This window comes from Prionailurus bengalensis, chromosome C1, assembly GCF_016509475.1.
Source record: "Prionailurus bengalensis isolate Pbe53 chromosome C1, Fcat_Pben_1.1_paternal_pri, whole genome shotgun sequence".
NCBI lineage: Eukaryota > Metazoa > Chordata > Mammalia > Carnivora > Felidae > Prionailurus > Prionailurus bengalensis.
In genome coordinates this window covers 85381066-85443051 of record NC_057345.1, presented here as the reverse complement: position 1 = coordinate 85443051, position 61986 = coordinate 85381066, and the positions used below count along the sequence as shown (strand labels likewise).

The following is a 61986-nucleotide window of genomic DNA, read 5'->3' as shown; positions in this document are numbered from 1 at the left end:
GGAATTCTGACCCATTCTCCAAAGCAGAGGTTAGTTGACTTTTTCTCTAAAGGGCCTGTTAGAAAATATTTTAGGCTTTGTGGATCACATATGGTCTCTGTAGAATATGTGGTGTTTTGTTTGTGTTGTTAGTTTGTTTGTTTACAAATCCTTCAAAAATGTGAGAAACCATTTTTAACATGAGCAATACAAAAGTATACAAAAACAGGACGTGGGATAGATTTGGCCTGTGGGCTATAGTTTTTCAACCCATGCTCTAAAGAAAGAGTAATCAATGGAGACCAACCTCTAAGACTTCTTAGATGATTAGAGTCAAGAAATAGGATTTTTAAAAAATGTTTATTTATTTATTTTTGAGAGAGAAAGCACAGTGGAGGAGGGACAGAGAGAGAGAGAGAGAGGGAGAGAGAGGGAGACACAAAATCTGAAGCAGGCTTCAGGCTCTGAGCTGTCAGCACAGAGCCTGATGTGGGGCTCGAACCCATGAACTGTGAAATCATGATCTGAACCAAAGTCAGATGCTCAGCTGACTGAGCCACTTAGACACCCCATGAAATAAGGATTTTAGAGCATCTATTATAACTGTTCTCAATGACATAAAAGAAAATATACTTGCTGTAAATAAAAAAAGATGCACAGAAATAGAAACAGTATGAAAGGACCATATAGAAATTGGGGAGCTGAAGAACTAAAACTATTTGAAAAATCCACTGGAGGGAATTAATATCAGAATGGAGATGACACAGAAAAGAACTCATGAACTTGAAGATAGATGAATAGAGATTGTCTCATGTTTTAAGAGAAGAAAGAAAAAATTTTGGGAAAGAATTAAACAGAGTTTCAGGGACCTGTTAAATGATGGCATCTTTAGGTATTACCTAAGGAGAGGAGAATCTGAGGAGATAATGACTAGAAAATTCCCAAATTTGTTAAAAGGCTTAACTTTACTGACTCATGATACAGAAAAACAACTTAAGCAAAAAAAAAAAAATCATATATATATATGAAGGCAGTTATTCTTTTTAATATCATGGTCAAGCTTTTGAAAGCAAAAAACATAGAGCAAATCTTGAAATGAGAAAGAGAAAAAGGAAGGATTATATATATAGGGTAGCAATGATTTGGTTAACATCTAACATCTCATAGGAATCTATAGAGGCCAGAAAGAGTGGAATAACATCTTTAAAGTTGAAAGAAAAAGTCATCAAGGATTCTATCTAAAAAAAAAATCCTTCAAGATTTAGCACAAAGTGAAGACATTTTTTGGGTGAAAGACAGCTAAGAGAATTTGTTGCTAGCACATTTGCAGTATAAGAAATGCAAAAGGAAATTCTGCAGGCTGAAGAGAAGGGATACTAAATTAGAGCATGGATCCTCAGAATGGAATGAAGAACACTCAAATGAATTTACCAATGGCAAATATTGGTAAATATAAAATTCTTTTTGTACTTTTCCTACTTAAATTCTTTATAATAAATATGTCTGTTTTAAGCAAACAATTGAAAAATACATTGCTTCAAGGGGTTTGTAATATATACGGATGTAATATAATAAGTTAGTGTAAAGAATGGGAGGGGATAATAGACCTATATAGTTGTAAGATGTCTGCATTTTATTTAAAATTATACAGTGTTACGTCTCCAGAGGCAAGAGAAAAGCAAAAATGGAATATTGGGACCTCATCAAAATAAAAAGCTTCTGCACAGTGAAGGAAACAATCAGCAAAACTAAAAGGCAACTGATGGAATGGGAGAAGATATATGCAAATGACATATCAGATAAAGGGTTAGTATCCAAAATCTATAAAGAACTTAACAAACTTGATACCCAAAAAACAAATAATCCAGTGAAGAAATGGGCAAAAGACATGAATAGACACTTCTCCAAAGAAGATATCCAGATGGCCAACCGACACATGAAAAAATGCTCCACATCACTCATCATCAGGGAAATACAGATCAAAACCACAATGAGATACTACCTCACACCTGGTAGAATGGCTAATGTTAACAACTCAGACAGAAACAGATGTTGGCGAGGATGCAGAGAAAGAGGATCTCTTTTGCACTGCTGGTGGGAATGCACACGGGTGCAGCCACTCTGGAAAGCAGTATGGAGGTTCCTCAAAAAATTAGAAGTACCCTGTGACCCAGCAATTGCACTACTAGGTATTTATCCAAGGAATACAGGTATGCTGTTTTGAAGGACACATACACCCCCATGTTTATAGCAGCACTATCAACAATAGCCAAAGTATGGCAAGAGCCCAAATGTCCATTGATGGATGAATGGGTAAAGAAGATGTGGTATATATATACAATGGAGTATTCCTTGGCAACCAAAAGAATGAAATCTTGCCATTTGCAACCACGTGGATGGAACTAGAGAGTATTGTGCTAAGCGAAATTAGTCAGAGAAAGGCAAATATGATTTCACTCATGTGAGAACTTTAAGAGACAAAACAGATGAGCATAAGGGAAGGGCAGCAAAAATAATATAAAACAGGAAGGGGGACAAAACATAAGAGACTCTTAAATATGGAGAACAAACAGAGGGTTACTAGAGGGATTGTGGGAAGGGGATGGGCTAAATGTCTACTTCTGAAATCATTGTTGCACTATATGCTAACTAACTTGGATGTAAATTAAAAAATAAAATAAAATAATGCAGTGTTCTTAGTAAGTTCTAAGTTCTAATGCAAATAGAATGCATATTGTAATTCCTAGAGAAAAAAATAGGACATATATAAAAAGTCAATAGAAGAACTAACATGGAATTCTAAAGTTATTTAAATAACTTAAAAAGGTAAGAAAGGAAAAATAGGAGCAAAAAACGGGATAGGGAACAAATAATAAAACAAATAAATAAAGCAAAAAAATAAAACAAATAATAAAATAGGTCCAAACTCAACCATAGTAATAACTACATTAAGCATTAGTGGACTAAATACTCCAATTAAAGAGCAGAGAATGTCAGACTGATAAAAAAAGTAAAAAAAGTAAAACCCATGATGTGATTTAAATATAAAGAGGTTGGTAAGTTGAAGCAAATCAGTGGACGCTTACCATGAAATAGTAAGCATGAGAAGGCTGAAATGTTTGTGTTTGTACTAGATAAATTCATTTCCACCCAAGAGTATTATGAAAGATAAAAGGAGCCCTTTCTTAATGACTAAAGCATTCATTCATCAAGAACACTACAGTCATGAATATGTATGTGCCTACCAACAGACTTCAAAACACATGAAGAAAAAGTTGCCAAAATTAAAGAGAAGCACTAATTCATGATATAAAACACTCAACAAATGTGGATAAAATCATCTAAGAAAAACTGACAGTTAACATCATACTTGATGGTGAATGACTGAACATTTTCCCTCTAAGATCAGAAATGAGACAAGAGTGCCTGTTTTCACCACTTTGCATCACCATTGTATTGGAGGTTTTAGCAAGGGCAGTTAGGCCAGAAAAAGAAATAAAAGGGACCCAGACTGTAAAGGAAGAAGTAAAACTGTCACTTTTTACAGATGACATAACCTTATCATATATGTAGAAAATTCTAAGGAATCCAGTAACTATTAGAATAAATGAGTTCAAGAAGTTTATAGTTGCAGGATGCCAAATCAATACACAAAAATCAATTGCATTTCCAAACACTAGCAATGAACAATCTGAAAGTGAATTTAAGGAAACAATTCCATTTACAATAGCATCAAAAAGAATAAAATAGGAATGGGGTGCCTGGGTGGCTCAGTCAGTTATGTGTGCACTCTTGATCTCTGCTTGGGTCTTGATCTCAGGAATGTGAGCACAAGCCCCATGTTGGGCTCCCTCCACACTAGGCAGGAAGCCTACTTAAAAAAATAGTAATAAATTTTGGGGAAATGGAAGACTGGCACACTGAAATCTACAAAATATTGTTGCAAGAAACTAAAGGTCTAATGAAATGGAAAGACATCTCATGTTCAAAACATTTATGGGTGTACATCAAAGGCATACAGGAGCCAACTGAAATGGCCCAAATTGAAACAATTTGAGCAGCAAATTGTGTTGAATTGGATTATAACTCAAATACAAAGTAAACATTCATGAGTCCATACTGGTTTAAATTAATGATTGAAAATAAATAGATAAATGAATAAATGGGAAGAAGAGACAAATCTGTGCAAAAGATTTGGAAGTGATTTATATAGATACTCTGCCTTCAAGGAGAAGGAGCCTAACTCCCTACTCCCTTAAGTGTGTAGGCTGTGCATGGTGATTTCCTTCCAAAGCATACAGTATACGAAGGGGAAGAAAATAACAATTTTACAGTGGAGCAACCTGACAAACACATTAGCTGGGAGATCAAGGGCAACATCATCAGTAATAAATCATTGAAAGTATGTACCCTTGATATGATGTGATGAAAATGTCATTTTACCTCTGTGATCTTTCTTCTCCAAAATTCACAGCCCCACTCTAATTATGAGAGAAACATCAGACAATTTGCAATAGAGGGACACCCTGCAAAATACCTGACCAGTAATTTTCAAAATTGTCAAGGTTATCAAAAACAAGAAAAATCTAAAAGGAGCCTAAGTAGATACGATAGTTAAAAGTAATGTAGTTTTCACTGTGGGATCCTGGAACAAAAAATGGACATTAGGTAAAAACTGAGGAAATCTGAATAAACTATGAGATTTAATAATGTATCATTATTGATTCATTTAATTATAACAAGTTTACCATATTAATGTAAGAAATTAGAGGGTATGGAGTATGTGGAAACTTTGTATTATCTTCTCAATCTTTCTGTTAATCTAAAACTGTTCTTAAAAACAATGTCTAATGTAGTTATCTGTGGAAACAGTGACTCCTGAGAGTGTGTGTCTCCTTTTAGGGACAGGGTGAAATCTTTGTATAAAAGATTGTTGCATCTTATTAGATGGAAACAGTTGTTTTTTGGTTTCTTAAATGTTCAAATGTATGTGTAAGGATAAATCTGGAAGCTGAGTAGAAAAATGGGTGGAATAGGGTGCCTTGGGTAGCTCCATTGGTTAAACACCTGACTCTTGATCTCAGCTCAGGTCATGAGTTTAAGCTCCACATTGGGCTTGGGCCCCACACTGGCCATGAAGCCTACTTAGAAAAAAGGGGGGAAAAAAGAAAAATGGATGGGCCGTGTTAGTGTAATGCTTCATCTTTTATTTTAAAGTTTATGTTGAAAGAGAAAGAAAGAGGACAGGGGAGGGGCAGAGGGAGAGGGAGAGAATCCCAAGCAGGCTCTGCACTGTCAGGACAGAGCCCGACATGGGTCTTGATCCTACCAACCAGGAGATCATGACCTGAACTGAAACCAAGGTCAGATGTTCAACCAACTGAGCCACCCAGGAGCCCTGAGGCTTCGCCTTTATCTTCACCATTTAATGCTTCATCTCCAAATCCATCTTATGCCCCGCTTTATGATCCTGACCCTGTAAACATCTCTCCTTTGCCAGTTGACGCAATGTTAGGTTTGCCAATAGAGGGTGCTGGAGGGCTGCTGCGAGGCAATAGTGCAAGGCACCTCACTCGCATTTTTCAGTTTTCCTTCCTTTTCACTGAACACAGGAGTCAGTGGATTGGTGTGTGGGATAGCACAGCCTCACCTCAGCTGCCTGGACTGACCAGCTTCAGCTTTGTACTCAGGCCCCTCTGCCCACCTGGCAACCAATTCCACAGCAGCTTCAGCTTCACCCATAGGTAAAAGACCAGCTCCAGCCTTCTGTATCCTCTGGCCATGCTGGGCCACTTCTATGCACCAACACTGGCCCATGCCCTTTGGGAAGGGGCCAGAGATCTGCGGCCAGATCTCTGTTGCCTGAGGCCAGCTGGTATTACGCAGTCCCTCCTTGCAGACTACATCTCTTCCTTTCTGAACCATTAGTTAATTCATTCTTTATTGATCACTTACTAGGTGTCAGGCAGTGTTCTAATAAACACTTGTGTGCAAACAATCAAACAAAAAAAAATCAATGCTTTAGTCACAAGGATGGCAGACCTACAAAAGAATGTGCAGATGTGACAAGTCACTTATGCTAAACTCAGAGCCATGGGAGGGAAGGAATGGGACCATTGGATAGGGTGTTTGTGTTGAAGTGTCTCTGAAATTTGAACCTCCAGATTTCCCAGATCCCAGTCTCCTCCAGGAGAGGAGCTGTCTCCTGCTATAGAACAACTGCCCTTGCAAACAATCCATCTGAGGTTGATGTTTGGCAGGTTTAAGCTTGTCCTCATTAGGATCTGCTTCTTTTACCTCTCATTACTTCCACACCAGTAACCAAGATAAGGTCTCATCATAGCCTCAAAAGAGAAATTCAGTTTCTGCTCTGAGAGGAAACAGACTAGTCACTGAAGGACTTGCAGGACCTGAGTAAAATGCACTGGTATGATCCAGGGAAGATGTGTGAGGATGGATTTTGAGAGCGTTAGGTGGAGGGCAGTACAATAAGGCAGAGTAGGAGAGAATTGGCATAGGAATATTCTTCTTCAAATTAGGATTTAACATCTTGGCAAGAATACTTAGAAATGACATACTGTACACATTCTTATCAAGTTTTAATATTAGGATTCTAACATGTATACAAAAATTGGTCAAACATTAGACTAGATTTATATTCTTTGAGAACATGTGAAGTCCTCCATCCAGTAGTCTTAGGTCATAATCAGTCATTGCACCATGCAGTTCACACTGAACTGAATGAAAGAAAAGGTAATATTTCAAGAAAAATGAACATGTCAGTTATCATATGCAAAGTGATGAGGACTATCAAGATACTACAAATCTAGTCCCAAAATATGAGGATGATTATTGTATGCACCTTTGGGATGGATGCGAAGAATTTGAAGTCTCTACCAAATCAACTGGTCCTTAGGAGAAGAATGTCTTAATGCCTTGTTGACTTGGGATATCATGCTTATTTGTTAGAGCTGTAGATGAATAATTCTGTGATGAGGTGTAGTGGCTTCCTATGATCTTTCAATTTTTGTATTAGCAAAATTACCATGTCAATTAAAAGAACATAGGCTATTTTAAATAACTTTATTCTTAAATTTAACACACTCTTATTAGAAATGCTTTGGTATCAATACAATAAAAATATGCTGGTTTTTCCCCCCACCCCCAACGAATTGTGTCAAGTAACTGGAAAAGTTAAGCGTTTGTTCTCCCTAGCTGTTTTGGAATTTTTCACAAATAATAATTACTGCTTATCCACATGGCTTACTATGGCTATAATTATACTTTTTTTGAGTCTCAGGAAAAAGAAACAAAATATCCAGAAGGGAAGTTGGCAAATGTTTCTTAGGTTCTTCTCCAAAGGATGTTTGGGTAGATGATACACCTCTCAGATAACTTTTTTCCCCAGTTTTGCCATTCTCATCCTTAAAGCTGAAAATTGAAAAAAAAAAACAGTTATAAAAAAAGCTTTAGTTTTCACTCTAAATGACCATTTCATAGAATGCAGGAAAGTTTGAAACATACCTCAGATGATTTTATCCAATAATGTGAGCATTGTTTTAGTAGCACAAAAAGATAGTAGAAATAATAAGCTATGGTTAACTTAGGACTGAAACAGGCTCAGAACTAGAAGGAACCTATTTCTATAAAGATTAGAAAAATTAGTAAGGCAAACACAGCATAAGTTGAGTAAATACAGGATTAGTGCACAATTTCACTATTAGCCTTAGATAAATTCCTATATGTCAGTGACTATGTTTTGTCATATTTCTGAGCTATGCACTACTAAAACTAAAAACATGACTTTAATTCATGATTGAGTTATCTTTTAGGTCATCAAAGTTGGTTATCCCAAGGGGCTCCATTCTTGGATATAGAATGACAAAAACAAATTTCTTGTGAGTGAAAAAATGTGAACCACTAATTAAGAGTTGGAATAATTATAAAATTATATCTTTGTCGAGATATGTTATAAGTATACTTTTGGGGCACCTGTATGGATCAGTTCATTAAGTGTCTGACTTTGGCTTGGGTCATGATCTCATGGTTCAAGAGTTGGAGCCCTGCATTGGGTTCTGCACTGACAATGCGTAGTCCACTTGGGATTCTCTCTCTCTCTGCCTCTCTGCCCCTCTCCCACTTGGACTCTCTCTCTCAAAATAAACTTAAAAAAAGATATACTTTCAAATGACAGTATACCTTTTGAGCATATTCCATTGCTAATAATAAATATGAAGTAGAAACCATTTTTTTAAATGTAGATTTAGTATTCACAACGCTGCTCTGATGTTCTGGTATCATGTCCTTAATATTTAGGACTTTAAAGTATACTGCCTCAGTCATATTCCAAAAATTGAAAGATGCTTTCAAGGCACTGATCATTATATTCATGTGTAATATGGCCCAAGAGCCAGCTCTTTAACTGATTGCAAGATTTTATTTAATGAAAAAAATATAACAGGGAAGACATGTGTCTCATTTTCCGGTCATATATTAGTTGTCTATTAACAATGAAATGACCCCATCTCTAAGGAGCTCTTTTTTTACAAATATGAGAAGTGATGGGGGATCCAATAATGTAAAAAGACTATGATAATTTTTATTGTTATTCTACTTATATGAAATGTTTTCATTTAAATGAAGTCAAGGAGCATTATTTCCCATGGAACCTTAAGGAGAATGATCATTTCTAGTGTCAGGGTCAAGAATATTTCCTTGAATTTAGGGCTAGCTGAGATAATTACCTTTGCTCTGTAGCCAAGAGGATGGTCTCTATTGCTGGGAGATGTTGGATGGTCAAGCCTAAGGAGATGCCTGTACTTCAACAGCAGGAAGTGAACTGAAGGCAGAAAGCAAGGCTTTATATTTTCTACTCTTGGATTTTATGGACCTCTGCCTTGGCCATACCAAAAAAAGAGAGCAGGGGAAAAGTCCATTTTAAGGGACTTTTTAAAGGTATCTTTTAAGGCAGGGACAAAGTCTTCCTCTTTACAATTACTCCTCAACTTGAGATTCAGTAAATCAGGCACAGCCTTGGTGCTATGGACATTCAGTGAAGTTCTTGAAAGACATCCTGGATGTGCACATCCTCAGGAGTGAGGTAATCCAGTAGCTCACTGTCCCATTTCTTTAGGGGTAAAAAAAAGAATTCTAGATTGTAACTGCTATTTTTTTCTTGTGGCCTATGGCAAGTAGATGGTGTGAGTTTCAAGTGGATGTGTAGGGCTGGAGCATGTTGACAATAGGAAGGTGTAGCAGGTAAAAAAAATCTGGGCCCTCAGCTCCCCTTTTTATTCCTCCTTTCTGCTCTTTTCTGATCTTTACTTGCTCTCCCCACAGCAATTCAGACATATAGTTTTGGCTGGTTGAACGTGGTGGAAGAGAGCTTGCCTCCTTACACTCAGCATTCCTTGCTTCCTAATGATTGCCACAGGTTGGCAATTTTGACACCAGTAGCATGTGAATCCCTTGGAGCTGAGGTCCCCCACCTCTATCATCCTGAAGTGATGCTGACATATCTAAGAGGGGTGACTAGATCTAGGAGTACAAGAAGACGTTGGCAAGGACTATCAAAGAAAGCCAGCTGCCTAGTTGGTGGGAATAGTAGAGGAGTCCCAGTAAAAGCGCACTGGGGCCAGTCACTGGTGGATGTGTGTGGCATTAAGCTATACTTTAGAACATGACCATTTTATATTTACATTAGCCAATGGACTTTGCTGAATTTTCTTGTCATGACTTCACCCGTTCAAAAGTTTTGACTGAGACATTTGGATCTTCACTTTCTCCCCTCTTTCTTACTCCTTTGTGCTCTTTTCCTAATTCAAAATTGCTCTTAGATAAGGCTCTGATAACAACACTTACACTAAGAAAAAAGAGACTAATAATTCTTAACTATTAGGCTTTCCAAGAATATTTATATTTAGTAGGTGACCTATACCATAAGTAAAGGAATTGACTGAAATGATGGATTTTCAAGTATTTCAGTAAGCATTTTTGCAGTTTTAGGGGAGAAGCTCAACCTATGTGGTGTTTGTGAAATTGAATTGCATAGGTGGCTATATATCCTATGTATGGGAATGCCTTCTGGGGGTGAGAGCATATGTCAATATGATTTTCTTATTTAAAAAAACCCAGTTAAAAATATAGCAGCTCTATAATCCATGCACTGAATTGGAAAACAGGAATGTCAAACAATATCATGATGGAAGGCAAGGAATTTGGAGCATTCTGTTTATAATAGGCTTTGATTGATAGTACAGAACTTTGTATTGTTACTTTGTCTGGAAAAGGTCTTCCTGTTTTCATTATTTTAGTTCAGTGGCATGATTAGTGTTGTCTGGAAACATTAGTCACTTCCTGTCTTTTTCTGTGGAGTAAATGTGTTGACATGGGTAGGGAATAAGGAATAGGGGTATTCAGGAGGAGGTGGCTAACATCCAAGTGAAAAAATGGAAGATTTTATAGTAGGGAATGTCACTATTCTTGACCATAATCAATGTGTTCCTTCTCTTCTAAGTCTACTGTGTTGTTCTTTTTTTTTTATAATAAAAATTTTTTAAATATTTTTTTATTATTGAGAGATAGAGAGAGACAAACTGTTAGCAGGGGAGGGGCAGAAAGAGAGGGAGACACAGAATCAGAAGCAGGCTCCAGGCTCTGAGCTGTCAGCACAGAGCCTGACATGGGGCTCAAACTCACAAACTGAGAGATCATGACCTGAGCCGAAGTCGGACGCTTAACCACTGAGCCACCCAGGCACCCCTACTGTGTTGTTCTTTTAAAAATGAGTTTAATTCACAAAATCTCATTAGCAAGCAAAACTCATTCTCAAAATGGAAAGGAACTTTTAGTTTTAGCAGGTTTTCATTGTGGGGATGTATCACACAGCTCTGATTTAGAAAGGTAAGTGTACACTTACCAACAGGTTAGAAATTCTTCAGATAATTAAAATTTCAGTTGGTATGCCTAATTTAACTACTTAAAAGAATGGAAGAGGCCCATTTGCTTGTGTTACTGTCAACCCAAAATTGAGCTTATGGGTTACAAAAGAACACTTCCTCACTTGTGCAAGTACTACCACACTTCTATAGAATTATCAAGTTCTGTTTGCTGAATTAGCTGGAGCTTAACATTTATTGCTTTTTAATGAGAATCTTTCCACTAGAAACATTTAAAATTATCATCCCACTAACACATTCAGAACCTATATGTCTGAGTAATTTGACTTAGGTCTTTAGCTAAGGTTAAGTAGAGCTATTATAATTGATTTTGTCAGAATCTTATTTATTTTTTTATAAATGAGAAGTAGAATATGATATTCAAGCGATAACAAGGAATTTAAAATTGATGAGCTGTCACTTTTGTAGAAAAAAGTGTAATTTTCCATTTAATGCTAAAAAAGCTAGATAGCTATAAAACTTTATAGAAACCGAGAAGTGTAAATAGAAAATAGAAAAAAATAGAAAAAAAATTGCTAAGTTAGGGAAGACTATGGAAAGTTAGATGTTATAGATAATGCAAGAGAAATTGGCATTCTGTTTTAAAATGTAGAATAATTAAGGAAGTAAAGTTAAACTATAAAAGCATAGGGAAATGAGATATAGCAAAGTAATAAAATATCACACTGAATACAATTTGTTTCTTGTTTTTTCTTGCAAAATTAAGGCAACTTGTTAACTTAAGTAGGAAGTTTAAATAACAGGCACAAACAAGTAGCTGGCATCAGATTCTGGTGGGAAAAGATATGATATAGATGATTCAGTATATTAGTAATCCAAATACATTCACAAGCAGTACCGTACTATGACAGAAGACAGACTTCAAGTTTCTAAGGTCAATCAATGCAATATCCAAATAAGGCAACAACTGTTTTTTTTTTTTATTTTATCTTTTGAAGTGACTTAATCAGATCATTATTAATTAAAGAAAAGAAAAAAACCCTTAGTGTGTATTATTCTATGAGGTGGTCAAAAAAAGCTGAAAGCAAGAGGGCTTGTTAACAACACAAAAGGAAGATTGTCACACGATTAAACAGCAGTGGCAAGCTTTGTTATTTTCATTACCTGTTAAGGACGGGTCCTCGGTCCCATCTCCAGCTATCTGAACATCAAGTGGAGAATGTTGAACCGGGTTGCCTAAGCTTTCTTCTTGCTCTTTCCAGGATATGGAATTTTTGTGGGGAGATTTGTGGTTTGTGTTTTCATAGGGATTAATTTCTGATCTCTTTCTAGGAAGTGGTGTTGGTTTGGCAGGCTGGTAAACCTGACTGTAGGGAGCTACAGGATGGTAGGATGGTTTCTCAGCTTCTCCTTCACCCTCCTCCTCCTCATCATCAATCACAACCAGCTCAGCATGGATGATCCCATCATACCCTGTCAGAAGCTTCTTTTCTTCTTCATTGTCTTCTGCCTGCTGGTAGCCCATGAAAATCATTGTCACGGGTTCTGTATCAGCCATGTCAGAGGGCAAGGAATGAACGATATTGTATCTGATATCTTCCTCATCCTCCTGGGAAGCAGGAGAAGAATCCTGGTATTTTGGCTTCCCAGCTATTGCTTCGCTGGGACTCATTCTTGCCTTTGGAGAGGGTGAATATTTGTCCTGCATCACATTTGATTCTTCCCAAGGAGTCATCAGCCTCTTTTGTAGGGTGTCGGGCATCTCCTTGGCTTGTTGAGTCATTGATCGGGGTTGAGGTATCGGTCGAACAGGGCTGATATGATTGAAGCTGTTGTCCCTCTCCTCTGAAAGTCCATTGTCCATAGTGTATACAGATTCATTCATATCATTACCTAGTCCGTTAGCTTTCATCTTTATCCTTTCTTGAAAATTTGGTCCAGGAGTTATCTTCTCCCTCTGTGGAGTTGTAGGCCTGCAAAATGGATTGGCATATACAGGCTCATGATACTCTGTTGGAGATTTAGAGTTTCTCTCTGAGGCTTGTCTTAAAAGTTCCTCTACCTCAACTGGTGCCAGGCCATCGGTGCCATTGTATGCTGCACCATGATTAGAGCTTACTGCATATACTGACTTCTGCCCGTCGTCGTAAACTTTTATTCCTGTACCTTTAAAGTCATCTGATGGGAGAGGTATAGAAGACAGGACTGTACTTTCTCCAGTTTTCAAGTCTTTTTCAACTTTAATTTCCATGGTGTACAAAGCTGTCAGGAGAGAAATTTGATCTTTGATTTAGTTAACTTTTTCTCTTATACAGTAGCCTGCTTTCACAATGTATTTTTATGTTAAGTATACCCTTTGGTATCCTTTCATGTGAGATGCTGTTGTCTGTTTTTAAAATTTTTGATTTTATTCATTGATTGTATAAGGTCAATCAGTGGAAAGGCCAGCACCGTAATGACCTAGGTTTTTATGTAAGGATGTATGGAATTACTGAAAAAATGGGACTGAAAAGCTGGTTGGAGAAGAGAAGCTGATGATTCCATTGGGAAACCAAAAAATATCCTCTTTGTAACTAATAAATCCAACAAGACAGATCGCACTCTTACATTATCCAATGGGAGGAGTCAGACCTCTTTGTTAGCTAGGAAGAATGGGTTGCACCAGGCATTACAGCAGGTAAAAGGTCTAGCACGGTATATTTTATTAAGTCACATCCTTGCTGTGTGGGCCAGCAGCCTGCTGAAATCATAGAGGAGTGTTCTAAAGTTTTCACAGCAGGGAAGCTGTTTAAATGTAGAACTGGTATTGAAGAGGGAGGAGGAAGGCAAGAATCACATGCTTCTCCTTCTGCCTTCTTTTTGTGTTTCTTTCATTCCAATTTTCAAGTAGGAGGAAAAAAATAGAGCAATATAAGCTGAACTGAAGCAAGTGAACTGGAGAGCACTGTGTGGATGAGCCCTGCTTCAAGGCGCAGGCAAATTCCTCATGACTGGAGTTTTAAGAACTCTTAGGAATCTGGGCCCAATTACAATGTGGCAGTGCTTTGGCTTCTGCTCTGGCCTCCCACTTTCCTTTTTGGACCCATCTTGATTTCATACCTCCTCGGTAGCCTGGTGGTTCTTGGCTCCCCCCAGCTACCCAACTAAAACTGCAACCCTCCCCATTCCCACTCTCCATGTCCCCCACCTCTGTTTTATTCTTTAGTATTTTCACAGCCTAATTTGGTATTTTTAATCTATTTGCTTAATTTTAGGTCTGTTTTCTCCTTTAGGATGTCAGCTCCAAGAAGGCAGAGATTTTTGCTGTTTTATTCACTACTGTATTCCTAGTGCAAGAACTGAGCTTGCCCTGTAGTATGTGGTCACTAAATATTTGTTGAATATTTAAATGAATGACTGCTACCTGCTTATAGAGTGTAGCTTCCTTTTCTGGTCTGAAATTCAAAGGTTCCCTCTCTGGCCCCATACAAGCCTTCATTTTTCCTGGAGTCTTGGAAGTATTAGTTTTATGAAAACCATTCCACATGGGGGTAAATAATGCCTAACTTTCCCAAGGGATATTTTTACTTTCATAAAGGATCTTAGTAATCTAAGAGATTGCCTACTAGATAGAATATTTGGGGAGAGATATTTTTGAGCAGGGGAGCTTTGCTTTTAAGAGTTTGTCTTTCTCAATCCTTTATCTTCTCTGTCCCTATAACTCCATTATCCCTACCTATGCAAGTGACTCAGATACCTCATGGAACTTTATAAAATGGACTGTTGCTTAACCTGAAGCATCAGATGTAACAGCAGGTTGTTAATATCTGACATTATAAAATCTGAATTTGAGAACCTGCCTTTGGATACAGATTTTTCATGTACCTTTTCTATTCTGTTCATCATCTTCTGTTCCTTCATTTCTTTCCTTCCTTAATCTGGAAGGCACATAGGATTTTGGAAGGTCAGGGATATTAGCATAGATGTCTTCAATTGACTCTGTAAAATTAATATTAATTCAAAATACATTTAGAATATATTTACAATAATGGGAAATGTTTCTGTGGGTTTATTAAAAAATGTAGTTAGACATAGAATAGACTGCTCAAAAACATACCTTCTGATGTTTCTTCCATTTCCACCTTCACAGACTATAAGAAAAAGAGTTCTCCATGATTAAAACAGTTCAGTTTAAAACAGAAATTCTAAATGTGGCTATAGTTTGAAGAATTATATACTGTTTGTAGACTCATTCTGGGAGGGACTCATAGTTTTAAATGTTAATGCTCACCCTTATTATGTCTTCTGTTGTCCTCTCAATTGATTTCAGTTTCTTCAAAATTGCCTCTTCATTGATTGAGATTTGCAGCTCAGCCTTTTCAAGATCTTGGATCTCCTTCTCAAGTCTGACAACAGAAAGATGCACTTTTTACTGTTCAAGACAGTACAAACGTAGAGTTCCCAAATATGTCTTCTCCATATATAAACTTTCCTTGGAATATTGCATGTAAATATCCAGATACCTTTTAAGAACATAGCATTACACTAAACATCAGATTTAGTACATAGAAGGTACATAACACATGACTTTGATGCAACAATCTTCAAGTTAAAACAAACATCTTTTTTTTCCTTAGGTAAACTATTTGAACCTTGCCTCATTTTCTTCTTTGCAATTACAAATGTTATTTCCAAATGAAATAGAGAAATTTCTTTTATAAAGAGACTTAAGTTTGAAGTTGAGCCACAAGGTATGGTTCATCTGTAGTTATTACCTAGGTTACCGATTTTTCTTACCTGAGTCTCCATATTATTTGGAGAAAACATTATAATAATTTTTTTGTAGCTAATAAGCACTTTATAAGATTATAATTATTAGACTTAATTTAATAATCAAAACTATCACTTCCAAAACCCTGTATATCCTAACATTGAAAATGACACTTCATTTTAACTTCACAGTCTCCTAAGAATTGTGACATACTGTAGTGAATAGGGTGGAGAGATGAGAAACGGACAAAACTTAGTATGATGGCCTCAGATGCTGCTGTTTATAGAGGCTACATTTTCTGAAAAACAAAAAACAAAAAACAAAACAACAACAATAAAAAAACCCACACATGGCCTAATGAAGTGTAAGGGAACTTATTGGGGCCAAGAGAGAGCCATTTGAAATTGGACTGTTGCAAACATTCTGACCTGGAATCTTGACCAGAGTGCAGCTGCTTGTCAGATTCAAGTTAACATCGGGGTGTGATGTCGTGAACTCTTCCTTTATAAAAACATACAGCCACCAGCATTCATGCAGTTAGTAAGGCTGACCCTTGGCTGCCATGGATTACATGTAGTTTCTCAGCCAAATACTCTATGTTGTAAAGTCAGCTGCCTCAGAGGATGGCTGATTAGATAGAGCAGCTAGTCCAGGAGGTGACAGCCATGGGTATTAGCATCAGCTATGATAATTGTCAGTTTTTGGCTTCCTTCTTTAAGATGGTTATGGATTTGGCAGTGCAAAAATATTGTGCTATTGGGGTGCCTGGGTGGCTCAGATGGTTAAGTGTCTGACTTTGGCTCAGGTCATGATCTCATGGTTCATGAGTTTGAGCCCCACGACAGGCTCTGTGCTGACAGCTCAGAGCCTGGAGCCTGCTTTGGATTCTGTGTCTCCCTTTCTCTCTGCCCCTTCCCCCCTCATGTACATGCTCTCTCAAAAAATAAACATTAAAAAAATTTTTAAAAATTTTGTGTTATTGTCACACCAATAAAAGCCCAAGGTGTGGTCTGCCTGACCATTCTCCCACTCATTGCTACAGTTTCAAAGTTCTGACTTTCCTGCTGCTGCTGGCCATTGGTAGTTGGCCATTTGTAGCTAAAGAAGTTTTCTCACCTATTATAGAATTCCAAGTAAAATATAGTACTTCGGGTTTCTTAGAAGTTACTGAGGTGTGACTGACATTCTATTAAAATCAGTCTCCATCCATGGTAGCACATCTGTCCATCAGTAGAGTTGTGGGGATATATGTTGGTTGGTAGAATGGAAAGGTCCATACTAAAAGCGATAGATCTGGATTATTCTGTGTCTGCTATTCACTGCTTGTGACAACCAATTCCTTTAAACTCCCTGAAACTCGGTTTTATAACATGTGCAATGAGAATATGGTACCTGCCTTAAATTTTATACAGAAATTTGGTGAAGTTAAGAAGAGATGATGTACATGAGCACATTGAATATGGTTGATATCAGATATGTATTATTATGGTATAATTATTAAAGGTTTTCTACAACACACAGTGTCTCTTTCTCCTTCCATGCATGCACGGGATCCTTTATCCAACAGCATGTTAGAGACAGTCTAATGAGGATCTTTTGAATAGAAAACAAGGATGATTATATCATTGCTGCAAGCAGCTTTTAGACTGCAGGATTCAGCTGTGGAACCGGATGGATCTGGGTTTGAATACTGGTTCATCTTCTAACTTCTTGTGTGACCCTAGACAAGTCACCAGACCTTGCTAAGGCTCATTATCTTCATTCATTTCATTTATTCATTTGTTCATGAAAAATATTTGTTTAGCATCTATTTTGTAGCAGGCACAGTCCTATGTGCTAGGTATATGACAGTAAACCAAACAAATTCCTGGCCCCAAGAAGTTTATATTCTAGTGGGAGGACACCGACAATACACTAACAGAGGAACTGGCAACTTTTTCTATAAAGGGCCAGATAATTAATTAATTCATTAAAAATTAATTAATTTTAGGCTTTACAGGCCACACATACAATTTCTTTTGCTTATTTATCTTTTTTTCCCTTTTACATCCCTTAAATAATAATAATAATAATAAAAACCATTCCTAGCTTGTGGCTATATAGAAATAGGCCAGGGCTAAATTTTGTCCTGGGTCAGAGTTTGCCAACTCCTGCAAATGTATATACATACATATTTACATATGTATATGTAAATACATATACACACATTTATTTATGAAGAAAAATACTTCCATTAAAAAGTAGGATAAAGTAGGATAAGGACTATAAACATAAGGGTAAAGGGATGAAGAGTGCCTAGGGAGGAGGCACTGTTTGCACAGTGTGGTCAGGGAGGGGCTACTTGACAAAGCGTCATTTGAGCAGAGATATGAAGGAAGTGAGAGAAGGGTACATGAGGGTGGTAGGGGAAGTGCTTTCTGGAGAGGTAAGAATAACCACAAAACTCAGGGTAAGAGCACGGGGAATAAGCAGAGTGGTAAGAAATGAAGTCAGAGAGGTGGCAGGTGACTAGATCATATGGGGCCTAATGTATGGTAAGGCCTTTAGGGAACCACAGGGAATACTGAGCAGAAGACAAAACATGTCATGACCTGAAATTTAAACAATCACATTGGCTGCTGTGTGGAGAATAGGCTGGAGGGGAAAACCACGGAGGCCAGTAGTTGTAACACTTCACAGAAGATGGCTTAATTCAGGGGGGTTGCTGGTAGAAGGGTGAGAGGCGATTAGAATCTGGAAATATTTCGAAGGAAGAGTTGCCAGGATTTGTTGATACATTACATGTGGGGTGTGAGAAAAAGAGAGATGTCAAGGGTGAGTCTGATGTTTGTGAATAATTGGAAAGATGTGAATTTAATTGCTCGGACAGAAACCTGGGAGGGAGAAGAAAGAGAGTGGTGCTGGATGTGGTAACTTCGAGATAGTCAATGGTGACATGGAGAAAACAGACACAAACGTTGGGAGCTCAGAGAAGTCTGGGTTTGAATGTAAATTTGGGAGTTGGTATGTATAGCCATAGGCGTGGATAAGATTTCCTAGAAAGTCAGGGCTTCCAAGGACTGAATCCTGGAAAAATTAAACATTTAGAGATCTGGGCAATGTTACTACTTCATAGGGTTTAATAAAGAATTAAAGAAATAGCATGCACTCAGCAAAAGCTAGTTTCCTCCAGTTTCTGCTCCTTTCTATAGCTGGGGCACAGAGATAGATTCTTGATCTGTTTGGCCAATTACATCTCAGGGAATTAGAAATGCACTGGTATTTATAGTTGTTTTCCTCTGTAGAGAGGCCCATGGGTAGTGTAATGCCATATGATTCTCATGGATGTCTTTAGACTAATATGGTAAGAATACAAGGTTGAAAGTCTGCTAACCTCATCAAAGTATCTGCTAATGAATGTTTTTGAAGGTTTTCAAGTCACTGGGTGAAAGATGCATTAATATGAGGTTGCAGTCAAATGACATATCAGGCATGTTTATTAAAACCAAACAGAAACAAACGAACACCCCCTTTCTCTTCTTTATCATTTAGTTACAGCCAGCTCTCTGTTACACAGGATAAGAAGGAATCCTTTTGGTGCTAATTACTTAGAATCACAAACCTCTACAGGAGATGCTTAGTGATACAGAGCATTTCCTAAAATTCTCACTCAAATGCAAAACTCTATATCCTATTTTTATATGTTGATTTGATACTTCTATATATTATTTATGGACAATATAAATAAGATCAAAAGATAAATGTTACACATTTGTTGTTCTAGAAAAGCATTCTGACAGATCAGAATGCCAGTGGAAGTGATGGGAAACCCAGGAAAGAGTAACAGAGCATGGAACTGGCTTTGGCCAGCCTCCCCCTCACAGGGTCGGAACTGAGAGGGGAAAGCATGGTGGCAGTCCGGCAATGGAAGAAGAGGAGGTCTAACAACCTCCACACCAAGGAGGAGGAAATGTGCCTCCTCCCTGGAAAATGTGCCAAGTTTTTGAGGATTGCCTGTTCTTAAGGAACATAAAACAAAAATTGCAACTGGTACGTAGGCACTATTTTTGTATCTCTAGCATGGTGGGTCTCACTGACAGTGATTTCCCCGTGAGGACATCTGGCAATGCTGGAGACATTTTGGTTGTCACAACTTGAGGACTGCTACTGACACCTAGTGGGTGGAGGCCAGAGATGCTGCTAAACATCCTACATGCACAGAACAGTTGCCCAACAAAGACTTATCTGGCCTAAAAGGTCAATGGCGCTGAGGTTGGGAAGCCTAAAACAATGCCCAGCTGGTATAGTAGGTACTTGATACATGCTTCATAAGGGATTTTTAAAATATCTGTCTCTCTGATAGTTTTACTTTTTCCTCCTTGTTTCTCTTTTCTCATTTACATAATTTGGAATCCAAACTATTATTTGTTGAATAAATTTGATCATCCGTATTTTTATTTAATATTACCATTTGGGTTAACTTCCTTTTCAAATTTCTCTGTATCTATATCTATATTAACTTCTTTTTCTGGCTCAGTGACTCTTCATAGTTAGGAGGATACTCAACTCTTATTTAAAGCTCAGAAAAATTCAGGGCTTAAATTAGGGACTCATATGTAATCCTTTTCCAAAAGCTTTGAGTAGAGAGAAAAATTTAGCAAGTATAAGTGAAATATTGGGGAATATTTATGTGTGTGTGTGTATATTGTATATATATATATACACATATATCTGTACTATCTGTGTGTCTATGTATGTATATACATATACATGTATATGTATACATATTTGTGCATGTGTATGTATATATATTTGTATGTATATTCATCCATATACACCTGCACATAAACATACATATGTGTATTTATATAAAACTTTAGTTTTGTATATATAAAAATAAAAATATGTATGTAAAACTATTTTTTTTACATGGAAAGCTTTTGGCGAGGTCACTAGGGAATAACTTTCTAACCTTCACCTGCTTATCTCTCAGCTGATGGGTTAGAATTTCCATAAGTGCTGCCATGCCCATTTTTACAAGGTATTACCTTTCTGAATGGGAACTGAGCTCCCAGAAATGCTGATTCAGTTTGACGAGAAACAGGCAGCAGAGAAAGAGAAATATCCTTCTTGGTGCCTCCTGGGCTGTTAGGCGGGGCCTGATGGATGAGTTAGCACCTCTCATGATTTCTGAGAGAGGGTGGGCAGGCATCATGTGCCAATTTAGATAAGCAGAGTACATGAAAAAGGATTTGTAATGCTATCCATTATTGGAATCTTTCTTCTCCCTGCCTATTTGCTGGGGAAAAATAGGGTTATTTTCAAGAGTTCTCTATGTGAAAGCAGGTAGCTTTCATTTCATGCACTGTTCTAGTAATAACCTCCCTTAATCATCACGAGATAATGTCCCCAATCCAATTCCAACATGCAATTTTTTGTCTTAGGAAAAGGACAGCACATAAATGCTGGATGCACCAAGAAGGGGTTATTTCAGAAGGCAATTTTTCTGCTGCTAAGTGTCCATTTATCTCTTTCAGTTTTTGGTGGAGTTAACAAGGACTAACAATCTAATGGAGTTTACCACTGGGGCCAAAAAGGCCAGGACTCAGAAGAGTTATGTTCTACCTTCCATCATTTTACTTGCTAGCAATTATAACAACATTTAAAATGTATTGAGTATCTATACTGTATGAGGCATTGGCCTAATTAGTCCTTCCAACAACCCCCGTGAGTACCATTATTAGTTCCATTTGACAGAGAAGCAAGCTGGGCACCTTGATAGCCCCCTGGCCTGGAGGCTTACAGGTAGCTTGTGGCAGGACAGAATTCGAAATCAAATCTCTGCTGACAGACCCTGAGCTGTTAACAACTTTCTAATTAACCACTATGGGAACAAAACTTTAAAAAATGGGTTCTTATGAACCTAGACACAACACTCATTTTGCTCATCAGTATAAAAGGATTTCTTACTTCCTATCATAATAAAGAAACAGAAGATTGAAATCGTAGCTGGGGTTTGGCCACATGTAAAAGTGCTGACCCATTATATACAAAGGTAATATTTCTGTCCTGGTATTCATTAGGGTAATTTTGTTATACTAGGTATTTTTCTGCTTAGTGGACAAGTCAGTGTGACCAGGATTAAAGTGAAGGCTTTGTCACTTTTTTTTTTTTTTTTTTTTTGGTTGAGTTTGGATTTTGGTAGAGGTTCTTACAACAGTCTCTGTTTCAGAGTCTGGGGTTTCCATAAGCTATAGCCACTTTATAGCCAGCCTTTCTTTGTTTGGGCACAAGACTGTTGTTCAAAGTAATAGAAGTTTTAGGTCTTAAATAAAAGCTGGCTGATGTAATTTGATTATAATACTGTAGTTTGAAGGTAATCACTGATGCTGTGTTTGAAATTAAGTTTATGACTGACTTTGGCTATACACTCCCAAAGGACTGATGAGCTGTTTGCTGTAATAGGCTGGAAGCCTATTAAAGGCCAGGACTACACCCAGAGATGGCCCAGTGATCATTTCTCTGGGATGGTCTGAATCAGCAGGACTTGGTCCAGGTTGTGCCACCACTGATATACCTCTGAAATTAGTTGATGGAATTGCTAGGACCACCTCACTGACCCCATCCAAGCTAGACAAAGAAGGATTCAGTTTCTTTTGGGACTCACAGGTTCTCAGAATGTGTTCACCTCCAGCAGATGTTGAATTTGGTCTGGAGTGGTGAGCAGTTGTAATCTTTGACTCTTCCCTTAAGTGCAGATTCTCTTTCCTTTTTTTTCCCCACTGAATCTTGGGAAAACAGGAGGTGGCTGGTGGTTTACCTACATTTTGTGAGTTTTTGTGTGAAGGTCTACTTTTTTGTTTTCAGCTCTACCCATGGAAACAAGACAGTGAGCCCATATGAAAGCTAATGTACTTGGCTTACTTATTTAGCCCAACCAAGCTTCAGTTTTCTTCTTTGGTGGATAATAATAGTATTCACAAAAGGTTGTCTTAAGGAGGTAAATAAAATTATTTTTGTAAGCCTCTACCACAGGGTGTGACACAGAGGAGTTACTCAATAATGATTAGTTAGCCCTTTCTCTTCCTACTCTGGTAGGAAAAGGAGGGCCATCTATGACAACTCCAATAAAAAAGAAAACCTACCAGGTCTATTTGGAGATTTGTTCTTCAACTTTGATATCAATGATTTTGGAGCGAGTGTGGGTGTGAATATAGCTTTAGGGACACACCTGTCCTTTAAAAATACAGGTCTAGACAAGAAACCAAAATAGTACTCCAGGATTATTAGAATTTTCATAATATTTATGGGAATGGTGTCTAATTAACAAATGTTATCTATTTTGTAAATGAAATCTCCTCACCCCAATCTATTTCTCTTGTTCTTTTTAGTAATAGAAGTCCTTGAGTCTTATGTGTCTCGCCAGCTACGGACTACATTTCCCAGTCTCCTTTGCATTTAGTCATGTGACTAAATTCTGGCTAATAGGATAGTAGCAGAAGTGACATCTGCAATTTTCAGGTCATAACTTTAAAATAGAACTGTTTGGCCTCCACTTATCCTCCCCTTCCTACACTGGAATGCAGATGTTGTGGCAGTGAGCTGTCTTTGACCATCCTACCAGAAGCATCACTTAGGGAGCAGCAAAGCAAGACAGAAAGAAACAGGGAGGGTCTCTCGATCATCTCATGGGATGTTGCTTCTCTCTCTCCCTTGAATGTCTCCTAGCTAGGATTGTTATGGGTGTGAGAGAAATGAATGTTCTAATCTTGTTTAAGCCACTGCGGTTATAGAATCTTGTAAAGCATCAAAATCAGTATGCTAATTATTGCATCACCTTATGGGGATGAACCTTTGCATAACCAACTTTATGAGATTTTTTTTCTTTGGTTTGCAAAATTACTCATTGTTACCTTGCATTTCAGGTAGTTAGCCAGTAAAAATAGAAAAATAGATCAGCTTTGCATCTAGTGATTGAAGAAGTTACGTGTTTCTAAATCATCTACCAAATCTGACATGGTTTATATTGATGTTAGCTAGTTAATGCTCAATGGCTAAGGTTTACAATGATAAAAGAAAGATCTTTTATTTTTTAACTATGACTGATTAAAATGAATAGCTTTGGAACTCTAACAGATACTATTAAGTATATGTAGTTGATGACTTCAATTAGGTAATCTTGACTGCAGTATGTTGGTCATATGTAATGGGCAGATAAGTTATTATTGATGGATCAGAGGTTAAAGATATTTTATCTTTATAGATACTTTGCTTTATGATAATATCAAACTCTATTTTGTCATAAAATTGAGAATATGCAGTCTAGTAGAAGGTGGGTTGATTTTTGTGTTTTATTTTTAAAACTAGGGGTCTGATAAATTTCATCAAACATTTAACACACTTTTAAAAAAAAATTTTTTTTTCAACGTTTATTTTTGGGACAGAGAGAGACAGAGCATGAACGGGGGAGGGGCAGAGAGAGAGGGAGACACAGAATCGGAAACAGGCTCCAGGCTCTGAGCCATCAGCCCAGAGCCTGATGCGGGGCTCGAACTCACGGGCCGCGAGACCGTGACCTGGCTGAAGTCGGACGCTTAACCGACTGCGCCACCCAGGCGCCCCAAACACACTTTTTTTAAGCACTTAACACATGTCAGGCACATTTTACTCACCAAACTGAAATAAAACTATATAATAAAAAAAGATGAAGAATACTTCTACGCACAGACATAGGACATGAATTGCCTTACAATCAGCCTTGCCAACAGGCATGTGTATAATAAGGAAGATCTAACCCACTAGTGCAAACAATCACATGCTGTGGGTAAGCATGCCAGAGAATTAAAGGGCATTTGGCATACAACAAACACTCAGTTTGGCCTAAGCCAGATCTATTGCCTCTAATCCTGAGCATTTAAGAACAGGAGGAACAATGCGACACAGCAGCTTCAAGATAACAAGAAGCAGAGAGCTAGCCCAGCAGTGACATTGAAACAAGTGTCACTTGGCTCTGATAATTGGGAACAGAGCAGATGTTTAGAAAAGCTGAATAATTTATAGTTACATGCGAGCAGCTTTTGCATGGGTGAATCTCATCTCCTAATATAACTCTGTAAATATTAATAATTATATTATGGGCAGATGATACTATCATGAGTTGAAACTGCCATGTAGGCAGATAATGTTAGAAGATAATCATTTAGTAGAAAAGCAAATGCTCTTCATCAGAACAATATTTTGTAAATTAAGGCTTTCATTTTCCATGAAAAATAAGAAGCCAAACTGGTTTTCAGAGAATCAGCCCCTTTCATGGGCAGGTTACAAACAAGGTTTTCAAATGAATGCAAATAAATGCACGGTCTGGAGGTTGGTGTGGTATGGTAGACTGGTTAGTTATGGGCTTCTTGAGTGCTCTGGTAGGACAGAAGCTGGGTGTGTGGTTTTTAATTAGAGCCTGTAGAGAGCCTTGTCGTACATGATAAATACTTAATAAGAGCTAAATATTTTTTTTAAACTTAAAAATTTTAATGCTTATTTATTTTTTGAGATAGAAAGGGGGGGGGGTGGGCAGAGAGAGAGGGAGGTACAGAATCCGAGGCAGGCTCCAGGCTCTGAGCTGTCAGTGCAGAGCCTGACGTGGGGCTCGAACTCACGAACCATGAGATCACGACCTGAGCTGAAGTCAGATGTTTAACTGACTGAGCCACCCAGGCACCCTGAGCTAAATAGTTTTAATAATAATTCAAATCGACCTCTACATACATAGGTGCCATGAGGTGCCTTAGCCAGGACATGGCAAATTCACTGCAAATGTGCTTATCCATGATTTTGGAAAGCTTTTTTTTCTTTAAAAAAAAAGTTGTAGGGGAAAATATTTTTAGTGAATAAACTACTTGTTACCATATTATGAAATGGCAAAACATATTCAATGATGTATGCAGCCATTGACTCTCTCTGTTCAGAAATAATTACTGGATTTATGCCTTGTAACCCTTAACATTTATTTCCAACAGTATTATAGAGCAGTCACTATATTTTCAACTTTCTATCCACTTCATTTTCGCTTTGCTTCTAGTATTAATTGTTCATATTTGATACCAAGAACAGGACTCTATTATTTGAAGACCAATAAATATAAATTCCAATCTTAATATAACATAGAATAACCAACAAGGACCAGTTAGCCTGGGGTGGTCTAAATGGGCTAAGTGACACTTAGCTTGTGGCAGACAAAAGATACATTCCAAGGGGTGTATGTGGAAGCTTTCTGAGCTGATAAATTTAGTCATAGATCTGGGGTGGGGGACAATCTTGGAGAATGGGGAAACCTAGGCCCTTTGGTAGCATATTATACAAAGAATTTCTGCCTTTGAACATTCTTTGTGACAATTACTCCTCTCCCACTTTCTCCTTTGTTCATTTGCTCCTTTGTTCCTTCATTACTCATGTCAACACAGCCAAAGATTTATGACGTCCATGCTAGTAGTTTTAAATTTGTATTTCAAGTTACTGAATATTGTTTTAAATGAAATAATGTAAAATCACTTTGAAAAGTTAAAGGATCTAAAGAGAAGTAAACATAACTAAAAATTTGCTTTGAGGCACTTATGATCTCAATCTCCTTTACTTAAGACAAAGATGGGTTCGATGTGGCAGGTTCTCTATAAAGCTTCATTGAAATGAATCAAGAATGAACCGAGTGAGTCCTGGTGGAATGGGTCTGGGGTCAGAAAGATCTATGTGTGACTCATGGCTTGTCTGCTACTAGATTTATAGCTTTTTGTGCTTTAGTGTCCTTACATGTAAAATAATGCTAATTAGACTTTCCTCAGAGAATTGTTTTTCTCAGAGTAATGCTCAGAGTATATAATATATGCTGCATAAAGGGTAGCTGTTATTATTGAATTGCAGTGGAGTGGTGTTATTCTAATCTACTTTTTAGACTATCACAGCACTGGTGGGGGTGGGGGTGTTTATGCTGGGTAATCATTTAACCCTATTTTTACTAAGCTATGGATGAGATTGGCAGGTGTGAATCACAGAGGATGCTGGGAAGTGGGGGATAAGGAAATAAAAGAGCATAGGAAAGAGGGGAAAGATGAGAAAGTGAAGTGAGGGTGAGGTGTTACAACACGTCATCAACAATGGCCTCAAAAACCACTGTCATGTGACTTTGCCCTTGACTCAAGATAGTTGGGTGGTTATCCTTTTTTATTTTTTAAAGAATTTCAAGGCTTTAATTTTTACTTCATTAATGTTCAAGTCATTGTCTAGTCTTTAGCTGGACCCTTTAATAGATGGTATTTTCAAGTCTGACCATGCATCCATCCATCATCCATCATCCATATTTTCCCATTCATTCATTTTTTAAGCTACATAATCACAGGTATTCCTATTATGTGCTAGGCATTGTACTAGGCTTTTTTTTTTTTTTTTTGATGGGGTTTGGGGGTTAGATTTCTTCCTCTTTTTTTTGCTGGAAATTTGATTTATTTTGCTGTTTTTGTTACATTAAAAAAAATCTCCTGAGTTAAAAATAATCACAATATCTGGAAAATTAAAAACAACAACAGATGAACTATTGCAAATCTGATAAACCAATTAGTCAAATATGGAAAGTGAAAAACATGCTTGGAATGCTTTTGACTCATATAATTGCTTCAGAATAATTTCTTAAGTGTTTCTAGGCAACAGCAAATTTAAGAAGAAGAAACAAATGGTGGGTTTCTCTCTCTCTCCCTCTCTCTCTTTTTTTGTATGCCTTTCCCCCCTTTCTCTTCTCTCTCTCACATTGTCACAAGAGCAGCTTGTGCCTCTCCCACAATATGATGTTAGATATGGCTGGTTGGGTCAGAATGTGACATTTTTCATGCAGCATTCCTCACTGTGTTGGATGAGACATCAGTTTCATTAAGGTACAGTTGGCCTGCACAGGTAGATGAGAGCATTAGGTAGGGGGTTGAATTTGGATAGAAATCACAGCGAGCTGAACTTTGATAAACTATAACCAGCATCAAAAGCATTTAGCCTTTATATTTCTCCATTGGTCCTTTGGGTTCTGTTTTTGAAATTGAATCTTGCCTGCTATTTTTTGAGTTAACAGAGTAGATTACTGCTTTATATGATCTTGAGCAGAATGCATTTCCTAATATTGCATCTCCATTTGTAGTGGCACTTCCCTTATGTGGCATGGTGGCAGCTGCAGTAATGACCCGCTCCTCAGATTTTCTCATGACATACAATCACACAGAAATCCAATCTTTCCTGCATCTTCATATTAGTACCTTATGGGGCAGGCAGTGTCTACCATTTGGAGACAAATTAAAGCTCATTAAAGAAAGGCAGACGGTCAGAAGGGTACTTTGAAATATTAAAAAAAAATCCTTACTAGAGAACATTTAATCATAAGTAGATAATCCTTCTCAAAGGGAAGGCAGTGCATTTACATCATTCTCCCTGGCAGTTAACCTTTTGCATTTTATGCTTATGACATTTCTGTCAGGCACTCTGTGTGCTCCAATTAAAGTCAGAGGTCTTTGGACATAGTTCAAAAAGTAGCAAGCCTCTGGAGGGCAACTTGATGCAAGGCATTTTGGCAGAGGGAGGACAGCTGGGCAGCCACATAGGAAAGAGGAATCTAGAATGTGAACGACACAGCTCCTTTGGATGCTTCTGAGGGTGTTTGGAGGGGGGGCTCATTATGGGTGTTGGCTATTGGATGGAGGAAAGCAACAGACGTGACAAAACAGGAATTCTAAGCCAGCCTATAAATTTGTACACATGGGTGTCTGGACTGAGAGGTCGGTGCTGGATTTGCACCTGTGCCTACAATCAGGTAGTAAATGGTTCAGTGGTCACAGTAAGAACAGGGCTCATTTGGGAGGCAAATTGAAACTCTATTTAAGCAAAGCAATTCAGAAGGAGATGTTCAGTATCATTTTACTCCTGGGAACATTTCCTCCTAAGGCACAGGCAAAATACCCACTAATATTGTTCCAAAGCTAAGAATGTGACTCACAGACAAAAACCATGGAAACCTACTTATTTTCTGAAACGTTGCTGTTCTGAAAGAAAAGATGAGAGGATGAATAAGCAGACATGTTTTACTTAAAGGTTATGTGTGAGTCAGGGAAGCTTTGAGTTTTTTTTTTTTTTTAATTTTTAACGTTTATTTATTTTTGAGACAGAGAGAGACAGAGCATGAACGGGGGAGGGGCAGAGAGAGAGGGAGACACAGAATCGGAAGCAGGCTCCAGGCTCTGGGCCACCAGCCCAGAGCCCGACGCGGGGCTCAAACTCACGGACCGTGAGATCGTGACCTGAGCTGAAGTCGGACGCTCAACCGACTGAGCCACCCAGGCGCCCCAAGCTTTGAGTTTTTAATATGGCAGAGACTCATATGAGTATCTATGCATATAAGAGAGTGAAATCATTACATGGGTTGGAAATTAAAAGTGCTGTAAAAGGGTAGCATTTACAGGATTTAACTTTTATAAAAATTTTCTACAAGATCTGAGGCATAATTTATTTTTATGATTAAGACATTTAATTAGATTTTAAATCCTGAGTCCTAATTTTTTAGCTGTATGCGATGGGGCAAGTTAGCATCTACAAATGTCATTTTTCTCACCTATTAAGTGTTAATCTACCTCATAGCATGGTTGTGAGAATTCAGTGAGATAATCTATATGAAATGTTGAACACAGTGCCTGGTCTATAACACATGCTCTGTAAAAATTAACCAGTATTGTGAGCGTTTTAGTCTTCAAGTCATAAAGAAAACCCATCCATTATTTCCAAATGGAAAGAATTCTAATTGCGTGGTAATCTCAGTTTACTCAAAGGAAAAGATTCTTTGTACTGGCGTAAAGAAATGAGACATCTTGGCCAAGAGATAAAAATCCCCAGATAAAATTCCAGGCAGTGTCCTTCTTCTAATTATTTTTGACTCCTAATAAGGACTAGGGTCTAATATTTTTTGAACACCTACCATGTGTCAGGTACTCTCCAAGCTGATCACTCATGAAGTCCTGTGAAGTCACTATAATTGTCCCACTATTACAGACAAGGAAACTGAGGCCCAAAGAGATGAGAGAACATGTCAGGCTTATAGGTACTGTGGTTGACAGAGCAGGGATTTGAATGCCAAAGGCCATGCTCTTTCAGTTCCTCTCACAAGACTGGGAGTAGTAGTAGGAATAAAAACTTCAGGAGCGGTCTGGCCCTGCTGCAGACTCTGAGGTAATAGCAGCGTTTCTATTTTGATGTTCCCGTTAAAATCTTATCCTCTAGCTGAGAGGCCTGGCAGGTGGCAAATGTCACCCTTGAGCAGGCACCTAAGTCAAGTGATAAACAGTCATTCAGGGTTTGGGATGCTTTCCCTGCTTAGGGAAGAAGGGTGGCTCTGTCTAGTTCAATTCCATCCTTTGACTTGGTTGCCTCTTGGAGCTAACGGGAAAATGTACTTTCTTTAGCTGGTAATAAAAGCTTCTTAAGTACTGCGGGTAGCTGTTTTGGAGAAACACTGAATTTAAAAACATGCACCTGATTATTTAGCAGTTGTAGAAATATCTGAGAAGAAAATGTTCAGTTATCAGGTAAAGCTGCTTTGGCGACATGATTTCTTTAATGCTGGGCAGTAGTGGAGGCTGTTTAATACAGACAAGGCACAGATATTATTTTGTCTCTGTATGTTGCTTCAGAACATTCTGTTCCCTGCACATTTTAAACGAGATAAACAGCCTTCGTGCATCACAACAATGCAAATTCACGATACAAACTCTTTGCAAATACATTTGTTTTTAGGACCATTCCTTAAACAAAGCAACTTGCTACGAGGTATTAGATGTTTTACTATTTCCAGAACATGTACACCCACAGCTCTCCTTTAGTTTTATAGCAGGAGAGCACTGAATGGGACTTGCTTTGAGGCCCAAGTTTACCTTTAATGGCTCTGTGACCTTAATTAAGTCCCTTATCCTCTCTGAGCCTATTTCCTCCTCTATGCAATGGAGGTAGGTGTTAATGCTTTCCTTCTAGGATTGCTGTGAGAATGAAATGACTTAATGGAAGTGCAAGTGCTTTGTCAATGGCACAAGGCCATTTAAAAATAAATCATTCCTGTTATTTATATTTGGGGGTTAAAATCATTTGGTGCTAATAAAGGAGCACTTATGGTTAATGACATCCTGAAGATCTAAAACAAAGTTGTAGTGAAGTCACGGGGATGAAAGCACAGCATAGGGAATCCAGTCAATAATATTGCAGTGACATTGTACGGTGACAGGTGGTGACTGTACATGTTGTGGTGAGCATTGTGTAATGTATAGAACTGTCGAATCACTATTTTGTATACCTGAAACTAATGTAACATTATACGTCAACAGTACTTCAATTAAAACAGAAAATAAAAAAAAATAAACTCATCAGAAGATGCCAGAATTGTGTAATGTGAGAGCAACATGAAAGAAGATCCGGAGAGTGCTAGGAGCTCTTTGGAGAAAGGAGAACCAGGGGTCAGAACATGCTTTAAAGACTTCCTGTAAGAGATAATAGGTTTTCGGACCATAGTGTGTGGTCTAAAATGCTGTGTGGCATCACTTTATAGGTAGCATAGGGTAGTCATGAGTTTCTGATCCACCACTTTGTAATTATGTGAATTCTTTACCCCTTATGTGCCAAAAGTGAAGATAATGACAATGCATCACAGGGTTATGAAGGTTAGATGGGATGATAATCTGTAAAGTACCTGGCAGGTAATATGGCTGGTAAATATGGTTTGTCTTCTTCTTCCTGCTCCTCTTCCTCCTCCTACTTTTTATTTTTTTATTTTTTTTTTATTTTTTGGTCAGATAGGAACTCTAACTAGGGAAGCCATGGTCGGTACCACAAGAAGCTTATGTGCTTCTCAGAGCATTCAGGCAAGGTCTGAAAGCAATCAGTAGAACCCTAGTAAATTCTCTGGGATTACTTACAGTGCTGCCCAAACTTGTTAATGGCGTCTGAGTCTGTTAGCCACTTCAGTTATCATCAAGTGCAGAAAAAGTTGTAGGTATTCAGTATGGGCAAAGACTCTTAAATAAGAGGGGGCTCTGAAGAGAAGCAGGGATATGTCTGCAGAGCGCAGGGTATGCAGGGATTAAGTTCAGAACTCCTTCAGAGATAAGGGTTCTGTGCTAAGGATGAGAAAGTAATCATCAGCTAAGCCAGACTTTGGTAAGAAGCTCTTGCTAAGGGACGCCTGACAAAGGATCAAGTTTTCCCAACTGTAGAGTTGATTTATTGAGTTATTTTTAAGGAATTGTTATCTACCATTCAGAAACACTTCACATCTTTGAGCAAACAACCGAGGGGTTTATAAATATAAACACTTCAATGATTACAATATAACTTTTAAGAATTGTTAATTTAAAAAAAAATCTGAATAAGGATGAGTAGTCAGTGATTTTAGCTATTAAATGTATAAGCGTGTGAAATTAGGCAAGTAACGTGAGAAACAGTTAAAAAAAGGAAGCTTTTTTCCATGCTGTCAATTTGAAGGCCTAATGCAATCTGTCTGTATAGTGTGGTGAGGATGGGCAAAATGTAGTTGTACAGCTAGTGTATATTTTTACCTTTCAGGTCTTTCCTATAGTTCTCACTAAAGAGGACAAATTCACAGTGAGTGAGATTTTGAAAGCTACCTATATTTATTTCAAAGATCCATAGGCTTTAAATTACTGTCATTATTATACCACAAGAAATTCCATCTTTTTTCTGTGTGTAGGTTAGAAAATGATTCTGACATTTCCCACATCTCTTTCTTTCATGCTATCTATATTTTGTGATAATACTAATAACCCCATCTTCCATTCGAGCTTTTCAATATATATATTTTTTTCATGTTCATCACTTTTTAAGCCAAGGCAATTTAAAAGCTTTACTTGTTATGTCACAAGTTGCTGACTTGGTACTGATTGTGGGTGATGGGCAGGGAAGGACATTGAGAAGTGAGGTCAACATCTGGGACCAAATAATTGGGAAGGTAGAAGAGAGAAAATGCTAGTGAAGTATTCCTACAGTGTCTTCTCTTTCAAAACATGGTTGTGACTGGGGAGAGCCCGGGAGAAGGGTGATGGACACACAGTGTAAACACATCCAGAGAACTGTCACCTGTCCTAAGGTGAGAGTAGGGGTTGGGGCTGTGAATAAGGACTGTTTTTTGACTACTCCTTATGTGCCAGTTGGTGCTAGTAGCTTAGCACATATATTTTTAATTTGCTCAACAACTGTAAAAGATAGATATTGTTACTACCATTTTGTAGATGAGGAAATAGGCTTGGAGAGCTTTGGGTAAGTCACCAATATGTATTTAAAAAATAAATCATGTGTTGCTATGTGTAGGTGGCATTTACAGTGAAATTTCTGTCATCTTCTGGTGTTGCCTTAGTCTTTATTAGAAATCCAAATGAAGATGTGATTATGCCCTTAAAAATAAGAATGGATCTTATACATGCAACATGGGCAAAGTCAAAATAAAGGGAGTTATGGAGTAGGTCAGTGAGGGCTGTACCTGAGGATGCTTTGTTCTAGAACCTGGATCTGGTGCTGGTCTTGTTGATTCTGCTTCTTCATCTCTTCCTGTTCTTTTCCGCTGCTGACTCCATCTAGAAGCCATTTCTCCCTTAAGGCCTTTTTCTGATATCAGGAAACATAAAGATGTTCTTAATCAATAATTTCCTAAATCTCTAACTACTTTGAAATCTTATGAATATTAATAGTGAACATAGTAAAGAGAAATGTTTTTTTTTTCTCACTGCGTTACCTGAATAAATCTGGTGTTTTCCTTCATTGCACCTTTTGTAACCCCCTTCCAAAGCCAGTTTTATGTATCTAAATCCTGTTTATCCTACACGTTCTAGAGTAGGTTCTTCCTTCTCTGTGAAAATCTCTGTTCTTCCCCCATCCTCACCCTCAGAGAGCTCTCTTTCTTCAGAATCATGCAGCACTCTGCTTACCTACACTGTATGTCTAGCAGTTGTACAGAGATCTTATCACGTGATGTCTAACTATTACTTATTTGATTAATGGGTGTACATCTTGTGTCTTTGAAGTAAAAGGCTCCTTCCTTGAAGCGATTTTTTTTATTCATCCCAATGACAGTGTACAGAAAATGCTCCAAAATGTTTTTGTGTGGGATTAATTGAAATGAGGGGCAGAACAAGAGATTGATATTGTGTCTTAAACTAATTCGATGTTAGTCTTAAGTGGTGTGGTCAGCACTTTATTGCTTTGCCCACCCAGTACCTCTTCTGTCTTCTGAGAACCTCCCCGGTTCCAGATACCTAAGTTTAGTACAAAACTACTTGTTCCAATAATACGATGCACAAAATTCACTGATCTAACTTGAATTTTTGTCAACTTTAACAAAATGATAAATATTTATGTTTTATCATATGGGAAAAAACCCTTTGAATTTGCATGAAAGAATTATAATCCTGGATCCTGAGCCTGAGAAAAAGCAAATGAGAGATGTCTAAATTTTGGAGAGGACTTAGCTAGCACCCCGTCCATGTCTTACATAGGAAGTGTTAGGTATTAATTCCAAGGAGTTTGAGTTTCTCCTTTTCTTCCTGAAGAAAACTGTTCTCCCTATATATTTAATCTACCTGTGTAAACTATTTGTTTAATAATTACTTATTGGGGATTTGTGCCTAAAATGGTGAGAAGAATGGGAACTCTGTATTGTCTGAGACTTCTTTCTCTTACATCACAATTAAAATGAGAGCAAGTAAAAAGAACTTTTGCCTTTTTTAAAAGGATGCTAGAACTAATACTGCTGGAATCTAAATATCTTTGAATTTTAAACAAAATTTAAATAAGGTTGATTGTGCTAGGTAAGTATCACATGATGGTTATTTTAAGTAAGGCAATGGTCTCCAAACCAATAAGAAATGTTATACTGCTTACAAATACATATTGTATGGAATTATACTTTATAGAGCTGATAAAACCTGGCCTGCTCTAGTTGAAGCAGGGAGGGGGCCCAGAAGCCTGTGGATGCCCAGAACACACAGTTTGAAAACTACTAGATTGAGTAACAGCCTTATCCCAGATGATCATGTTCATTTTGTCCTTTTCAGAGTTTCAAGTGATTGCATGTGGACAACACCCCCCATAAGAGTAGTTTGTATTATTCCAGTTTGTAGCCAGAGATTCTTTGCCCCAGTGTTACCTTAACGCCTAATTATGGCTGTTGAGCTGTTTGCGGAAATGTTTTCCCACAGACACAGTTAAAATGTTCTTAATAAAGGTCAAGATCTATCTCTTGAGGTCAAAGATGCCAAGAAAATCTTAGTACACTCATTTGAGAAATTTACTTTGATTTTAATTTATTTTTATTTGATGGAATGTGATGATAGTTAATGCATAGTAAAGAAGACAGATGACACCTATCAAAAGTAAATTACAGTCCTTACAAACCACCTACCAGGACAGTTTCAGTCATTTACATCCGTATCACTACAAGAAGCACTCAGATGGGATGGTCTTATGATGCTGAGTTACAGAGAACAGAAAATAATTCATGTGATGTGATTATGTGAACTTGGGGCTACATTCTTGGTTCTTAGTCTGGTTAGGAACAAGAATAATTTAAATTTTATCTTTGTAAAACTTTGTTCATAATTCACAAATTGTCATTTACCTCTGGCAAAGAACCCTTTGCCTCTGAATATAAAATACATAATTTGGATGTGCAATTAAAATGATATGGTACAATTACGTATTGTGACAACCTAAAGATAGTTATTTTGCTTTTATGTCACAGTTTAGACTTGTGCTTTCATCTATGAGGTAGATGTAAAATCTGTTTCACAACAATGACGTTCAGAATCAAAAGCCGTATTAACTGTATGAAAATATAAGTGACATGTGGGTAATGGATATTTGGGCAGTTAGTTTTTTTTTTAGGGAAAGGTTTTCCTGAAGCACGTTCCATTCTATACAGCAGTTAGAGTAGACTTTAGGAATAAATTAGTTCTTTATACCATGGATCAAATGGATTTCCAGAAAAGAAAAGTTTTCTTTTTTTTTTTTTTAATTTTTTTTATGTTTATCTATTTCTGAGACAGAGAGAGACAGAGCATGAGTGGGGGAGGGGCAGAGAGAGAGGGAGACACAGAATCCGAAGCAGGCTCCAGGCTCTGAGCTGTCAGCACAGAGCCCAACACGGGGCTCGAACTCACAGACCGTGAGATCATGACCTGAGCCGAAGTCGGTCGCTCAACCGACTGAGCCACCCAGGTGCCCTAAAAGCCGTATTAACTGTATGAAAATATAAGTGACATGTGGGTAATGGATATTTGGGCAGTTAATTTTTTTTAGGGAAAGGTTTTCCTGAAGCACGTTCCATTCCATACAGCAGTTAGAGTAGACTTTAGGAATAAATTAGTTCTTTATACCATGGATCAAATGGACTTCCAGAGAAGAAAAGTTTTCTAAGTTGAGTGTATTTTGTGTGTCTTGGTGACAGATTGTGATCATGTTACTAGGCAAGAAGACCTATAGTGTACAAATCTCAGAAATGTTTGAAAGTTAGAATGCTACTAATATCCCCAGAAACTCCCTTTCTAGCATGTCACTGGTATGATTGCCAGGTTCCAGAGCGAAAGAATATCAGAGTGAGTTCCTACAATTATTTGGAAATGTATGTACTAATGACCCAGAAGGAGCACTTTGTAAATGTTTATGTTTGTGAAGTGTAATGAAAGAGTTTGCAATCAGGAAAGTGCTGAGAACAGGTGGATGAAGAAGAAAATTAAAGGAGACTGGCAACTGTAGAGGCCAATAGAGCTTTCTTGACTTGGTGAACATATTTTAGAATCGATTTTAAAAATATTTCTGCACATTTCTGAACCCCATTTTGGAATGGTGCCTAGTTGCTGTTTGGTGTGGCCAACCATTTTCTGCAAAACTTAGACGAATGTGACTCTATTCAAACTGCCAGTCTTTCCTCTGTGTTCCTTTTGCAGTTTTAGTCTTGCACACAGCGCTCATCACATAATGTATGTCATTATAAGTTTCTGTGTCAGTTACCATTTTAAGGATACAGGTCAAACTTTATTTTGTATTCTTAGGGCCCTGCTTAGTACTTTACACATAATAGGTCCTTAATAAATGTTTATTGACTAAAAGGTCCTATATACACCTATATAAATCTTACTTATCAGTTAAGACTCAGCTTAAATCCCACACCTTTAGTAGACCTCCTTTGACCACCCCAGATTACTGCTTATACTATTATTTAAATTTAAGAAATTATCTTTTAACCTGTCCTAGTTGTTTATTTAATATTGGGGTTCCCACTAGGTTGCAGGCAGAAGGGCTACAGCCCTCCAGGGCCACTGCTAGTCTCTATGGCATTAATAAAAAAATCAGGAAAAATTGCTGTTTCTCATCTCCACCCCTTTGGGTCAGTGCACAGCCTGGGAAGGTGGATAGCACCTTTGTGCAGAGAAAAAGAAATGTCATCCTTCAGACAGAAGCAGACTGATGCCAGAGTGCACAGTTCCAAGGGAGCATGGGCAGGGTTTTAGCACTCCTTTCTCAGGTACCTTTGTGCAGTACACAATCTGCACAACTGTGTACAGCAATCCAAAGCATGATAATGTGTTGATTGGATTGGATTAGAAGAGGTATCCTGGGTTCCAGAAAGCAAACCTATACGGAAGATCATGTATTATTTTTTTTGCACTGGTTTTGGCAATACTGAAAAGAAGCGCCACTTCAGAAACAGAACTTTCAGTGAGTCAGAGTTTCCATTTCTTTCCTTTCCTTTCCTTTCCTTTCCTTTCCTTTCCTTTCCTTTCCTTTCCTTTCCTTTCCTTTCCTTTCCTTTCCTTTCCTTTCCTCTTCTGTTTTTATTTTAGAGAGAGAGCAAGAGCAGGGGAAAGGGGCAGAGGTAGAGAGAGAGAGAGAGAGAGAGAGAGAGAGAGAGAGAATGAATCCTGGGCATGCTCCATGCTCAGCATGGAACCCAGCATGGGGCTCGATCCCATGGCCCTGGTATCATGACCTGAGCTTGGACACTCAAGCTCAACTGACTGAGCCACCCAGGTGCCCTGGAGCCAGAGTTTTCTTTGTGAAACTTGCTTCCTAGAGTGAACTGAGGGGATATTTAACCCTTTCTCTTACTGTGAGCTCTACTGTTGTTTGGCTACACATTCTACAAGAATAGCAATTGTTGAATGCTAGACAGCTTTCTGTTTACTCAGAAGCAATCATTACTTTATTGTGAGACTCAAATTGTGTGTAAACTGTGTGTGTGTGTGTGTGTGTGTGTGTGTGTGTGAGAGAGAGAGAGAGAGAGAGAGAGAGAGAGGGGGGGGGGAGAGAGAGAGAGAGAGAGAGAGAGAGAGAGAGAGAGGGAGGGAAAGAGAGGGAGAGAATGAGAGAGAGAGAGAGCACTGATTAACAGTTAGAAATGGTTTAGCTCAAAAATTATTGTGGATTTGATTTTTGATTTGAGTTTCATTCACCAAAGTAACTTGGTAAAATTTGTTTTTGTTTCATTGATTTTTCTGATTATATACACTGCATTTCTTGGCTATGTCTACTACTTATGTAAATTCACTGTGACATAACTGCAAGGATAGCAGGCTGACTATACTTTGAAATTATCCATCAAACTTTGGAAATGTCAATTTATATAGAAACAAAGGAGCAAACAGAATCCAGAGAACTGAGGCTAATTGGAATCTTAAATTATGTTTCTTTTCAGAGGTGGTTACCTGACCCATCAGAAAGATGGAATTAGCTGAATTCGGCAAGTTTACCTTAAGTGTGTAGATTCCACAAGTGTGCGGCATTGTTTCATTGAGGGATTCATTAAATCTATTGATAGCAGCCCTGCCAGCTAAGTAGCTTCCTGCTTGGACCTGTTCACAAGGAGCTCCTGTTTGTCATTTGGTTGCATCCTGTGACTAAGCTACGTAATAAAATGTTGAAACTCAATGTGCTTTAATTACAACATGACCACACCCGTGGAAGATGTAAAGTCTGATTTTAAAAATGGAGATTTATTTCTGGTGATGATCTCATGTTTTGTCAAAACAGAACAAAACAAAATAAAACAAAACCCCGAAGCCATACTCAAACAAAATTGGATTCATTGCACTGAGCTTTTAAATCCAAGCATCCTTGACCCTGCCAGACAGTGTCTGCTGTGTACCCCCTGGGGAAAGGCTGGCCTTTCATTGATTCCAAAAGGGACTTCCTAGCTGGTTCTATCCCTAGGGATGTTAAGCAAGACTGTATTCAGGGCCAAATTATCAAGGCTGGATTCTCAAGGTTAGCCAAGAAAATGAGGAAATTCAGTAATAAGGGATAAAGTAATAAAAGCATGCTTTCAACTTTCCGCAAGTTTACCAGAAGGTATTAATCTCATATGCAGATTTTCTAGATCCTTGTCCTGCCCTATGGTTATTAGGGTGTTAGTAGAACTATGCTGATTTTCTTTTCCTTCCTAAAGCATCTTTACTACAGAAATTTGAATGCCATTAGAATATTTGAATACAAAATCATTGAAATGAAATTAAAATAACAAATTACCTTCAAATGCTGGTGCTTTAATTTTTCTTCCTCTATTTTCAGACGCTTCTGTGAGATTTCTTCCTGTATTTTTCTTTTATCCTGAAATAAAAGAAGTTCCAGCATAATCTATTTTTTCAGTTTGCTTAAATATGTTTCCTTGGGGTTGTCGTCATTACTGAATGGCTGGCCAGGCGTATGCTCTTGGCATTAGTAGGAAGCCGCTTTGGAAACTCAGATTTCAAAGTGAAGGAGGGCAAAGTGAGACATTCAAAGCATTTTGCTGATGGAAAACGATATAAGCTGCTTATGAAAAAAAAAAGAGAACTTGAAAATATTTTAATGTCTTTCCTTCCCCACTACCCTCCCATCCCCTTAAAATACATATTCCCCATTAACGTAGCAAGATTGAGCTACTGAGTGATGCAACGGGAAAAGTGAATTTTAAGGAGGGAGTTTTGAAATAGACATGAGGAAACTCTGTGAGGAGAGAGACTGTTCCTGGCACAGGGCTGAAGAAACTGCTGGGTAAAAGGTTTGCTTCTGTGGGAAAACAGGATAGCTGGCCTACAGAGCATTAGAAAACTAGGAAGCTAGAGAGTGGAGTGTTTCCTCCCTGTATAATTTGCTATGTGAAGATAGAGAAAAAAGGGTTCAGATAATGCTTATAAACAGTAAGAGGGCTTTTAGTCAAGGTTACACAAAATTCACGGGGGAGATACTGTATCTTTCACCAAGTTTAAATTGCATTACCTCAAAAAACCCAGAAAGCATAACTGTTAATGCCCAGAGGTACTTTTTAGAAAATATAGCGTATATACTAACTAGCCTGAGTTTGATTTCTGGCTCTGCCATTTACTAGCTCTGTATCCTTGGACAAAGTCCTTAACTCCTCTGTGCCTCAATTACCTCATCTGAAAAATGGGGATAAGAGAATCTCCCTCATAAGATATGAGCATTAAATGTATGTAAACGTTCGTAGGACAGTTCTTGACACATAGTGCTCTGTAAGTATTTGTCTTAAAAACTTAAGTAAGTACCACTTAATCACTTTCTGTTAATCACAGAAAGTAGCACATTAATTCTGATAATGCTTCCATTAGCCTGAAATGTTTTCGAGATTCCCTCTCTGGAATTGTTTTAGGCATTTTACAAGCTATGCAAAAAGGCAGTTATTTCCTTATTTTTTTTTTGACCAGAAGTGACATTATCCTCTATTTTATAAGAGTGGGTTTTAAATCTGCTTTCAAAATTGAAAACTCCCAAAGGATAATAACTTGTTGCCAATGAAGACAACTAAAAGAATTTGAAGCAGGCTCAGAAGGTAATTTAGAAGGAAGTGTTCCAAAAACACTTGGCAGCATTGTTGAAATAAGTGCATGGCTTCCTGATGTGACTCCTTTGAAGATAAAAACTCTTTTTTTTTTTGATGTATAAGTTCAGGTACATTTGTTGAAGAAAAACAACATGTTGCTCTCCAACTTTATGTCATGTTTTTCTTTGTGTGTTAGAAGAATATATGACTTCACCAGTTTCACTTTGTAAATTTCATGAGCAGCTCTTGTGAAAAAAAAAAAAATTAGCTAGGCAACAAGTGTCGGTCTCCAGTATCACTGCTTTGGATCAATCTGATCTTTAGGAACAAAAACTCTGATAACCTGTGAGTCAATTCTCCACTGTATCTAGAGGCTGTAGCTGAGCAAAGATTAGTAATGTTTTAAATGTATTATGCCAAACATTTGGTAAGTATTTTAAAGGAACTATTTCATCAAATCATCATAATAACAAAGATATCGTGACGATTTTTATTTTGGAAGAGGAAATGTAAGTTTTACTAATTAATTAACTTATCCAAGCTCTCAGAACTCATAAGTGGTGGAGCCAGGATTTGAACCCACGCAATTTGAGTTAGTTCGGCCTCCACACTCTTAGCCAATTCATGACACCATTTTCCTGAGTGAGAAATTAGTCCAGCTTCTCACAACTTCCTTCATTGTCCCCTCTATCATGAAGAACTGTGGCCTAGAGGTAGTGCCAGCATAGCCAGCAACAGTAGTGAGGGAGGGAAAGGAGGGAGCCCATTTTTGGTACCCTTTTTAGTGTGGGTGTGTAATCATCCACCTCTCACCACTGGTGGCCCATAGAGAAGAATGTATAAGAGACAGTGACTGCTGAAGCCAGCAAGTCTTCCCCACCCCTGTTGATAGCCAGTTTGGGCTGGTTTCATCTTGGGGTTAGTAATAAGGGAAAGCTGTGGGTAGAGGGAGGCAGGGTGTCTGAAGTGTTTTGGCAACACAAGGCTTACACAGGGTTGCTAAGGAATACCAATGTTTTGTCTCTCGGAGGTAATGTGATGCCTCCCTTATGCCAGTCTAGGTAATTAAGAAGATAAGTTTATAATGTTATAGGCATGGTTCTCTTTTAAGATAGAAGCACTTTTTCCTCATAAGATATTCAACAGCAAATTATCCTTTTGCAAAATTTCACGGGGACCTATAGGAATTACTCAAAAATAAGATGGCAATAAGTTAATTTTATAAAGGCAAAATAAACTATAAGGCAACACTAAGTTGTATACCTACCTCTATTGCTAGTGTACTGAAAGTTACCAGAGCCTGCTAATTCCTTCCATATTATCATGGAACAAATAGGTGTGAAATGCCATCTGCTCCCAAAAATTTTGCCAGTAGCTTGAACGTCTCTATAGACACCTTTTGTTACCTGGCACATCAGATACTTACTAATGTTAACTCTTATGAGTAACTTATATTGATGTTTACTTCTTTAATGTTCAACTAAGGAGGACTTCTGTTTAATGAACAGTTGTGTAGATTTTTAGCTATCTGACTTAGAATATTTTAGCAGTTGACACCCACAAATTCTAATTCTGTATAAAGCTACCTCTTGATTATTTTGAAAATGTATTTATCTTGTGCAAATAGAAAGCTACTGTGACCATCTATGATTCAATGATATTACCGTATTCACCGTAAGCATGATACTTAGGAGGGTATTTTAGAGATATTATTGATTAACAAGGAGCTAATATTCTAAAAATGCCTGAATCTGTAAAGAAGGCATGACTGATCCTGAGTTATTTATTTATATTTATTTATTTATTTATTTATTTATTTATTTATTTATTTATATTTTTGAGACAGAGAGAGACAGAACATGAACGGGGGAGGGTCAGAGAGAGGGGGAGACACAGAATCTGAAACAGGCTCTAGGCTCTGAGCTGTCAGCACAGAGCCCAACGCAGGGCTCAAACTGCCAGACTGTGAGATCATGACCTGAGCCAAAGTCGGATGTTCAATCGACTGAGCCACCCAGGCGCCCCGATCCTGAGTTACTTAATGGTTAATTTATCTAATACTGCAGTACTGATGTACAAATGCTGTGTTTAAGGTGACATTAGAAGTTGTGCAATATTTAAAAATTATTCAGAAGCAGATGCTTTTGTCAAGAAACTTACATTCTCATAAATAAAGAAAATCATTAATTCAAGTAACTATATAGTCTAAGAAATAAAGTGACAGATGTCATTCCTGAGGCATAAGGGAGGTTCTGTGGGAGTTGAGGGGAGACAGGGAGCAGTTGCTTCTAGATAATATGGTTGGGAGAGGCTTTGATGTAGCATTTGAGTAGAGTATGTTGGATAGTTGGTGGGGACCAGGGGAGTGGGGAGGAAGGGCATTCGGGTTAAGGGCTTAATATGAGCAAAGGCCTAGAAGTAGAAAATTGGAACATTATATAGAACGGCAATTCTGGAATCTATGTTGCCATATGAGTTAGTGGGAAATAAAATAGGGATAGCAGGGTGAGGGTAAGTCCTCAGAAGAAAACTGAATGGCAGGACAAGGGGTTTTGTATTTACTTATGTATTGAGATAAAAAGCAATGGCAGTGTTCAGAGGGAGAGGATTAATAGAGTTAAAACCGTGTTTTAAGAAATTTAATATAGCCTAATTGTGTAGTAGATGTTGAAGGAGGAGCACTTGAATGGGGATGGTCATTTAGGCTATGACTCATACATGAGACCAGGAAAGCTTGAGCAAGAGGTAGCAGAAGTTACCTATGAGGCTTTTATGCCGAGGTAGAGCAGGATTGCCAATAGACACAAGAAACTCAGAAGAAGGAAGAAAGAGTTGGGTAGGGAAGATGGTAGATTCACACCAAGTTTGAGGTGTCTTGGGGTGCCTGGGTGGCCCCTTCAGTTAAGTGTCTGATTCTTGATTTTGGCTCACGTCATGATCTCACAGTTCATGAGATTGAGCCCCATGTTGGGCTCCATGCTTACAGAACGGAGCCTGCTTGGGCTTCTCTGTCTCTGCCACTCCCTTTCCCCACCCTACTCATGCATGTGTGTGCTCTGTCAATCTCTCTCTCTCTCTCTCTCAAAATAAGTAAAAAAACTTTTAAAAAGTTTGGGGTGTCTTTGGGTCAACCAGGTGGAGTTGTCTGGTGGGCAGTTGAAACATTGGTTGGAGAGAGATGAGGGGTCAGAGCTAAAGATGCGGGAGTTTTGGAAGGAATAGCTGAAGTCAGAAGACTGTCAGAGCATGACGGGAAACATATTGATGAAAAGAGAAGGAGAGCTAAGGCCAGATACTTCATGAAGCACCTACATTTAAGGAAAGAAATCCAGGTGGAATTTTATTTCGGGGTCAATCATATTATTTGTAATAGAAGTTGGTGAATTGGGTCAATTCAATGAGTCAGATGGTTTGAGATACATTCTGCTAGAAGCTGAGTATCTTATAATTTCATGACTAGCTTTATTGACATTTTAATTGCTTAAGGTTTCAAAAGAATCATAATAGAAGCTGCTTATTTGGATTTAACTACTTCCAACAATGCAGAACTTCTTGGTGAGGTGCAAATAATGGTAATCTTGAAAGAAAGGGATGTTGCTAGCACAATATTCCTAGAGAAGAATCCTTAGCATAGTGAGAGGTTTCCTAGATTTGAGTGAAACTATATTTTTTAAATTCTTTAAAAATTCTTTAAAAATTTTTTTGAAAAACGTGCACACATTTCAAGAGGGAAGATAGACCAGGAAGCCTGGGAAATTTACAAGTAGAAACATGGCTACACAATTACAAATGATCTCAGGTAAGAAGAAAAGAGCGTTACTATACACAAACCTAAACCAAATAGTTTGATATCACTGTGAACTCTCCATGGGCTCATGAAACCGAGAATGAAGATAAGCAGGTAGCACCTATTTGTAATAGTGTAAATAAGGTGGAAAAAAATCTGAGGTGATGTGAAGGTGAGAAGCATGTGAAAAACATTGAGGGCACAAAAAGCATGGGTGTATAAATAATTATATACATTTAAGTTATGTTCAGAGCAAAAAGCTAAAGTCAGTCATTGGACAACTGCTGAGATACATAGTGTAATAGCAACGTGATGAAAATAGAACCATTCTGTTTCTATTTTGCTTCCATATTAAAAAAAAATTTTTTTTTTAACGTTTATTTATTTTTGAGACAGAGAGAGACAGAGCATGAACGGGGGAGGGTCAGAGAGAGAGGGAGACACAGAATCCGAAGCAGGCTCCAGGCTCTGAGCTGTCTGCACAGAGCCTGATGGAGGGCTCGAACCCATGGACGGCAAGATCGTGACCTGAGCTGAAGTCGGAGGCTCAACCGACTGAGCCACCCAGGCGCCCCTCCATATTTTTGATTAAGGAGAATAATATTAACCCTGGAAAGGATAGAACAAATAAGTTTGAAGGAAAATTGAAGCACAAGAGGAAATAGAGCACCAAGACAGAGCTGCTCAGACTCTGATGGGTTTCACCTCAGGGAGGAGAAAAATTTATAGGCACGACAGAAAAATATTGTCAAGTAATCCTGGAATCTCGAGTGAAGAGGTACCTGAAGACTGAAAATGGCAAGTGCCCCAAGTTTTTGAAGAGGGACAAAAGGCAATTATGAATATTTAAAGACTGGTGAACTTACTGGTTAATCCCTGGCAAAGTTGTAGAATGAATTATTAAACGTGTTGTATTTAGACAAGCAATGCCTAAGAGATGACATTCGATTACTAAAAACAAAGCATTTAAAACTAACTTTATTTCTTTTGCTTATTTTTTCAAGATCTGCAGATGATGAAGATTGTGGTGGTTGCAAAAATAGCTAACATTTACTGATAACTTTATATGTGTCAGGAACTACTTAAAGCACATAAATGTATCTATTTAATCTTCTTCCAAATTTCTTTGAAGTAGGGACCACGTTTATCTGCATTAGGTAGGTGAAGAAATTGAGGAATGAAGACATCTGGATCATGGGAATTCAGTATATCTGTGTTTTAGTGTAGCTTTGGACAAGGTTTCTTACTTTATTCTTCTTCTTTTTTTTTTTTAACGTTATTTATTTTGAGAGACTAGGGAAAGCAAGCAGGGAGGGGGTAGAGAGAGAGGGAGAGGGAGAATCCCAAGCAGACTCTGCACTATCAGCACAGAACCCAACTGGGTACTTGATCCTATGAGTGAGATTATGACCTGGGTCGAAATCAAGAGTCAGAAGCTTAACTGACTGAGTCACCCAGGCCCCCTTTTCTTATTTTATTCTTTTGGAAAGTTTTGTAAATGCAAAAAGAAAAAAATAGACCATTGAAACTAATTGTCTTAACATTTTTTTAAAACAATGCCTTATAAGAAGAGAGAAAACTAAAATTACATCCAATGAACATAAACATATTGAGATAACTTTCCAAATCAGAATTTTAAGGGTGAGGTAGGGGTGGGCTGGAAGATTTATTGGTAGAAACTGTTCCAGCTGGCTTTAGTGAACAGCTAGTTTTAGGAGTCAATAAAATAAAAGATGACCAAATCAAGATTTCAAAAGATCTTGTCTGTTAGGAATGTTGGACCCAAATTAATGATTAATTTTATTATTAATAAATGTAAACTGGAACTTTATAGAATATGTTAATTGTAGAAGATTTAAAAAAATCCAGACAACTTTAAAGAAAAATATAAAAAAAACCCATAACTCCCACTGCTTTAGAATGAACTACCATTGACATTTTGGGGCATTTTATTCCATTCTTTCCTCAGTATACTCAAACCACAGATGCACACCCTTACATAAACACGCATGTGCAAACCACACGAGGGGGCCCACACACACAGATTTGTGTTCCACCTTTTGCACCTAATATTGGGTCATGATCATTTCTCATGAAATTAAATTTTGTTAATAAAGATATTAAATTTTATTCAGAATATCACAAGTTGCTTAATCATCCTCCTTTGTTTCTGCCCCTTAGGCTTTTTTGAATCTTTTGGTATTATAAGTAGTTGTGTGATGTAGTTCCTTGTACGTAAAATTTGGACCATTTTTCTCTGATTATTTCCTCAAGATAGGTTCCTAAAAATTAGTTACCTAGGGGTATGGATGTTATAAAAATTCTTGATATAGAGGGGACTGGCTGGCTTATTGAGTTCAAGCCTCACATAGGCTGTCTGCTGTCAGCACAGAGCCTGCTTCTGATGCTCTGTCCCCCTCTCTCTCTGCCCCTCTCCACCTCGCACTTGTGTGCATGCTCTCTCTCCCTCTCTCTCTCTCTCTCTCTCTCTCTCTCTCTCTCTCTCTCTCTCAAAAATAGACAAACATTGAAAAAATTCTTCATACAAATAGCTAAAAAGACTTCAATGAAAAGTTGTTTTAACTTGTATTTCTACTAACAGTATCCATCACCTCACCCTTTTACTACTTTTATGAATATTGCAAGTAAAAGATCCTTTAGCAATTTGAATAGAGCAAATAGCATCTCACTTTGATGTCTTAATGAGATTTCTGAGATTAGTGTGGTCAAATATTATTCATAATTTTCTTGGCCATTTGTATTAATTACTTTTTAAATTGCCTGTTTATGATGTCTACCCATTTTTCTGTGAAACCTATTATTTATTTACTTACCAATGTGTAAAAGCTCTTTGACTTAGGGTTAGCAACTTTTGTTTGTCATGTTAGTTGTAAATAATTTTCTTGTTTGTCTTTAAATTTTGTTTATGGTGTTTTTAGAAGTACTAAAAGTTTTTGTTCTCTATTGCCTTGATGTATTTGATATCTTTATCATCTGAGGTGCAGTAATTATTTGTCCATATTTTCTTCCAGTTTCCTAAAGATTTTTAAAAAAGCCTCTTTAAAATAGCTGAATTAGGGGCGCCTGGGTGGCGCAGTCGGTTAAGCGTCCGACTTCAGCCAGGTCACCATCTCGTGGTCCGTGAGTTCGAGCCCCGCGTCAGGCTCTGGGCTGATGGCTCGGAGCCTGGAGCCTGTTTCCGATTCTGTGTCTCCCTCTCTCTCTGCCCCTCCCCCGTTCATGCTCTGTCTCTCTCTGTCCCAAAATAAATAAAAAAACGTTGAAAAAATAAAATAGCTGAATTAATTTGGTTAAAGTACATTAGGAAGAACCTAATTTTTTTCTCCAGATTTTTGGCTAACCTGAAGCTTTATCAAAGAATTTCTTTTCTATTGATTTGCTTTTTAAAAATTTATTAATTTTATCATTTACTGACTTTCATCATTTACTAATTTTTTCATGTACATTAAAGTGTGATTCTAGGTTATCTGCATAGTTTCTTTAATTATTGGTTTTGGTATTAATATTACATAGTTTAGATAATGTGCTGATGAGGTAAATTAACATTTTATTGGGTAAGTTTTTTTTATTGCTCTTGTCTAAGGTGTCTTAATTAGTAGCAGTAGTTTTTTATTCCAGTTGGACTTTGGAGTTATTTTGTTAATTTCCAACAGGAACAAATTGAAAACCCAACTAATTCCTTATCCCTCTTTACTCCCCATCCAACCAACCAGCCAAACAAACAAAAAACCATATACTCTGATAGAACTTTAAACGTTGCTTCTAATATTAATTATCATTATCCAGAGATAATTAGAGACCAGTATTGCTATATATGATTTATATCTGCAAAATATATTATAGCTCATATAAAACTGGAGTTTTTGTACATATTTAGTAATCTGACTTATTTTTCAATATATCATGAACATAATGATGTGCCATATCATTAAAGTCTTCTAAATTGTTTATAATGGTTGCATATTATTCCATTATATATAATATATACATATATATTATTTTTTATATGTATATACATACATATACATTTATGTACTATATTTACTCAGCTAATTCCTTAAAAAATTTTTTTTTCTAATGTTCATTTATTTGTGAGAGACAGAGGGCATGAGTGGGGGAAGGGCAGAGAGAGAGGGAGACACAGAATTCGAAGCCCGACGTGGAGCTTGAGCCAATGAACCGCGAGATCATGACCTGAGCCAAATTCAGATGGTTAACTGACTGAGCCACCCAGGCGCCTCTATTTTCAGCTTTTAACAGTTTTTTTTTGTTTTTGTAGCTATTAGGAATGGGATATTTCTTGTATTACATTTCTGAGTAATTCTTGTTTTTTAGAAAGCTATTGATTTTTGTATATTCATTGTATATCTGACTACTGAACTTTTAAGTTAGTACTTATTCTTAACTTTGCAGACACTGAAGCTGAGGACTAGAGGGCTTATTAATTTTCCCAAGTCACATGGTTGGTCTAGTGTTGGAACTGGCATTGAACCTAATTTTCTAGAACTCCAAAAATGATGCTTTTTATACCACTCCTTATCACTTCCAAAATTTGTCAGTAGAAATACAATTCCCCAAACAAGTGATGTCATAGCACTAAGCACTCTGCACAGGTCAGAGTGTTCTGTTCAGCTCTGAACACCAAATTTAAGAGTGACACTGACAATTCAAAGAGTGTCTAGAATGAGCCTGTGATATGAACAATGATTGAAATCAAGAAAATGAAGCCATATGGCTTCAGTGACTGGAGTCATGAGGATTGGATGAGAGTTTAAGGACACTAGATTCTAGCACAGTATGTCACAACTCTTAACACAGAGGGCTCTTCTCCAATGGTAGAGTGTATTGGGGGAGGTATTAATACACCTGATATTGGAGGTGTTTGAGGAGAAGCTGGGTGAGCATCTTTGGAGCATGGCATAGCGAGGATGAGAATGTGGACATTCTCTGAGTTTTCTTCTGTTAGAATGAGAAATCTCTAGGTTTTCTCCTGGTTCTATGCTTCTCTCTGCATCCAGTTCTGAAATACCCTAACTTTTAAGTTATCCATGGGAATTGGATGTGGTTATCACCACTCCTTATGGGGTGAATTAAAAGCACACATTTTCTAAACCTCATTTTATTTAGTAACTTTAGCCTTCTTTCCTAGCCTGGCAACAAATTCTGACAGATCTCTAAATAGAACTCAGTTTGTGGTCTACTCATTTATTCCTTTGTCCTTTCTTGTTTGTTCTAATGAATAGTGACAAAACAAGGATAAACAAAAAACACAAATCAAGCCCCCTTCCCCCTCCCCCCCCCCCAATAATCAAAGGGCAATGGTAAACTTGGTTGTTGTCTTCAGTGAAAAAACATTTTTTCAGCTTGATGGCGTTCATTCATTCATTTACTCATTCACGATGGTTGCTTGTTTTGCTCCAGTTAGTGCTGAGCGCAGTGCTGGGGAGCTGTGTGAGATGCAGTGGTGTCCCTGCCTTAAGAAATCCTGGCTAGAGGGGGGCCTGGGTGGCTCAGTAGGTTAAGCGGCTGACTCTTGATTTCAGCTCAGGTCATGATCTCACAGTTCGGGGTTCGAGCCCCACATTGGGCTCTGTGCTGACAGCTCAGAGCCTGGAGCCTGATTCTGTGTCTCCCTCTCTCTCTGCCCCTCCCCTGCTCATGCTCTGTCTCTGTCTCTCAAAAATGAATAAACATTAAAAAATTAAAAAGGGGCGCCTGGGTGGCTTAGGTTAAGTATCCGACTTTGGCTCAGGTCATGATTTTGTGGTTTGTGAGTTCAAGCCCCAGGTCAGGCTCTGTGCTGACAGCTCAGAGCCTGAAACCTGCTTTGGATTCTATGTCTCCCCCTCTCTCTGCCCCTCGCATGCTCATGCTCTGTCTCTCAATAATAAATAAATGGTAAAAAAATTTAAAAACAAATAAAAAAATAATTCCTGGCTGGAAGGAAGAGACTGGTGTAATGGAAGTGGGATGGGGAGAAGGTAACAAAGGCTTAGAGTACAGGATGCTCTGGGAAATGATGCTGTCCCAGCCCTGTTGATCAATTACAAATGCATCTGAAATTACATCACATTTTTTCTGCCTGTACTCCCGGCGAACTGAGGAAAGCAGAGGAGACTGTCAGGGCTGAAGGACTGCTTAGGGTTAGAAATGTGGTTAAGTGAAAAATGTGGTTAAGTGAAGCAGAACCTCCATAGACTCTTCTCTTTGCTCCCCTTCAAACTCTATTGAGAGGGAACCACAGAGGAAGTTCTAAATGGGGTGAGGTTTGTGGTTTTGATGTTTCTTAGAATTAATTGTGATGCTGTGGTCAAAGACTCTGACAAGCAGAAGAATGGACTCAAGTTGTGCTATTTCACTAATCTCTTAACTCTTCATGGTCTTAGGTTTTCCGCCTACAAAATGGGGATGATGACACCTGCTTTTGCAAATACTCCTAGGATGTTTGGACAAATGAGATATAGATATGAAAGCTTTATTTTTATTTCTTGTAAAGCCTAAGCACCGTGTAAGAATAGGTGCTGTTATTATTGTTACTAATCTTGGAATTCTTTCACTTATGAGATGTCCTCTATGTTCTAGATCTGTGAGTGTAGGTTGATTCTGAGTAACAGTTGTAGCTCATTTCAATATGTTGCATCCCCTCTATCAATCATAGGTGCAATTATACTTTGAAAACTTGGTGCTTAGGACAGGAACCAGTTTTGATTTCCATTCAGAGCTTCAGAGAATAACCTGGTTCTATGTCTCTAATGGCTTGACTGAGTCCACTCTGTCACTGGAGTTTATGAAAAAACAAACAAACAAACAAAAACAAAAACAAACAAAAAAACCAAAAAAAACCCCAAACAACTTGCGAAGTACAGATCTTACTTAACCTGCTCCTATGGTGTCTTAGGAAAGTAGACATCCTACAGGGTTCCTGATGAGGGAACTTATTGAGGGAGTAACTTTTCAGGGACTTTCTTCCCAAAAGGCACCAGTGTCATTGAAATAAGTGAAAATATTTGGACTTTATTTTAAAAGAAACTAGGTAGTTTGAGACTGGAGATGAGGAAGTAGAAACCCTGTTTGACTTTCAGCCAGAACTATGCTGCACTTGTTTCCGGTCTAGTTAGACTTCAGTGCTTACTTAGCCTCTGTTTTTTATTGATCACAGTTTTCTAAAGAAGCAGCTTTTGTTTTTTACCATCCAGTAATATTAAGAAAGTTCTCGGGGATCCTTGTCAGTAGAGGTCTTTGCAAGGTAGCATTATCATTCTGTAGCACACTGGAAAAACCTCACCCTGTTATCAAAAAGCAGTTTCCTTAATAACTATCAAAGTTATTATACCTCATCACATGCTCTCCTTTGTGGGTGGGCTATTATGTTTGGCAAAGAAATATGGCACAGCACATTTTGTTTGAAGAAACCTTTCCCTCTCTGGAAGAAACATGCAATTTCAGTATGGCACTGTGGAAAATTGTGCAGGGTTTTGTTGTTGTTGTTGTTGTTGTTGTTGTTGTTTGAATATGCTAGCACAGGACTTCTTTATTTAGGAGATTCTTCCATTTCCACGTACCATTGTTAGGTGAATGTCTTTAGATGTTCATGACAAATTAGAAGTTCTTCCTGTAACTTTGTTTTAACCATGAGATACTTTGGCACAATGTATTTTAGCCATTATTATTTTAGAAAGTCCTTAGAACTCTAAATAGTTCAGTGATCCCAACACACAGGAAGGTATACCTTCAGCAAAGATCCGGGCTGCTTGCTCTCATTTCCACTCTCCCTGACAGAATGAAGAGGGAAAAAAATGTGTATGGCTGGCCCAGGAGGCTGGTTTCTTGGGCAAGTGACCTGTCCAGACATACTTGGCACCATGCTGGGAAGGGCCCAGCACTTCATTTAACACTGTGTTGACACCATCTGGATATTTTGAATGCTTTTTGAACAAGGGTCCCCAGATTTTCACTGTGTACTGGCCCCACAAATTATGTAGCAGGTCCCGCTTTGAGGCCATTAACTGTCTTATTAACTGCTAGAAGGTCCCAGATATTGACAAAAAGGAAACAAGATGAGGGGCAGTGTCCACTGGCGGGCCACACATATTAGAGAAACAACTAGAACCTGCCAGGACCTGTGTTTGTTATTGTTTTAATATTGGTCTTTGTATTGGGTAGATTTCTGTTTTATGCAAAAAATTTTCTGCCTCCCAAATTCCTATGTTTACAAGTCCAGAAAAAATGCTTTGGGAGTGGAAAGAAATAGGGAGTGGACCTGGGGAAATGTGAGAGCTCCTTATTATTTTGCGTCACGAGCAGCTTTGGCCGGCAAATCTGGCACTGTTGCTCAAATTCCAGTGTCAGGACTTTTCATGGCTCCCTTCCAAATGGAGTCAATCCTAGGCAGGTGCTTGTTGTGATTATTCCTGTTGTCTAAATTTTGACAGAGATCACCTCCTTCACACCTGTGCTTAAATGTCACCCTCTCCATGAGGCCCATGTGCTAGTGCCCCTGCGATCTGCAACTCACTCCTAGTTCCCTTATTTCACTTCCTTTCATTTAAATGCCTAAGGCGTGGCACACAGTAGGTGCTCAATAACCATTAATTGAATCAAGGAATGAGAGAATGAGCTGATCGCCCACATTCCTAGCAGTTGAAGATAAGCCTTGATGAGGAAAAAAATGTGAGCTTTATTCTTACTCCCTTTCTCCCATTGAGGTCTGTTCTCCAAAAGATTGATTGATTCTAGTTCTCCGAATTCTTCAGGGGTCAGCCCCCAAACAGTGCTATTTTTATGATCTCTAGCCAGTTTAACAGCTAGGAGTTTTCCAGTCGGAGTGTCCCCATGTTATTTAGGAACAGAATTTTCTAAGGTCATAGTAGGAATGGAGATAAGAGAATGCGTTCCTCGCAGAGGAGGATGTCAAGAGCATATTACTAATCGTAAGGGGATCTTTCTGTTTCTGTGGGGAGTTCACCTGGGTCTTTTCACTGGTTTCACTGTGGGCCAAGTTTCCTTCCAGAGAGGAGCTGTGTGGGGGATAACAGTCAGTCCTTCATCCCACTCTTCCTGAGAATGCTGGAGATATTGGTGTCGTCCATTCCAGCATATTTTTTTAATTTCTACTTTTTTTATTTTTGAGGGAGAGAGAGAGAGAGAGAGAGAGAGAGAGAGAGAGAGAGAGAGAGGAAGGAATCCCAAGAGGAGCCTGAGTGGGGCTCAATTCTATGACCCTGAGATCTGGGATCATGACCTGAGTGGAAATCAAGAGTCAGATGCTCAACCGACTAAGCCACCCAGGTGCCCCCATCCCAGCATTATTAAAAGTGAATTTCAAATTACTAGTCTATTTCAATAGCTTTATGTATGAAAATCAGCTCATTGTTAAAATATGTACTAACCTGAAAAGAGCCTCAAGAGACCTATCAATCAAAGTAATACCTAATCAATTTGAAGTAGTCCTATTTTTTAGTTGTAGCTGAAAACTGAACTCTTTGGCTAAGAGATACTTCTACCATTAATTCAGTAAAGGAAGAGTTGGTACATGGAGAAAGTAATGAAGGAAAAATGTGACAGTGTGCAAAATAGAATCCATATTTGGTATACCTGAACTGATATACTGTCCTTTAACAATCGTTTCTGTGTACTTTCATCATTTTTCTTTATTCTCTAAGTCTTTGAGAAGACTTCTCACAATCTAAATTCAGTATACTGATGTGAGAAATGAATGGCACTATTACAGTAAATGAGTTTTCAGTCTGAGAGCCTACATGCCACATTCCATCTATCTACTGTGTTTAATCTGGTTTTTTTTTTTTTTTTAGAGAAACAAGAAGACTGGCCTTTGGTTCTGTCAAGTTATAGGCATATAAATTTGTTTTTTCAACTCCCTATAGTAGAAATAATGACTTCTTAGACACCCCAAACCAGGTGGAATAAATAAAACAGTGAAGATCATCTCATTTCACAGCCAGGAAATGGAGGAACAAATTTTAATATAAAAATCAAATAGATCAGAGAGTGTAAAAAAGTTTTTTGCGGGGTGCCTGGGTGGCTCTGCTGGTTAAACATCCTACATGGGCTCAGGTCATGATCTCGTGGTTCATGGGTTCAAGCCCTGCTTCAGGCTCTGTGCTAACAGTTGGGACCCTGGAACCTGCTTCAGATTCTGTGTCTCCCTCCCTCTCTGCCCCTCCCCTGCTCTCTCTCTCTCTCTCAAAAATAAATAAATGTTAAAAAAATGTAATAAAAAGTTTTTTTTTCTTTTCTAACAAAGTCTGTGAGTTGCTGTGTTTGCATACCCTGGAAGAGTCTTATGATTTTGTTCCTGAAGTATACAAACATTGTTTCAGTGTAAGGAAATAGGAGGAAAACAGTTAAAATGAGAAGACTGTGTTTGAGCTTCAGTTTAGGTCAGAGATTTGGAAGATTTTAAGTACTTCCAAAAGTGAAACAGCCCTAGCAAATTCTCTGGATGCTGTATGTTTTCATTTTCCTGGAGGATGGGGAAGCTCTGAGGTGGCTTCCTGGTAAGGCAAGGGTGGATCAAGCTGGCATCTTCCAGGGCTTCTAGGAGGCAGATGAGTGGATGTGTTGTTTCCATGGACACACCACTGCTCCATTTTCCCCTCTAGGTTGTGACAAATGTGACTGGGTTTAGCTTGGTAAGGTGGAGGCTAGTGTGAATTTATTCCCATGAACTGTTTTTTCCCGTTTCCCCCCCTACAACTTCATGTAAACAAATTACTTCCAAGGTAGAATTACTTTGTGATCTTGGGGCACCTGGGTGGCTCCGTCAGTTAAGCATCTGACCCTTGTTTTTGGCTCAGGTCATGATCTCTCAGTTTGTAGGTTTGAGCCCTGCATTGTGCTCTGCACTGATGGTGCAGGGGATTCTCTCTATCCCCCTCTTTCTGCCCCTCCCCAGCTCTTGTACTCTGTCTCTGTCTCTCAAAATAAAGAAATAAGAAGAAAGAATTACTTTGTAATCTTACTTTGGAGATTTGCTTAATTCCTTATAATGGGATATGTTCAGGCCAAATGGAGTAATTAAAAAGTAGGAGTGTGTGTGTGTGTGTGTGTGTGTGTGTGTGTGTGTTTTAATCATCAGAAAAAGGACACACCAATACATTCAGGAACTACTTACTCTCTTGTCTGCTTGTAAGGCATCATGCCTCTATTTGCATTCGGAGCCCTCAGTGAAAATTCCTAGTCTTCCTGAATAATTGTGTGCAGTCATATCTTTAGAACATATACTGCTTCAGTGGGTGTTATAAAGGGCACTGGAGGTAATAAGGGCTGAAAGAAGGGTGTGCTACAATTCAAAAAAGGAAAATACACAAGGAGCTACTTGTGTATTTCATTGGCTACGTGATATAGTTTAGTAAATTAGGAGGTAGAAGCAAAGGCTGAGCCTGTGCCCACACAACTCACACAGTGTAATAAAGTAACCTTTAGACAACAGCTGTAATGCACAAAGCCCATGCCAAAAACAACAGAACAGGGCCCAGTTCCTGTCCCTTAAAGCCTGACAGCTGAAATAGTGGCTGAGCTTAACGACAAAAAAAAAAAAAAAAGAACAAAACAAAACAAACAATGATCCAAACCAAAGTTTTCTGACGAAAGGAAAGTGTACTAATTAGAAGTTAGACATTTCAAAAGCATCATCTTATGGAAGAGTGCCAGCCTTATTGGTGGACTTCTGGACTTCTGGTTCCTTACTATTGGCTGAGAAAATGTTTCAACGTATTGAATCCTTTCTGGGTGGAACTGAGACATTGTATCCATTTAATAAAAATTCTAAATTTGGGTTAACATTATTATTTATGCTATGGGAATTGGAAGAGCAAAGAATAATATCCTCCTACCTACCTTGATTTTGCATCGATTTTTAAAAAGTACTCATTTCTTCCTGACAGCTAACTTCAGTGGCAGAAAATGCTGAGAAATTGGAATGTGGATTTCCAAGTTGTTAAAAAATTCTGTCACAAATTGTAGCTAATCATAAATGACTGTGCCACAGATTTACAGGTTACTGCCAAATACAGGATCTTATAAAATTAAAAAAAAAAAAAGCTGGGTCATTTAAGGAAAGTAGTTTATTTCTTGCTTTGATTCTTTCCCAGAACAGACATAAGAAATGCACTATTTTCCTTCCCGGTATTAACAAGATATTTTCCAAATCCATTGCCTTGCATACAACTGCATTCCTTCAGGAGCTTGTTCAGTTTGTGACTCTGCTGAAAACTGATATCAAAGAATTAACCTGATACGTGCTTTTACCTACTTTTCTCTTGTTTAATGCTTAGTTTAAGTACAGCGACATTCGTTTTCATTCTGTAAGACTTTTCTGGAACATACTACCACACTACAAATAAAAAGTTTTAAGTTGTTTGTTTTATTTCTTTCTCTCTTCCCCTTTCAAAAGAGTTTAATTTTTTTGGTGTATTAACCATTTAAAAAAGTTTCTAAGTTGGGGATCTGCTTTTTGATCTAATGTCTGGCAAACACCAACTGAGAGAAAACCTGTATTTTTAAGGCACATAGAAGGTGAATGTCAGTGAACCGAACTGCCTTCATAGCTTCTGACTGCTGCTAAACACATAGGCACGGTTTTTGCGACAATAAAGAACATTGCCCTGCACTCAGGTTCCGAAGCCCAAGAATTATAGAGGGTCACGAGGGTTAAGAGAGCGACAGAGGCATGTCCATGAAGGATGACAGTTCTGTTTTTCCACTTACAGGGGCTCAGCGGCAGGGGCACTAGCAATGTGTTTGCTGTTCCCCTAAGCAACCACCTCCGTGAGTTATAACTGTACGCAGACTTACTGTGATGGCCTGAAGTCTTTCCTTCACCAGCTCAGCTTCTTCCATTCTAGAAGTCAAGGGCAGGCAGACGGCGCAGGAAGTCCAAAGCTACCATAAAGCAGGAGCCTCCTTGGGGAGAGGAGAGGGGTGACAGAGGAGAAGCTCTTTGCACCAGTGGAGGAAGGCAGAAATCCCCGGCTCGGCAGGAGCGTCTCTGAGCAGATGTACAGATCAGGCCAGACAGACACATGTAATGAGAGTGTGCCGGGAAGGCAGACCCTGAGGCTGCTGGCGAGAGCTGACTGACAAGTTTGAACGGCAGCCGCACCAGCCCTTTTCCTTCAGGAGCTGCCAGCTCTTTGTTGTAATGTGCACAGTTAGCAAGTCACATTTTCTTATTAACTGTTCCTTACCCAACTCGTTATTTTCCAGGAGTGGCACAGGAAGGCCCATGAGCTGAGTGTTTAATCAGCCTCTGCTCTAGCAACACACAGCCACCTCTGTCTGTGTGGGTCTGTGTGTGTTTGTACAGAGTTTACCTGCACCCTCCTCCAGAGTTTACAAAGACAGAGCCTCACCTTCACTTGCTTAGGCCACTTGCTTGCCTTTCTTCCTCTGATTGGCTTCAGATAATAATAATAAATTCTGCAGTCATTTTAGAACTTAATATACTGGTAAACTGACATCACATCATCCTTCCTTCTCCCTCCTTCTCCTGCTTTAGCAAACTTTGGAATCTTTAGGTCATGGAGAAATCAAAGGTGTTAACAGGACTCTTGGCCCACCAGCAGTGTTCAGTGAGACTTGAACGTCAAGTACTGCCCTTGGTTATTTCTTGTCATGGATTTCCATGGGATGCTGTTCTTTCTTGGACCTTATTCAGAAATGACACTCTCGGCTTTCAGGAAGGTGCCCATTTTGACCTCACCAGTTGTGCAAGAGAAAGGAGGGAGCCCTTGAAAGTGTGACCAGACATTCTGTAACTCATGCAGTCCGAAAAAATCGTGTGGGTGTTCCCTTGCCCTTTAGAAAAAGAACGTCAAGTCCAGTGAAACTCTTAGCAGAGGCTGGAAGCTTTACAATTGACTTTGTTCTCTTTCCCCTGTGATTCCTGTGATTAAATTTTGATGTAGTAAACCCTAATTATCATCTACCTCATTGTTACGTGTTTGGATGCTATCAAGTACCTTCATATCAACATTCAGCTGAACAGGTTAAAAAGACTAGCCAAATAGTGAACATATGGTTTAATGTCCTTTGTGTTGTTGATTGTAATAATAATAGCTAATATTTATTGAGTACTGTCTATAGACAAATGCTTCACATACTGTATGTCTTACAAGGTGCTGGAAGATAGATGCTATTATCTCCATTTTAAAAATGAGGAAACTGAGGCTCAGAGATGTAATTTGTCATAGCTATGAATGGAAAAACCAGAATGGGCTGGCTGACTTTATAATACCCATTCACCAGAGCCTACCCAAGGAAGCAGGGCAAGGTGAGACACAGGCTGAAAGTTATATCAGTCTTTTATGAGAAAGACTTGGAGCTCCATCCATCCTCCTCCTCCCTCTGGCTCCCAGAACACTTACAGCTGGATACAGACCCGTTCGGCAGATTTCCATGGGAAGCTCTGGAGTAACTTAGTGGCCCTAGAGAGAAAATACTTTTCCATATTGTCATTTGGAGCTACCCAGCCACAGAGCCCTAGGTGAAACCCACCAATTTCAAGAGTCTGAAATCATACTCGAGAATAGTTTGTCCTTGTTTATACATACTCAAGTGAGACATTTTGGAAAGCTAGAGAATTGGAAAATTGATTAGGCATGGGCCAACTTTGGTTACTATTTGATGGATATTCAAGTTAAAAAAAGTCAAACCTTCAAACCTTTTGTTTTTGTTTATATGTCGGTCCTTGCTGAAATTAAATCCAAGAGAACAGTAGTGATAAATATCTCAGTCAAAATTGCATGTTTGCTGCCCAGAACGGATGGGCGGTCATCCAATTATTAGTCTGGATCTTTTCCTAAAAACAATTTACCGCTCAAATCTCATTTCTGCTCTGGGAGAGCCCAAAGGTTTTCTAGTGTAGGGGAGGATTTGATAAAATAAGACCAAGGAATTTAGGAGGGAGCAGAGTTGTGACAATTGATTTCTATCGTGATGTGTTTATTCATTTACTTAGCTGATAATTGCTAATATTTTTAGAGCATTTGCTATTCATTAATTCTGTACATATTTATTGAGCACCTATGATGTGTCAGGCACTGTGCTAGGTGTTTGGGATACAAGGATGAGCAAAATTTCAGCTCTCTGGAACTTCTATTCTGGTAGGCAATGAAAGATAATAAGAAACAAAATAGAATAGGTGAGAAGGTGATTACGTTAGTTGGATTCCTTGAGAAACGATTGACAAGATGGGTTAAAAGTAATGGATTTTATTAGGAGAATGGCTGTATGAGAGAAGATGGGGGAGGTAGGCAGAGAGGGCTGGAGCTGGCAAAGCCTGGGAGACTGGTTAGACTGGGGTGCAAGTCTGACTCCAGTGAGGGACAGACAAAAAGAAAGTTGAGTGGAAACAGCCTGATCTGTAGTGCAGCCTAAGTCAGACTGGAAAGGCCATCAGAAAGTCCTGGAGCCAAAGTCAGCTACCAGAGAGGGCCTGTGTCTCCCAGGAACGAGACTGTTTTAGCATTCCTGCTGTACTCAGCCATTAGCTGGGAGTAGCTCCTGATAGGCATGGTCTTGATGCAAACGTAAGGCTGGATTTCAGGGTGCAACAGCTGGGACTCTTTGTCAGTTATGCTCCTGTAGTTGGATGTCTGGGAGGCACATTTTTATGACAGCCATGGTGATAAGTGCAATGGAAAGAAAATAGAGCAAGGGAGAAGAATAAAGTTTGCTAATGAGTAGAAGGTTGCAATTTGGAATTTAGAATGAGTAGGGAGCATTTGAACAAGGCCTCCAAGGAGGGGTGGGAGTCATCTATGAGGATGCCAGTGGGAAGAACATATCCAGGGAAGTCTGTGCAAAAGTCCTAAGGTGAACTATACTTAGCAGAACTATACCTTTTAGGAGGCCCCAGGGCCACTGTGGTTTGTGGTTGGAAATGTAACAGGTTTCAATCCACACAGGGTCCCATAGAACACTGTAAGGACTCTGCTTTTATCCTGTGTGAGGTGAGAAGCCAGGAGATATTTTGAACTGAGAAGTGACGTGACCTAGCATATTTTGTAAGGATGGAAGCAGTGATACTAGGTAGGATGCTATTGCTGTAATCCAGTTGAGAAATGGTGGTTGCTTGAGCCAAGGTGATAGCAATGAGCATTTTGGGAATTGGTTGAACTGTAGAACTGACAGGATTTCTCAATATTGAATATGGAGTGTGAGAGAAAGAGAAGAAGATTCATGATAACTCTATGACTTTTGGACTGAACAAATGGAATTTGCCATCAGTTGAGAGAGGGAAGTTGGTGAAATAGTTCTGTTTTTACAGAGAGGGTAGATACCAAGTGCTTAGTTTTTTGGACAGGTCAATGAGTTATCTCATGGAGATGTTGAGGAGAAATTGGATACATGAGTTTGGCGTTCAGGAAAGAAGCCTCAGCTGGCTTTATAAAATATACTATATCTCAGAAAGTAAGCAGGATCAGAAAATATTTAGAATTATAGTCCACAAAGCAGTATAATCTAGTGAACTAGCATTCATTAAATGTTAACCGTATATTCATAACCAAAGTCAGTCTTTATAAAATAGATATACAATAGAACTCATCTGCTTCCTGATATCTTGTTAAAGCAATTTTAGTGAAGACTTTGTTGTTTGCCAACCAATATAAATGAGTATGGCAAGAGTTAGGAGTTACAAATCAATTACCTGAGCTTAAGGGATATAAGCGATTCTGTGACAGTGTCCTTTCTTAAAATGAATTCACTATCTGGTTGGAGAGGTAAGACATATGCTAGAAACAATTAGGGGACAAAAATAGTAAACAGCTGTCATTGTATTGTGATAAAACAAAGTACTAATGATTGCACTATTTGGGACCAGAGGGTATAGCACAGGGAATATGGTATTGTGTAGCACAAGCAGTAAGTATGAAATGAGTTGAAGAAGATAAAGGTTAGTGTAAGCTGCAGAAAAGCCACTGCAGAGAGAAAGCAGAACTTGAAAGCCGAGAAGTCATTTCTAAGTGTGAGAGGGAGGGAAACATAATGTGATAAAGGATCAGAAAGGGGATGGTCCTACCTGGGGCAGAGAGGAGAAATTAAGCAGAAAGAGTGATAGAAGTATACATCCATACATGAAATTTGATGTTTAGGGAAAATGGACTAGAGGAGTGGGAGATGAAAGATCAAATTCATATTTTAAGAGAATAATACTGTTGGCTTCAGAACAGACAGGAATAGGAAAAGATTAGGTAGGAAGGTAGGAGATATGAAATGTGAGTGCCTGTGAAAAGAGTTTATGGGCGCCTGGGTGGTTTACTCGGTTGAGTGTCTGGCTCTTCATTTTTGCTCAGGTCATGATCTCAAGATTTGTGGGATCAAGCCCTACCTCGGGCTCTGTGTTGACGGCATGGAGCCTGCTTAGGATTCTTTCTCTCCCTCTCTCTATGCCCCTGCCCTACCGGCTCGCTCTGTCTCTCTATTTCTCTCTCTTTCTCAAAATAAATAAATAAACTACAAAAAAAAAGTTTAAACATTTGCCAGTGTTCTGAAGAGGGAAAGTCTTCAGGCTTCTTCCTGTCTTTTGGAAGGTCTGAAAACAGAGGTCAAGAAATAGGACAAAATAAGTGGAATAGTACTTACGGTGCTAATTTAAATATTTTGTAACCCCAAAGTGATGGCAATAGGAATGGCTTATAAGGGAGGAAACCAAAAAACATTTCAG

The 61986-nt window shown here is 38.4% G+C and overlaps 1 protein-coding gene and 1 long non-coding RNA gene across 2 annotated transcripts; one reads left to right on the top strand and one right to left on the bottom strand.

The window, feature by feature from the left end:
• Positions 1–7048: 7048 nt before the first annotated feature.
• On the bottom strand, positions 7049–57484 carry PALMD (palmdelphin). The gene is made up of 8 exons (XM_043575653.1): positions 57114–57484; positions 39196–39276; positions 33158–33282; positions 15148–15262; positions 14974–15007; positions 14742–14855; positions 12042–13139; positions 7049–7410 (listed from the first exon to the last, which is right to left on the bottom strand). Exons 1-8 carry the CDS (start codon positions 57156–57158, stop codon positions 7367–7369), a joined length of 1656 nt encoding a protein of 551 aa, XP_043431588.1. The 5' UTR covers positions 57159–57484; the 3' UTR covers positions 7049–7366.
• LOC122480824 lies at positions 34340–38598 on the top strand. The gene is made up of 2 exons (XR_006296675.1): positions 34340–34481; positions 38366–38598. It is a non-coding gene; the product is annotated as an uncharacterized LOC122480824 (long non-coding RNA).
• Positions 57485–61986: the final 4502 nt, after the last annotated feature.

Excerpts from the sequence above, each read along its gene's own strand:
- PALMD (XM_043575653.1), bottom strand. The coding sequence starts at position 57,158 with ATGGAAGAAGCTGAGCTGGTGAAGGAAAGACTTCAGGCCATCACA. Across the intron at positions 33,283-39,195 it reads TAAAGCACCAGCATTTGAAG|AAAAAGGCCTTAAGGGAGAA; the intron begins GTAATTTGTTAT and ends TCCTGATATCAG. Across the intron at positions 7,411-12,041 it reads CGAGGACCCGTCCTTAACAG|CTTTAAGGATGAGAATGGCA; the intron begins GTAATGAAAATA and ends TTCAATTTTCAG.